Source organism: Bos taurus, chromosome 15 (genome assembly GCF_002263795.3).
Source record: "Bos taurus isolate L1 Dominette 01449 registration number 42190680 breed Hereford chromosome 15, ARS-UCD2.0, whole genome shotgun sequence".
NCBI classification, from domain to species: Eukaryota; Metazoa; Chordata; class Mammalia; order Artiodactyla; family Bovidae; genus Bos; species Bos taurus.
Window position 1 is genome coordinate 24440456 of NC_037342.1, and position 71760 is coordinate 24512215.

Below are 71760 nucleotides of genomic sequence, written 5' to 3' on the forward strand. Positions count from 1 at the left end.
CATTGTCAAATGCTGAAGATGTTCTGCATAAGTCTGATTTAGAACAGCTATTTGGATCTCAATTATTAATGAAATTAGTGTCCTGAATGTCAGCAAGAGCATTGCCTTAGGTAAAGGCTGTAAAGGAAATCATATTAGTGTGGAATTTCCCCTCCTTAGGGGCTCCTCTTAGATTACATTATTCACTTAGCTATCTCCTGTCAGGGAAATTGAAATGTTGGCCATGATCTGATCCTGGGGCAGAACCAAATGGAGAAGTTAAGGGGTATTGCAATGGCATCGGCTCCAAAACATTTGTGTGGTGTTGGTACTGCCTTTCGTCCCGTTCAGTGTTTACAAAACAGCATCGGCAAGGACAGCATAAACCGGCAAACAGAGAAGAATGGAGCAGAAAGGAGCTCTTTTAGGAAAGACTGAGTGGCACTCTATCCAGTAGGCAAGCTGTGTTTCTCATCTTCAGGACGTGCCTGGGGAATACTGGCAGGTGTGATGGCTCCTCTGTGGCCCTTCGTCCTGGCAGCTGCCTCAGGTGAGTGCGTCAGTGGTTTTACTAGGCGTCGAGTATTCACACCTAGAACCTAGAGACAAGCCTTTCTACGTTGTGCTGTGTAACTCCTCACAAGTGTTTGCTTTTATTTACCATCTGTAAAATGCCAGGCCTGTGAATCTACAAGGAGACCAACACTCTGTTGTGACTTTGCTCCTACAATTATAGGTGCGTATATCCATAGGGCCACACACAGTGGGGCTTTCCACAAAGTTAAAAGTATGCTCTGAAATGTGAACAATTGTTGGATAAATTTCTCCTTCCTTAGAAATCAAGCTCTCTTTACAACAATTGATGTTGAGGGTTTGGGGCGTTCTGTTTCAGATTTACTTTTATGTCTGAAGAGTATATTTTTATTATCCAAAATAGTCTTGGTCTTTAGAAGCCCATGGAGAGAGTCCCTTGGATCCATCATAGCTACAGGCACCTGAGTGTCATTTTGGTGTTAGGGTTTTACATCTAGTCCTACAAAGTCTGTATAGACGTGGAGTATTTCTCTAAAGATGAGCTGTAGAAACTTGCATGTTTTGAATGTACAGTTCCCCTAAAAAAATACTTAATAAACCAACACATATATGTTGTGTGTGTGTGTGTGTGTGTATATATATATATATATATATATATATATATATATTTCCCCCCCTACGTTTCTGGAATTAAACTTCCATGGTGCCAGTATTAACTCTACCCTATTGAACCATTTGAGTTAGAATACAGTTGGTTCCTAGAAAACATACACAAATCAAAAATTTATGTTCATGCTAGTGTTTCCCAACACCCCTTGTTCCTGAAGGTTCTCCTAGAGCTCATATCTGAATTTCCATGTTTTAAAATATAACTGAAAGTAGAATGAGTCAATTACAGAGATGAGGAAGGAATTTGGTGGCCAAGCAGCTGGAAATGATTTTTTTATTGGATAGAGAAGAAAAATAGCCACTTATCATTAAAGTTTAAAAATCCTGGATGTTGAACTTAAAGGATAAAAGCATCTTAATTATAAAAATGAAAACAGAGGAAATTTCATTAAATGCCAAATGGGTTTCTTAGCAGAAAATAATTGTCAACATTAAACGAAGCAAGATAAAATAGAAAAATGAAGGTTTTGAAAATAGAAGAAATTCTTCTTAATGATTTCTCTTTTTAATGTTTTGTATTACGCTTGATTTTTGTTCTAAATGTGGCAGAGAAAGTGTTTTAATAGCATCTCATAGTCAGCACTTGACCATAAATCATACTGAGAACGTTCGTTGCAGAAAAATTTACTCTTTGAAAATTTTACTGGGTTAATATCAGGTTGATTTATAAATATAAGAGCACTTAACAAACCACCAATTTAGAGCTGAACCCAGAGGCAGTGTGCTGGAATAGGATAGGAGGCCTGAATTAGAACCTCGTGGTCCTATCACACTGCTCACCAGCCATGTGACCCTGGGTGAGTCCATGTACCTCAGAGATTCTGCTTCCCTGTAAGTTAACTTTTTATTTTGCATATTCATGAAGGCCAAATAAGAAAGCGTTATGAAATCATCAGGTGCAATGCAAATTTAAGATATTGTTGACCCCAAAACACACAAACCCAGAAAATAACAATGAGCTGTTTCTTCTCCAAAACTGTACACCATGCAACTCTTCCTTTTTGTTTTAAATGTTATTTATTTATTTTATTGGAGTATAAGTGCTTTACAAGGTTGTGTTAGTTTCTGCTGTAGAACAAAGTGAATCAGCCATGTGTGTACATAAATCCCCGCCCTCTTAGTCCTCCCCCCCAGCACCATCCCACCCCTCTAGGTCATCACAGAGCGTGGAGCTGGGCTCCCCGTGCTCTACAGCAGGTTCCCACTGGCTGGCTGTTTTACACATGGTAGTGGGCGTATGCAAGTCTTCCTTTTGAAGGGCTACTCACGCTGTTCCCAGGATTCTCAGGGAGCCAGGTCGGTGTAGTATCAGAGTAAGAGCTTGGTCTTTGGATCCAGATCTGCCTCGTTTCAATTCCATCCTCTTCGCTTGCAAGCTGTGTGATCTTCAGCAGTACTAACCTCACCAAGCCTAGAGTCCCTCACCTGTGAGTCCTAACAGGGTTGTAGGGTACCTATCTCATAAAGCTCTGGTAGAAGTTAAATGAGATAATTTACATAAAGGACTCAGCCCAGTGCCTGGCACACAGCAAGTCATTTAATCAGTATTAGATATTTAATAATACCACACACCTAAACCTTGTAACCTCTCAGATATATGTATTGTTATCTATTGTTCAATAGAAATTGATCAGAGACTAGACAGGAAATTCAGGCAAGTCTTTACTGGGGCCCCTGCTGCAGCAGGGAGAAGTTACACAACAGGTTCCCTAGCTCACACTCAGAGCTGAGCTGGCTCTTTACATGGGATGAAGCTAGGGGCAGGTCTGTGATCGAGCCAGAGGCGTGGCTTAGGTGTTTTGCCCACCACTCTGGTAGTGTTGTAAGCAGGGGGCAAACACGGTACCCTGCTTTTGCTCCCCACTCTTCAGAAGTGGCATTTGGGATTTTGGTCTTTTTGTATCTTGTTCATAATTTGCCCCAACTACACATGCACATGGTTATTTTTAGTCCCTTATAGCTTCTTTGTATTCTGTTTCTCCAGGAGACGTTTGCCCAGGTACAAACACTACAGCAGAGGACCCTAGGTCCCAGGTCCCAGCCTGTTGCAGTACTAGTCTCTTATATCCTAAAGGTGGTATACTCATAAACCAGAAACAGCTCTTTTCATCAAAGTGCCCAGAACACTTTAAGATAGGTGTGTATGTAACTCATTGAAATAAGGAAAGCAAAGGAATAATTCTATTATATTCTTATCTTTTTAAAACCTCTCTTTACCTAGAAGTGCTTCACAACTCAGTTCATAACACATTCTACTTTTCAGAAATCTTACAAGTGCATTGTTTGATGCTGGTTATTAGCATTCAAGGAGGCAGTGCTAGTGTGGTGTCTTTCCTGGGTCTGTTGATAGCTTCCATCAGTGTCTGTTGAAACATCACTGAACTGTGAGTCATTTAGTGCTTGTGTGAATGTCACATTAGCTTTCAAGGGGCATAATTTACTGTTAATTAATGGTCACTTAAATCCTTAATCTCTCTCCTGTAATTGATCTTTCTCCTCAGGCAAATTTGTATTCATAGTAGAAATGTAATTTATTATTTCTTCCCATTTTAAACAAAGAACTGTTTCCCCCTGTAGTTTATTTAGCCATGCTTCCCTTTGCTTCTTTTCTCCTATCACTCCCGGTTTCTCTTTTGTTCTTGTTTCCAGCTTCCAGAACTTTCTCTTTTTACCCAACGACTTTGATTCATTTTTGAAAATATGTTTATCCATTAGGGACCTATATCCACAGGAAAGATATCAGAGGGGAATTTGAGGCCCTATGAGCAGAGGGTGTAGAGAACATTCATTTCTCAGAATTATTAACTCTGTCTCGGGTGGTTTCCTATATTGAGACACGCACATTTCCGTGTTTTCCCAGCTGGGACTTGGGAGATTCCAAGCGAGGTAAAACTGAAGTTGCCCTAAGTGAAATTCACAAGAAAAACACGATACTAATTTTTCTTTGGGGTCCAGAATTCTCTCCCATGGGGTCGGCCAGCAAGAAACAGTCCCAAGCAGAGAGATTGCAGGAGAAGGGGGCAGAAGATAAGATGGTTGGATGGCATCACCAACTCAATGGACAGGAGTTTGAGCAAACTCCAGGAGATAGTGAAGGACAGACAAGCCTGGCGTGCTGCAGTCCATGAGGTCCCAGAGAGCCAGACACAACTTAGCCAGTGAACAGCAGCAAAACAGAGATTCATACCACATCTTTGACCATCGCAGTTCACAAAAACTAAAGATGATGCGTGATGTGAGCCACCCACCTTAGTTCCTGCATGCCTAAAGAGCGGCTGCCTCTTCTGGCGTCTTGTTGGATGAATAGTTAGGGAGTTTAAAACACTCATTAGATTCCCGGCTCGGATGGTAATGAAAGTGAATATTCCACTGCCCACAATGAGTCTGGAACGTCCCCTCCAGCACCGTCGTTAGCATTTTGGTCACACTGACATTGATAAATCATAGAAATTGCTGCCTGTGGCGGCAAGTGACACGGCATCATTCATAAAGAGATGGGTATAAACAGGATTGTCGCACAGGGGGAAGGTACCTCATTTCCAGTTTCCTGCTGGAGCCTGCGTACCTTCAGCAGCTCATCAAAATAACCATCAAAACCGCTGAGAGTCGCGGTGAATTCACGCGCAGGACACCACGGATAGAGTTCGCCCGCGCTGTGGCGGGGGGTGTGCAATTTGCTTCAGTCCAATGACTGAGGGAAGCTTTGAATCCCCCAGGGGCCAACAAAGCTGGTGAACAAAATATCTTTTTGCAATTTCGAGAAAGGCCTCACAGATTTGTCACTTCCAATTGCTGGTGCTCATTTCTCTTGCTTGCTTCCCCCTGGCCTCTCCAGCCTCGACACTCATCACAGTTCCTCCACAAATCAAGATTCCTGGGTCACAGGAAATGGTTGTTCCCTGGAACCTCAGAGAATTTTCCCAAAATGAAGATCTCGTTTTCTGACAAGTGCATTTTAAGACAGACTGAGTGAGAGAACAAATATGATTTTTGAGGAGAAAAATATGAATAGGATTCTCCTTGATCCATTATTTAGAAATCCACACAGCTCTTTGGATTCAAGTGGTTTGTCCATGTTTCTGCTTAGATTTTTTATGTGATTTTTGAATTATAAATGGAAAAATCAAAAGAAAAATCCAAGGAGGAAGCTGGTTAAGTGCATCAGAAGCTTTCTCCTGTGTACCAGGAGGGGGTGATACAGGAATAAAGAAAGGATGCTGTCTTCAAGATGCAAGATAGCTGTAAAAATGGAAACGTAGAGCAAGTTTGCATCCTCAGAGATGGAGTTGATTTATTTATCTTTACAGTGAGATTTCTCCATTGGGCATTTAGGCCATCAGCTGACTTAATTGTTTTATTCTTTATTGAAGTATAGTGATTTACAGTGTTCAGGTGTGCAATAAAGTGACACATTTACACACACACACACACACACACACACACATGTATGGGCTTTCCAGGTGGCACTAGTGGTAAAGAATCCACCTGCCACTGCAGTGGACACAAGAGATTTGATCCCTGGGTTGGGAAGATGCCCTGGAGTAGGGAATAGCAACCCACTCCAGTACGCTTGCTTTGAAAATTCCGTGGACAGAGGAGCCTAGCAGGCTACAGTCCATGAAGCTGTAAAGAGTTGTACACGACTAAGCACTTTTACTTACACATATATATTCTTTTTCAGTTTCTTTTCCATTGTAAGTTATGATAAGATGTTGAATATAGTTCCCTGTGCTGTATGGTAGGTCCTTGGGCTTTTTTTTTAAACCTATTTTATATACTGTGTATCTGTTAATCCCTAATTCCCAACTTATCCCAACCCCCTCTTTCCTCAGAGAAGGTGATGGCACCCCACTCCAGTACTCTTGCCTGGAAAATCCCATGGACGGAGGAGCCCGGTGGGCTGCAGTCCATGGGGTCTCGAAGGGTCGGACACGACTGAGCGACTTCACTTTTCACTTTTCACTTTCATGCATTGGAGAAGGAAATGGCAACCCACTCCAGTGTTCTTGCCTGGAGAATCCCAGGGATGGGGGAGCCTGGTGGGCAGCCGTCTATGGGGTCGCACAGAGTCGGACATGACTGAAGCGACTTAGCAGCAGCCTCTTTCCCATTTGGTCACTGTAAATTTGTTTTCTGTATCATCAGTGTATTTTAAATGTGTCTGACAAAATGTCCATGAGTTGGTTGTGAACTTCAGCAGATTGGGGTGAGCTAAAAACTATTCTTCCAGGAGCCACCAAGCCCTGGGCAGTCTGAAGTCTCCTGAAGATGCTAAGTTCTTATTTTCACCCTCACAGTGATAGCTTTCTTTTTCAGGAATCCTGGCCATAGGTATGCCTCATTCCAGGAGTCCTGCTCTGCATCATCTCACCAAGCAGCTATTACAGACGTATCGGAAGGAAGTAAGGCCAGTTCACAACTGGACCCAGGCCACCACTGTATATTTGGATGTATCTGTTCACGCCGTGCTGGATGTGGTAAGGACCATCCCACCATCTCCTAGTCCCATGATTCTTTTGTAAAACTACCAGCTATTTATGCAAGAGAAGTTTTTTCTTGAGACTCTCATTGAGCCGATAGAGAAGTTAGTGTTAGATTCATCTTAGCAGTGAGCCTGGGGTATCTATTTATTAGGCAAATCATGCTGACTCGCCCCCAACTTACACTGTGAGGGGCAGATAGTCTAGAAATAGGAATTTCACAGAATTAAGATGCTTTCAGAATTGTGGGCATAGGTCACACACATATTTTATGAGTATTGCTGCAACCAGAAATGGTAATAGATATTATTTTCTGTGGTTCGCATTTCTTAGTGGTAACAGTAGGTTTATGAAAACAACTTCTACAACTTACTGCTTGCAATTTTAAAATGAGGAAAAAAAAATGTCTTGGTTTCCTGAGTTTTTAAGGGACTTTATACCTAAGACATTTGCTAAGGGTGGTAGAAAGATTTGTTTATTAAAGCGTGTCTTTCCTACTATGGCTTAAAAATAGGTTATTGTGGGAATTAAATGAGAAAATGCATGTAGTTACTAGAGATCTTAGTAAACCCTCGGTAGATGATAGACTGTATAATTATCTCTGCTTCTTCCTTCTCCTTTTTCTTCATTACAAAGTCTTCAATATTAATAGATTCTATATTTACTTTGATTTCTTTTAAAATCAGACTTTACTGAGCTTGTTTGTTAACATGGTTTAAAATTTTTTTCAATTTACTTTTCAAAACCTTTTTCCAGTTGAGAAGTAATATACAGATATTGAAATGCACAAATGTTAAGTGTACAGTTCAATGAGTTTTGATAATTGCATGCACCCACATAATTCATATCCCTATCCATATATCAAACGTTTCCATCACCTTACAAAGATCCCCCATTTCTTTTCCAATCACCATCCCCTCCATCCGCAGGGAAAACCACCATTCTGATATCGGTCATCATAGATTATTTTTGCCAATTCTGGAACTTCATAAGAATGAAAATTTACTGTATGTACTTTCTTGTGTCTGGATTTTTCATTCAGCATAATTTTGTTCCCTGTGTTTATTTATTTTTTAATATTTTTATTGTGGTAGAAGCCAAGTAATATAAAACATACTATTTTAATGATATTTAACTGTACAGTTCAGTAGCACTAAGGACATTCACACTATTATGCAACTTTCATCATCATCCATCTCTGAAATTTTTCACCTTCCTAAACTGGGACTCTGTCCTCATCAAACGCTAACTCCCCATATACCTTCCCCACCCCACCCCACCCCACCCCCTGGCCCCTAGCGTCTACCAGTGTACTTTTTGACTCTCTGAATTTGGCTATTCTGGGTACCTCATATAAGTGGAATCAAACAATATTTGTCTGAACCTAATGTATATTGAGATGTTTTTCGAGGTTCATTCATGTTGTACATAGTAGCTTTTCTTTTTTATTGATAGGTATTATTTGGTTATGGCTATACCGTGATTTGTTTATCCACTCTCCTGTTGATAAGCATTTCTGTTGTTTCCAGTTTTAGTATATTATGAATAAAGCTATGAATGTTTCTGTACAAGTATTTTGCTGTACATATGCAAAACCTAGACGTGGAATAAGCACCACTTCTCATAGAATAGATGTATATTTAATGAGAAACTGCCAGATTGTTTTAGAAAGTGATTGTACCTTATAACTCCCACCCGTCAGCTATGAGAGTTCTCATTTCCCCACATCTTCACCAGCATCAGGTATTATCGGTTTTGTTTAACTTTAGCCGTTATGGTAAACATGTAGGAGTATTTCACTGTGGTTGTGTTTTTTTATACATCCCATGACTAATAAATAGGGACTCTTTTCTAATGTGCTTATTGACCACGTGTGTATCTTTCCTAGTGAAGTATCTGTTTAAGTCTTTTCCTCTTTTCTATAGTGTTGGTTGTTGTTTTTTTTATTATAGATGAATAGGAATTGCTTGTGTATTCTGAATACAAGTCCTTTGTCATCTATGTATTGTGAATGTTTATTCTCACTCTGGCTTGCCTACACATTTCCCTAATGGAGCTTATGATGAACAAAATTTTAAAATTTAATGAAGTCCAATTTTACCAGTTCCTTTATTTATGGTAGTGTTTTCTGGATATTGTCTTAAGAAATCTACTCCACGTTCATCAAAACATTTCCTATATGTTCTTTCAGAAGATTTATGGTTTTTAGTTCCTTATATTTAATTCTATGATATGTTGAGAATTAATTTGTATAATGGTGTGAAGTATAGGTCAGGGTTTTCATTGTTGCTGATGTGTGTTTTGTTTTTGCATTTAGAATTTGTTCCAGCACCATTTTTAAAAAAGTTTCCCTTTTTCCATTGAATTGTTTTGGTATCTTGACTGAAAATTAAGTTAACTGAGAAGTGTCAGATTATTTGTTATCTTGAAATCAGATAGTATGTGTCCTTGAACTTTATTCTTCATTTTTAAGATAGTTTGACTTCTTAGGACCTTTGTACTTCCAAATAAATTTTATATTCAACTTATCACATTTTACTTAAAAAAACCTGCTGGGAGTTTATTTGGAATGCTGTGAAATCCACAGAGAAATTTAAGGAGAGAATTGATATTTTAACAATATTGAGTTTTCCAATTGTTGAATATGGTATTTCTCTCCATTTATTTGGGTCTTCAGCAGTGTATTATTTTTAATGTAGAAGTTTCGTACATGTTTCTATTAAACTTTTTCCATAGTATTTTTGATGCTGTTATAAATATTACTTAAAATTTTAAATGTTCTATTTATTTGTTGCTATTATAAAGAAACTGGATTAATTTTGTATGTTGACTTTGTATCCTGGGACTTTGCAAAATTCACTTACTAATCCAGTAGTTCTTTTAAAATTAATATTTTCTATATATGCAATCATTTCATTTGCTAATAGTTTTACTACTTCCTTTTTTAATCTGTGTGCCCTTTATTCTTCTTATCTTGTCTTACTGCATTGTCCAAGACCTCTACCAGTGTTAATGGGAGGGACAAGAGCAGATATCTGTAATCTGTTCCATCCTCAGGGAAAAATCTTTCACCGTTAAATATGGTGTTAGTTATAGATTTTTCATAAATGATCTTTATCAAGTTGAAGAAGTCCCCTCCTATTTTTGTACACTGAGAGATATTTTTAAAATCATGAATGTTATGAATTACACCAATATTTTTCTCAATCAATTTGAATGGTCATATGATTTTTATTTTATGCAGTTAATATGGTAAATTATTTTTGATTGATTTTCAAATGGTAAACCACTCCTGCATTCCTAGAATAAACTTTACTTGATACTGATATGTTAACCTTTTTATATATTTCTGAATTTGAATTCCTACTTATGATAGGTTGCATCTATGTTAATGAGGAGTATTGGGCTATGGTTTTATTTCTTGTAATGTAGTTGTCTGTTTTTGGTGTTGGTTTTATAAAACCAGATGAAAAGTGTTCCCTCCTCAGTTTCCTGAAGGAATTGTGTTAATACGGATAATTTTTTCCCCTAATGTTTGATAGAATTCACCAGTAAAACCATCTAGGGCTGGAGTTTTCTTTGTGGGAAGGTTTTTAAATATAAATTCAATTTCACTAACAATATACAATTTTTCAAATTTTCTATTCTTGTGTCACTTTTGGAATTTATATTTTTCAAGGAATTTGTCTGTTTTATCAGAGTTGTAAACTTATTTTCTCATAATATTCCCTTTTAATTCTTTTAATGTCCAAAGGATCATCAGTGATGTTACCTCTTTCATTCCTCATATTAGCAATTTGTGTTTTCTCTTATTTCCCTTGACCAATATTGTCAAATTGTTTATCAATTTCTTTCTTTAAAGAACCAAATGTTGCTTTTGAATTTTCGTTTCAGTTTCTATTTCACTTCTATCTACTCATGTTTATTTCCTTTATTCTGCTTGCTGGGCACTTAATTTGTCCTTCTTTGTCTACTTTCTTAAAATGGAAAGTTGTATTATTGAGTTTAAACCTATTTTCATTCCTACTTTTAGCATTTAAAGTTATAAGTTTTCCTCCAAACACGAATTTAACTGCATCTTATGAAATTTTGATGCATTTCAAAATTTGAGGTATAAATTATACAGACTGAAACTCATCTTTTTAAAGCCAATCCCTTCCCCCGCTGACCCCAGTCTCTGGCAACCACAGATTTTATTTTTCTCCCTATGTTTTTGCCTTTCTCATATACATGGAATCATACTGTGTTTTCCTCTTTGTCCTTTGGCTTCTGTCACTTAGAATAACGCCTTTGAGATCCATCCACGCTGTGTTGTATGTGTGTGTGATCCATGTATCAGTAGTAGTATTCCATTGTGCAAATGGACTGCAATTTGTTTATGTGTTTACCAGTTGTTTGACATGTGAGTTGTTTCTGAGCTCGAGCAATTTTGAATAAAATCACTATAAACATTTGCATATGTTTTTACTTCTGTTGGATAAATACTTGCGAGTGGGATTGTTGAGTTGTATAAGGCAATTTTAACTTTACAAATGAAACTGTCAAACTGCTTTCCACAGTGGCTGGACATTGTACATTCCACCTGCAAATTATGAGCATTTCAGTTCCTCCACATGATTACCACACTTGATATTGTCAATCTCTTTAAACGGTAACCATTCTGTTAGCTTTGTGGTGGTATCTCAATGTGGTTTTAAACTCATTTCACTAAAGACTAATGATGTTGAACATCTCTCTGTGTGCTTATTTGTCAACTATCTATCTTTTAAAATGAAGTATTCACTCAAACCTTTTACCTTTTTTTCAAATCTTTTACTTTTTAAAAAAAAAAGTTGTTTGCTTTCTTATTATTGAGTTGCAAGAGTTCTTTGTAGAGTGTTAGTCTATTTCTGGATTCTATTCTGTCCAGCTAGTCAATATATTTCTCCTTACTTACATCAATATATTGTGTCAATTATTGCACATTACAGAAGTCTTGAAATCAGGTGGTGTGAGTCTTCCAAACGTAATTTTCTGTTTTAAAATTGTTTTGACTCTTCAAGGTACTTCGCATTTCCATACACACTTAAGAATGTATGTTCATTCATTTACTTAGTTCACTCATTCACTTAGTTCACTCATTTCTGTTTTTATGACTGACATATTTTTTATTGAGGTTACATGAAATCTATAGATCAACTAAAGGAGAGTCAGAATCTTAACTTCTAATCCATGACAACACTGTATCTCTCCACTTGTTTAGTTCTTTAATTCTTTGTGTAATGTTTAGCATTTTTCAGTTTTGTACTGTTGCTGCTGCTGCTAAGTCACTTCAGTCATGTTCAACTCTTTGCGACTCCATAGCCGGCAGCCCACAAGGCTCCCCCATCCCTGGGATTCTCCAGGCAAAAACACTGGAGTGGGTTGCCATTTCCTTCTCCAATGCATGAAAGTGAAAAGTGAAAGTGAAGTCACTGAGTCTTGTCCGACTCTTAGCGACCCCATGGACTGCGGCCCACCAGGCTCCTCCGTCCATGAGATTTTCCAGGCAAGAGTGCTGGAGTGGGGTGCCATTGCCTTCTCCATCAGTTTTGTACATATCTGGTTAAATTTAATCTCTAAGTAATGCACATTTTTGATGCTATCATAAATGATATTTTAATTGTAGGTTTCTGTTTCTTGCTAGTATACAAAATATAAATGATCTCTATATATTGGCCTTAACCCTGCCATTACATTAAATTTTGAGCCTTTTTGTAGATTTTTTTTCAGATTTCCTATGTAGAAGATCATGTTGCCTGTAGATAATGAAAGTTGTACTTCTTTCTTTCCAATCTTTATACCTTTTCTTTTATTGCTTATTGCACTGGCTCAAACCTCTAGTACAATGTTGAATAGAAGGGGTACACTGTTCTATAAATATAAATTCAATAAACATGTTTACAGTATTGCTAAGGGTTCTTAAAACTTCAGTGTTTTTTGTTGTTGTTCTATTAATTCATGGAGAGGTGTGTAAAAATCCCCAACTATAATTGTGGTTTGTCCCTTTCTGTCATGTTATTAGATGCATATACATTTAAGATTATGTCTTCTTGACAAATAGAACCTTTTACCATTATGAAATGCCCTTCTTTACCTCTGGTAATACTTTTTTTCTTGAAGCTTTTTTTTTATGCTTACTTTTTGCATGGTATATATTTTGCCTTCCTTTTATTTTCAGTATCTGTGGCATTGTATTTAAAGTCATTTCTTAGAGCAAGTAGTTTGGTCTTGCTTTTTCCCAACTTTTTATTTTTAAGTAATTATAAATTTATTGGAAGTTGCAAGTAAATTTATAGAGAGGTTCTGTCCACCCTTCACCCAATGCCCCCTGTATTTATCTTACATAAATTTGGTATAGCAGCAATACTAGAAAATTGACATTGGTGCTTATTCTGATTTCTCTAGTCTTACATATACTTCTTTGTGTGTATGTGTATTTGTGTGTGTGTTTCTCTGTAATTTATTATACATGTAGCTTTGTGTAACCTCCACTACCACCACATCCATCTACACGATCTTCACCACAGGGTTCCCTGATGCTGCTCACTTACAGACACAATCCTTTCTTCTGACAACTCCTGGCAACCAATGGGTCTCTCCTCCATCTTTATAATTGTGTTATTTGAAGACTACTATATAAGTGGAACCACATAGTATGTTCCCTTTGAGGTTGCCTTCTTTCATTCAGTAGAATTCCCTTCAGGTTCACCCAGGTCTCTGTGTGTATATCAATTGTTCACTCCTTTTTGTTGCTGAGTTCCAGGGTACTGCTGTTTTAACCTGTCAACCTGTGCATTTTAATTGGAGTGTTTTATCCATTTATGAATACCATCTTGCTATTTGTTTTCTAGCTGTCTCATCTGTTTTCTGCTCCTCTTATCCTGCCTTATTTGGGATAAACTAAATATTTTTTAATATTTGATTTTAGTTCCTGTAAAATCAAATTGACTTTTTTGCAGTCCCTCTGTGTATTATTTTTAGATGTTATTTTAGGGGTTTCCATACCGATCATTAACTTAATATAATGTACTTAGAATTAATGTTATTATAGTTCATAAAATACACAAAACTTACAACAGTAAAATTCCACATACCTGTTCCCTTTACATTTGCATACATAATGTATCCTACAATATAATGTTATTATTTTAATGTAGTTTGTTAAAATAATTCAATAATTTCTCTTTAATTTATTTTAATGGAGGTGGTTTTCTACGTTAATATTTGAGTGCTATGCTATGAATTACAGACTCTGATTTTTTGACTGAGATTCAGGTATTGAAATAGATGGAAAATAGTTTAAAGTAAAAGTATAAATTATCTGTTATAACAGGGTTCAAATTATTTTTTATCTGATGTAAGTTATTTTAGCATAATTTTTCTCTAGCTTAGATAAACCCCTACTCATTAGTTCCTCATAAGCACGTGCATTTAAATGGAGCACACACAAAAAATCCCCCATTTAGCAAATAGTTTCACTTTATCCAGCTTTACTTTCCCATTCGCACTAGTAAAAGCACTATATCCAGGATCCTAGAAAGTACTTTTTAATCAAATGGCAGAAAATGCCCACTCTTACTCTCCACAATGTAGTCTTACACAATGCTCCAATAGAAAACTCCTTTAAATCTCTTTTCTATTTTGATGTTGATCTAGAATTTTAGAGACAATTTTATGGGGCTGCATCTTCACTTACTTAAGAGATATTCAGTTCAGTTCAGTCGCTCAGTCACATCTGACTCTTTTCGACTCCATGAATTGCAGCACGCCAGGCCTCCTTGTCCATCACCAATTCCTGGAGTTCACTCAAACTCATGTCCATCGAGTCAGTGATGCCATCCAGCCATCTCATCCTCTGTCATCCCCTTCTCCTCCTGCCCCCAATCCCTCCCAGCATCAGGGTCTTTTCCAACAAGTCAACTGTTTGCATGAGGTGGCCAAAGTATTGGAGTTTCAGCTTCAGCATCATTCCTTCCAATGAGCACCCAGGACTGATCTCCTTTAGGATGGACTGGTTGAATCTCCTTGCAGTCCAAGGGACTCTCAAGAGTCTTCTCCAACACTACAGTTCAAAAGCATCAATTCTTCATTGCTCAGCTTTCTTCACAGTCCAACTCTCACATTCATACATGACCACTGGAAAAACCATAGCCTTGACTAGATGGACCTTTGCTAGCAAGGTAACATCTCTGCTTTTGAATATGCTATCTAGGTTGGTCAATAACTTTCTTTCCAAGGAGTAAGCATCTTTTAACTTCATGGCTGCAATCACCATCTGCAGTGATTTTGGAGCCCCCCAAAATAAAGTCAGCCACTGTTTCCACTGTTTCCCCATCTATTTCCCATGAAGTGATGGGACCAGATGCCATGAGCTTCGTTTTCTGAATGTTGAGCTTTAAGCCAACTTTTTCACTTTCCTCTTTCACTTTCCTCAAGAGGCTTTTGAGTTCCTCTTCACTTTCTGCCATAAGGGTGGTGTCATCTGCATATCTGAGGTTATTGATATTTCTCCCAGCAATCTTGATTCCAGCTTGTGCTTCTTCCAGCCCAGCGTTTCTCATGATATACTCTGCATAGAAGTTAAATAAGCAGGGTGACAATATATAGCCTTGATGTACTCCTTTTCCTATTTGGAACCAGTCTGTTGTTCCATGTCCAGTTCTAACTGTTGCTTCCTGACCTGTATATAGGTTTCTCAAGAGACATGTCAGGTGGTCTGGTATTCCCATCTCTTTCAGAATTTTCCACAGTTTATTATGATCCACACAGTCAAAGACTTTGGCGTATTTCATTAGTCCTCGCTATTTAGTTGTCAGTAGGTTATTATGTCTGTATTGTTTATTGGACATTGTCCAATGGGAGAAGCATGATTTGAAAAAGACATGATATGAACCATGTTACATGAAACTCCAACACAGGGATAACATCAGCTTTGAGTAAGAGACAAAGACAGGTTTCTAGGTCTTTCCTCATCCTTCTACTTTCTGACTTCATATTGATGAAGGTAAAGTAGAATTGCTCAGACTTGGCTTTACAGGCTTATTTTGAGATAAGGGAAAGGAGTAAAGTCGTTATATTAATATTTTCCCTTGGAACAACCATATCAAATTGAGTTTTGTTTTGTTTTTTTTTTAGAAGTTTAGTGTTTATTAAAAAAAAAAAACAATAATCACCAAAAGAATTACTGAAAACCAGGGCAAATTAGTTAACATTCACCAAATAATTTGACACCCTTAAAGCCTGGGATTATCATTGCTGTAAACTATAAAAACACTAGGCCTCTGCAAGAACTTAATGCATCACTCCATCAATGACAGTGAACTTGGAGCTTCTGGTCTGGCAATGCTTAGCTGCCCACATGACATCTGGAATCCAAATCTGTCCACATAAGTGCAAAGAAATGCCCTGTAGGCCAAAGCTTCGAGAACAGTACAATTCATGCCACTCCACTCCTTGTTGCCTACCCAGTACCTCAGGGCAACTGACAGTTTTAGATCGCTTACATGACAATCACATCAAGAGATGAGAATTATTAATATCTTTTGAAATAGTGGTTTTTTAAAAAATGTTTCACTTGTCTGAACTAGTTGAAGGTATTGAATTTGAATTTTTGGTCTAACTCTTCCTACCCTGATAAGAGAAAACAAATCATATCCATTATGATAGGTAAGGAGAACACTGTTATTTTTTCAAAGATAATGCTTTACTCCACTGTTGTGAAATATACTGTTTTTTACAAGAATATGTTAGACATATCCTTTTACTGGATATGGAAAACTTGTCTTCTGAAATATGGAAAAATCTTACATTCCACCCCTCTAGTTTCTTCCCTATCTCCTGTCTTGACTTTATCTTCTACGTGTACTCAATGTTACAATGAACCTGAACTTCTTGGATCCTGTCTGTATGCTGTTCATTCTGCTGTTTCCTCAACTGAATGTGTCTTCTTTATCATTCTCCATCTACAAAAGATTAGAACCGTCAAATCTCAGCTCCTAAAAGAGATTTTACTCAGTTCTCCAATCTGGCAGCAATGTCTCCTTCCTTTGAATACAGTGAAGTATGTGTATTTCTCTATGCACATGGTTGACAGTTAAAATGACACATACTATGCTGCTGCTGTTTCATCACTAAGTTGTGTCCAGCTCTTTGCGACACCATGAACTGAAGCCCACCAGCCTCCTCTGTCCTTGGAATTTTCCAGGCAACAACACTAGAGTGGGTTGCCATTTCCTTCTCCAGGGGATCTTATCAACCCAGGGATTGAACCACCATCTCCTGCATGGCAGGCGGATTCTTTACCACTGAGCCATCTGGCAAGCCCAAAATGTCTCACACCCTAATGTATTAATAGCTACTTGAGGGACTTCCCTGGTGACGCAGTGGTTCAGACTTCACCTTCCAATGCAGGGGGTGCCAGTTCAATACCTGGGGGAGCTAAGATCCACGTGCCTCGTGGCCAAAAAAAAGACGTAAAACAGAAGCAATATTGTAGCAAATTCAATAAAGATTTAAACATAACCTATATCAACAGTAATAATAATAATAATAATAACACTATTTAAAACTAGCTACTGGAGGGAAGGGTTTTCAAACTCATGATCCTATTTACCACAATATCCAGGACAATATATCTTACTTCGGGCTTCCCAGGTGGCTCAGTGGTAAAGAGCCTGCCTGCCAAGGCAGGAGACATAAGAGATGCCAGTTCAATCCCTGGGTCAGGAAGATCCCCTGGAGAAGGGCATGGCAACCCACTCTAGTATTCTTGCCTGGAGAATCCCATGGACAGAGGAGCCTGGTGGGCTACAGTCCATAGGGTCACAAAGAGTTGGAAATGACTGAAGTGACTTCACTCACACACACACACACACACACACACATCTTCCTTCAAAGCTAGCTGTGTAGATATTTGCTTAATCAGTTAATTAGGATATGTGAATTCAATTCTAGAATCATCTTTATGAATGACTTAGTCTAATATGCTTTGCAAATGTCTATATTACATTCAGGTGGGCTGATCCTAAGGTTCATTCCAGAGGCATGACTGGTTTGAAGAACTTGATGAAAATTGCTCACAGATTCTGCTCAGGCAAGGACATTCCCAATGTGAATAGATAACTTGCTGGATGCATCTGCCAGCAGCTGAACTGCTGGCAACTTTTGTTTAGAGTGAAGAGCTTTCAGCCCAGCTTTCATCACTGCACCTCACTTCCATTATAATGTTTTGCCTCCTGTTTTATTTACATGAAAGACTACAGTCTCGTCTTAGAATTTCTGGGTATTATGAGTACCTTAGGGAAATCTGATTATAGAGATAATCTACTCAACAGTGAAGAGTTTCCATTTGTTTCTATTGAGTTTTGTCAATTCCGAATCACAGATACCTTTGTATTCCAGTCCATTGACTAGAGCCTCCCAGCCAGACGTTGAGGCATCTGTTTCTATAGTCTTCAGAACTGGGAAAGATAAATAAGAATGTGCGGGAATTATCTGTATATTTGCTAACCACCAATTTAGATCTAAATAGACTCCCTCTGTTAGGAAGACTAATGAATTCCAATTCTCTGAAATATCCTTTGCTTTTAACAAGCAGGATGGAAGGTATCTAAAGAAAAAAAAAAGAGAGAGATACACAGAGGGAAAAGCTGTGAATAATGCCACCAGAGAACCAATTATGTTCACCAGCTGGCATTGAGAAACTTGTTTCTCTTGACAAAAAAAAAAAAAAAAGACTTCAGTTTTAGCCTCAAACTTCTTTTTGACATTGTGTTCTTTAGGGCTGAATAACCAATCCTCCCAGATACCCCCTCTAAGATGTTAGGAAAAAAAATCCTTAACACTATTATTATGTGTAACATGACAAAGGGCTGGACAGGAAGAGAAAAACAAGCAAAGGCATCAACATGGCAGTTAACAGAACCAAACTGGGTACAATGACGGTGGAAAGGAAACATTAGGATATGGAGACCTTCCTCTCCAGCCCTGTGACTGAGTCAACAAGACTCACAGTGGGGAAGAAACTGGTCCCGACACTTCCTAGATGTAAAAGTGTATTTGTTAGGAGAGAGTAGTGAAAAGCTGTATTACTTGGTAATGGAAACTACATTTCGGACTTTTTCTCCCTATGATGATTTCTCCCTGGTTGATTGGAACTAAGCCTATATACGCTCAGACGCTCAGTAGTGTCCAACTCTTTCAGACTCCCTCCGCAAGAATACTGCAGTGGGTTGCCATTTTTCTCCTCCAGGGCATCTTCCCGACCCAGGGATCAAACCCGTGTCTCCTGGATTGGCAAGAGGATTCTTTACCACTGAGCCACCTAGGAAGCAACTAAGCCTAGAACGAAGTCTTTTCATGCTTTCGTGGGTGAGACATGATCCATTTCAGGCTGTCTCAGCCAGTGGAACTTGGAAGAAAGAGGTGTGCCCAACCCGGAGCTCTCACTAGAGGTCTTATTTTTTTAAGTCTTTATTGAATTTGTTTCAATGTTGCTCCTATTTTATGTTTTGATTCTTTGGCCACAGGTAAGCTCTCCACCCTGAGCCTCACAGAGCTGATATTGTCTGGGAGTCCCCTCTGTCCCTCTTCCAAGCTGTTTCTTGGGGAAATGCTGTGAATTCAGTGCTTTCACTTTGTACAATCAGTCCTCCATATCTTTGGAGATTGCAGATATTTGTGGATTGAACCAACTCTGCATCAAAAATATTTTTATTTATTTATTTAGCCATGCCCAGCAGCTTGTGGGATCTTAGTTCCCTGACAGGGATTGAATGTGGGCCCTCCAAAGTGAAAGCATGGAGTCCTAACCGTTAGACCAAAAATATACATATTTTTTAAATTCCAGAAAGTTCCAGCAAATAAAACTTGAATTTGCCTGCTGTGCACTGACAACTATTTACATGGCATTTATATTGTATTGGGTAATTATGGGTATTCTAGAGACGATTTGGGCTTCCCAGGCGGTGCTAGTGGTAAAGAACCCATCTGCCAGTGCAAGAGACACAAGAGACGTGGGTTCAATCCCTGGGTCAGAAAGATCCCCTGGAGGAGGGCATGGCAACCCATGCCAGTATTCTTGCCTGGAGAGTCTCATGGACAGAGGAGCCTGGTGAGCTACAGCCCATGGGGTCGCAAAGAGTCGGACACAACCAAAGCAAATAAGCAATTACAGCACAGAGATGATTTAAAGTATACAGGAGAATGTGTGGAGGTTATATGCAAATACTTCTCCATTTTACACATAAGGAACTTGAGTATCTGTAGATTGTGATAACCAAGAAGGTTTTGGAGCCACTGGAGCCAATCCCCCATGGATACTGAGGGATAACTGTATACCATTTTAAAACCTGCCTTTCCCAAGTATCTGTTTGAAGTTCATAAAAATCTGTAGAGTAAGTTCACTCAGGCTAGCCTTTGTTGAACAACTATAACAGGGTTACTGTATCTTTGAACCATCCTTTTTTTCTAAAGGTACCTAGAAATATTTATGCAATAACAACTTGCTTTCTTGATTGTAGAAAGGGGGAACTTTAAAAGTTTATTGTTTCTCTTTCAAACTATGCCACCCCCTGTGCACACCTATATAGTATTGAGTATTGCACAATTCCAGGTGCACCCCCTCCAAAGAGAGGAGAAGGTGATGGCACCCCACTCCAGTACTCTTGCCTGGAAAATCCCATGGATGGAGGAGCCTGGTAGGCTGCAGTCCATGGGGTCGCGAAAAGTCGGACATGACTGAGCAACTTCCCTTTCATTTTTCACTTTCATGCATTGGAGAAGGAAATGGCAACCCACTCCAGTGTTCTTGCCTGGAGAATCCCAGGGACAGGGAGGCCTGGTGGGCTGCCATCTATGGGATCGCACAGAGTCAGACATGATTGAAGCGACTTAGCAGCAGCAGCAGCAGCCCCACCCAGCCTGGATTGAGGACAGTGGTAGTCTTGGCCCCATGCACAAACATCATCTATCTTTGATGTGGTTGGATAATTCACTGGATAATTAATTTAATGTATCTTGTTCTAGGGAAGAAAATGGACCTGTTATTTGCTTTCATGCCATAACTCCCCAGCTCCATTGTTTTACTGAAATTGATATTATACTTAATATTACAGAAGTACAAATGTTAGTTAAATGACTCTATACCTTTGAACCAAAATCAGCAGAAGCGTTTCACATTTTATTTTACATATTTTCATCTTGGATTTTCTATATCTCTATTCTCTTTGAATGATGCAACTTTTAATGATGGATTGTGAAAGTGAAAAAGTTGCTCATTCGTGTCCAACTCTTTGGGACCCCGTGGACTATACAGTTCATGAATTCTCCAGGCCAGAATACTGGAGTGGGTAGCCTTTCCCTTCTCCAGGGGATCTTCCCCATCCAGGGATCAAACCCAGGTCTCCTGCATTGCAGGTGACTTCTTTACCAGCACAAAGGAAGCCCAAGAATACTGGAGTGTGTACCGTGTCCCGTCTCCAGGGAATCTACCTGACCCAGGAATCGACCTGGGGTCTCCTGCATTGCAGGCAGATTCTTTACCAACTGAGCTATCAGGGAAGCCCATGGGAAGAAATGGATTTATCTGCAGTCTATATCAGCCTCCTTACTTATACATTCCCTGGAAATGTTTTCAAAGATGGTTTCCTTTTTCTCTATTCATACATTTTTTAAATGGCAGCTCTATTGATGTACAACCCAACTACGAAATTCATGTATTTAAAGTATACAATTCAGTGGTTTTAGTATATTCACAGAGCTGTGCAACCATCACCACTATCTAACTTCAGAGCATTTCATCACTTCAAAAAGAGCCTTCATACCGTTAGCAGTCACATCCTGCATCCCATCCCCACCAGCCCTAGGCAAACACTAATCTAATTTTTACCTCTATAGATCTGCCCATTCTAGACATTTCATATAAATGGTATCTTACAATAAATGGCCTCTTGTGACCGAATTCTTTCATTTAGCATAATGTCTTCAAGGTTCATCTATATCGTAGCATATATCATATTTCATTACTTTTTAGTGCTGGAAAATATTCTATTGAATGGATATATACTAATTTTGTTTATCCATTCATCAGTTGATGGGCATTGGCTTATTTTCACTTTTTAACTGCTGTGAACATTCCTGTACAGGTTTGCTTTTTTTTTTTCTGTACAGGTATTTTTGAGTGTGTGGACTTGCTTTCAAGTCTCTTGATTATTCACTTAGGAGTGGAATTGCTAGGTCATATGGTAACTCTATATTTAACATTTTAAGGAACTACCATATTATTTTGCAAAGTGGCTGCACAACTTTAAAATCCCACTAACAATGTATGAGGGCTCCAATTTTCAACATTCTTCCTAACACTTGTTATTTTAATTTTATTCCTCCTAATGGGGTAGAGTGGTATCTCATTGTGGTTTTGAATTGCATTTCCCTAATAACTAATGATGTTGAGCATCTTTTCAAGTGCTAATTGGCCACATTTGTATATCTCTTTTGGAGAAATATCTATTCAAGTCCTTTGCTCATTTTTTTTTTCAAATTTGTATTGGAGTATACTTGATTTACAATATTATATTCGTTTCAGGTATACAGCAAAATGGTTCAGCTATACATATACATACCTATTCTTTTTCAGATGCTTTTCCCATTTAGGTCATTACAGAACATTGGGTAGTCATTTGAAAATTTTTTTTGGCCGCACAGCATGTGGGATCTTCGTTCCCTGTTCATTCAAACCCATACCTCCTGCTTTGGAAGTTCAGAGTCTTAATCACTAGACTGCTAGAGAAGTCCCTAAATAATTATTTTTGTTGTGGTAAAATACACATAATATAAAATTTACCATCTTAATCATTTTTTAAGTGTACAGTTCAATGGCACTAAGTACATGCTCATTGTTGTGCAATCATCACCACCGTCCATCTCCAGAACTCTTCATCTTCTGAAACTGAAACTTTATACCCATTAAACACTAACTCCCCGTTTCCCAGCCCCTGGGAAACACTCCATCATTCTACTTTCTGTCTCTCTGAATTTGACTGGTTTAAGTACCTAGTGTATAGTGGAATCACCTTGTCCTTCTGTGACTGGCTTACTTTGTGACTCAGCATAAAGTCTTCAAGTTTCATCCATATTGTAGCATGTGTCAGAATTTCCTTTCTTTTAAAGACTGAGTAAATATTACATTGTATGTATGCACTACTTTTTGTTCATTTATTCCTCCATTGATGGACACTTGTGTTGCTTCCACCCCTTGGCAACTGTGAATAATGCTGCCGTGAACACGGATGTGCAAATATCTGACCTAGTTCTTGTTTTCAGTTCTTTTGGGTAAACGCCAAGGAGTGGAATTGCTGGACCACGTAGTAGTCCTATTTTTAAGTTTTTACGAACAGCACACTGTTGTCCACAGCAGCTGCACCATTTTACATTCCCAACAACAGTGCACAAGAATTCCAATTATCCTCACCAACACTTATTTTCTGCTTAAAAAACAAAGTAGCCATCCTAATGAGAGTGAAATGGTATTTCATTGTGGGTTTCAATTTGTATTTCCCTAGTGATTAGAGATTATATAAGCCAGCTCTGACTCTGACTGCCTTAACAAATATCATAGACATGGTGACTGAGACAACAGAAATTTATTTCTCACAGTTTGGGAATCTGGGAAGTTCAAGATCAAAGTTCTGGCCAGTTTGGTTCCTAGTAAAAGTTGTCTTTCCAGCTTGCAGATGGCTGCCTTCTCACTGTGTCTTCATATGGAGGAAAAAGAGATCATTCTCTCTTCCTCTTTCTCTAAGGCCACCAAGCCTCTTGCATGAGGGCCCACCCTTGTGACCTCATTTTACCTTAGTTATCTCCTGAGAGTCCTGTCTCCAAATACAGCCACATATGAATTTTGGAAGAACACAGTTTGGTCCATAGCCGTGATGCTGAGCATATTTTCCTGTGTTTATTGGCATTTGAATATCTACTTTGGACAAATCGTCTGTTCAAGTCTTTTGTCCATTCTTAAATAAGGATTTTGGTTTTGAGTTGTAGAAGTTCTTTAATATTTGGGATAATAACCCTTTATCAGCTATATGATTCACAAATATTTTCTCACATTCCATGAGTTTCCTTCTCACTATATTATGTTCTTTGATGCTTGTTTTAAATTTTGGTTACTTATCTTTATTGTTGAGTTGTAAGAGTTCTTTATATATTCTAGATACAAACCTCTTACTAGCTGTGTGATTTGCAAGTATTTTCTCCCACACTGTGGGTTGTCATCGACTTCCTGTCATTTGACTTTAAAGCACAAAAGTTCTAAATTTTGATGAAGTCCCATTTACTTCTTCTTCTGTTGCTTGTGCTTATGGTGTCTTATCTAAGAAATTATTGCCTAATTCAAAGTCATGAATATTTACTCCTATGTTTTGTTCTAAGAGTTTTGTAGTTTTAGCTCTTACATTTAGGTTTATGATCCATTTTGAGTTAATGTTTGAATGTGGTATGAAATATTCCTTTTAATCCCTAAGAACATAGTAACTATAGCATGTTTTTGTTTTTTTACTAGATTCAATAGGAAAAAAATTTAATGAAGAGGATTTTTTTTTTTGTTTGGGGGGGTGGTCTTTGCTTTTTTAATCACTGATTCATTGCAGAATGGGGAATCACATCTATTTATATCATCAAAAATATACCTCACTTGGATTAAGCTCATTCAATCTGTTATATAAGCAGAGAAATCCAAACATAAGGTAACAACAGGAAAGGCTGCCAATGGCAATTGAAATATTAATAATACTCATTCGAAGATTAGGAATAACATCTTAATTACAGATAAGAGCTTGGTCTCATCTTTTTAGTCCAGAATTGGCTATGACTATATATCATGTTTTAGTCTGATTAATGGCAGAGTAACTATTAAAGTAGGAAAGAGATTAGCAAATCATTTAACATGTCAAGTGTGGTTAAAGCATCATTTTGTCATAGATAATACAGTAAAGCTTATAGCAACAGGTGTATGTAATAAATAACTGGGAATACTCAGATCTTAAAGAGTCAAGGTGATGTTTTTAAAATCAGCATTATTTACCTGGATGCAATTTTCTTCCTCTGAATTGTCATACTGTTGAATTGGGCTTTGATTTACTGACTCTCTAAGATTTGCTGTGTATTTAATTTTTGCTTTGCAGGATACACAGAATCAAAAATTAAAGACAAGCATATGGTATCGTGAGGTAAATGATTATTTTTTTTCCTTCTATGCATGCTGGACTCCTGAAATTGATCTGCTGAAAAATGTAATTATTTGAAAGAATAGATATTATCCTTTTTTTCCTTTTTTTGGCTGCATCATGTGGCATGTGGGGTCTTATTTCCCTGACCAGGGATCAAACTCATGCCCCCTGCAGTGAAAGCTCTAAGTCTTAACCACTGGATTGCCAGCGAAGTCCCAGGAATAAATATTATCTTTCCTTTTAAATTTCCTTACATCTGCAGCAGACCTGATTTATTAGAATCCAAGTAAGATATATGGCTGTTGTTTCTGATTAGGGCAAACATCTTTAGGAGTTGGATGAGAAGTCCTCTCCCCTAACAGATAGTAGCAACAGGCTGATCAATTGAGTTACTCATCTAAATTCCTCTTCAGTTCTTTGATGGAGCTGACATTACCTCTTTGTGACATTTTCTTTTTGGCTACAGGTTTGGGATGATGAGTTTTTATCCTGGAACTCCAGCATGTTTGATGAGATTAGAGAGATCTCTCTACCTCTAAGTGCCATCTGGGCCCCTGATATCATCATAAATGAGTAGTAAGTGTGTTCGGGTGTGTTTCTGTGGGGTGTAGACTGCTTAGAATACTCAAACCAGTTGCTGCTTCCTTTCAGACATTGTTATTATTTTTTGTCTCTCAACTTGAAGAGGAGCTGTATTGTTGGGAGCATTCAGGTTAGCAGTATCAAAACCGTGAGTTGACATCATTTAAAATACAGTGTGTACATGCATGCTAAGTCCCTTCAGTCGTGTCCAACTCTTTGCAATCCCATGGACTGTAGCCCACCAGGCTCCTCTGTCCATGGAATTCTCCATGCAAGAGTACTGGAGTGGGTTGCCATGCCCTCCTCCAGGGGATCTTCCCAACCCGGAGATTGAACCTGAATCTCTTCCATTTCCTGCATTGGCAAGCAGGTTCTTTACCAATAGCGCCACCTGGGAAGCCCTTTAAGATAAAGATTTGATTGCTAATGCTTGATGTTACCCATGGATTATGTCTATGTTTTAACAGTAGCAAGTGAGTTGACCCATGAGGCTGTCATCGCTGAACCCACATTTGCCAGGTGACTGTCTCATGGACAATGTGATTCAGTCTTTGCACTTCTGGGCTAGTCTGGGATGATATATGGTCACTACCGGAAACCAGATGATATATGGTCCATACTGGAGAAATGGTATGGACCTAACAGAAGCAGATGATATTAAAAAGAGGTGGCAAGAATACACAGAAGAACTGTACAAAAAACATCTCGACAACCAAGATAATCACGATGGTATGATCACTCACCTAGAGCCAGACATCCTGAAATGTGAAGTCAAGTGGGCCTTAGAAAGCATCACTACGAACAAAGCTAGTGGAGGTGATGAAATTCCAGTTGAGCTATTTCAAATCCTGAAAGATGATGCTGTGAAAGTGCTGCACTCAATATGCCAGCAAATTTGGAAAACTCAGCAGTGGACACAGAACTGGAAAAGGTCAATTTTCATTCCAATCCCAAAGAAAGGCAATGCCAAAGAATGCTCAAACTACTGCACAATTGCACTCATCTCACACACTAGTAAAGCAATGCTCAAAATTCTCTAAGCCAGGCTTCAGCAATATGTGAACCATGAACTTCCAGATGTTCAAGCTGGTTTTAGAAAACGCAGAGGAACCAGAGATCAAATTGGCAACATCTGCTGGATCATGGAAAAGCAAGAGAGTTCCAGAAAAACATCTATTTCTGCTTTATTGACTATGCCAAAGCCTTTGACTGTGTGGATCACAATAAACTGTGGGAAATTCTGAAAGAGATGGGAATACCAGACCACCTGATCTGCCTCTTGAGAAACCTATATGCAGATCAGGAAACAACAGTTAGAACTGGACATGGAACAACAGACTGGTTCCAAATAGGAAAAGGAGTACGTCAAGGCTGTATACTGTCACCCTGCTTATTTTACTTATATGCAGAGTACATCATGAGAAAGGCTGGGCTGGAAGAAGCATAAGCTGGAATCAAGATTGCCGGGAGAAATATCAATAACCTCAGATATGCAGATGACACCACCCTTGTGGCAGAAAGTGAAGAGGAACTCAAAAGCCTCTTGATGAAAGTGAAAGAGGAGAGTGAAAAGGTTGGCTTAAAGCTCAACATTCAGAAAACGAAGCTCATGGCATCTGGTCCCATCACTTCATGGGAAATAGATGGGGAAACAGTGGAAACAGTGGCTGACTTTATTTTGGGGGGCTCCAAAATCACTGCAGAAGGTGATTGTAGCCATGAAATTAAAAGACGCTTACTCCTTGGAAGGAAAGTTATGACCAACCTAGATAGCATATTGAAAAGCAGAGACATTACTTTGCCAACAAAGGTCCATCTAGTCAAGGCTATGGTTTATCCAATGGTCATGTACGGATGTGAGAGTTGGACTGTGAAGAAAGCTGAGCGCCGAAGAATTGATGCTTTTGAACTGTGGTGTTGGAGAAGACTCTTGAGAGTCCCTTGGACTGCAAGGAGATCCAGCCAGTCCATCCTAAAGGAGATCAGTCCTGGGTGTTCTTTGGAAGGAATGATGATAAGCTGAAACTCTAGTACTTTGGCCACCTCATGTGAAGAGTTGACTCATTGGAAAAGACTCTGATGCTGGGAAGGATTGGGGGCAGGAGGAGAAGGGGACGACAGAGGATGAGATGGCTGGATGTCATCACTCAATGGGCGTGAGTTTGAGTGATCTCCGGGAGTTGGTGATGGACAGGGAGGCCTGGCATGCTGCGATTCACTGGGTCGCAAAGAGTCGGACACGATTGAGCGACTGCACTGAACTGAACCATCTCATGATCAGTTCTGTTTATGTATTAGAATGATGAAAGCTCACTCTGTAACCACAAGATCTCTTGTGTTTCTCACAGTGTGGACATTGAAAGATCACCTGACCTTCCCTATGTCTATGTGAACTCATCTGGGACCATTAAACACTCCAAGCCCATCCAGGTGGTCTCTGCATGCAATTTGGAGACATATGCTTTTCCATTTGATGTCCAGAATTGCAGCCTAACCTTCAGTAGCATTCTGCACACAGGTAAGTCATGAGAGGTGTAGTCTGCTAGTGGGCAAATACACTTGTGCTGGGTGGGCACGCAAAGGTGAAATTATGTTATGTGGTCCCTCAATTGATTTTATTTTTGCACATAACTGATTTTTTATAAATCTAAAATCTTCTTGCAGTTATTTGGCTCCTGGTGCAATTCAGACTAACCACAATATTGTGCCCAGAGATAGGGCCCTTTGCTGCTGTTGATTTGAAAACACAATATTAGGCCTCCATTGCCATTGAGAACATTATAGAATTCTCGTTCTATAGAATGGAGTGCAAACCCTAAGTTCATAGCTGCTTTTTTTTTTCACGACCAGAAAGTTTTTGTTCCTCATCATTACCCCTAATTCAAAATGGTATATTGAACCCCATCTCAGTAAGACTGTCCATATGGGAGCAAGAATTAAAAGGAAGGGTTTTAATTGGGAATTAGAAAAGTGGGCTGTCTTTGGTGCCTGTTTCTATGGGAAATCAACTGTTTCTGTTATTTTCAGTGGAAGATGTAGACCTGGCCTTCCTGAGAAGCACAGAAGACATTACACATGACCAAAAGGCATTTTTGAATGACAGTGAGTGGGAACTTCTTTCTGTGTCCTCAACCTACAGCATCCTGCAGAACAGCGCTGGAGATTTTGCACAGATTCAGTTCAATGTAGGTTCCACCCCTCTTCCTGTCCCCATTGCCTGCTTCTCTGCAGTCTTTCACCTTCCCTATCAGGCTGAGCAATCTCTGCTCTCCTGCATCTTCTCATTCGTATCCCCTAAGCACAGCTGATTCAGATGGCTCCAGACATCCGTTTGCATCTGAGACCAGAGGTTCAGCCGTAGATCCTGGACTCCTGCTGGAGTGGTTCCATACATGAACATAAAGAGGATGGTTTTCAGACACAGAGCCCTGAACCAGCCACTGCAGCAGGAGTCCTCACACCTTTCAGCACATATAACATTCTCACTTCTAATTGCTACTGAGAAGGAAAAAGAAAGAAGAAACCCACACACAGCAACCAAAATTAGGAGAAAAACGTCTCTTCAATATGAATGTCCTGTGTGACATTAAGTAAATTATTAATTATTCCAGATGCAAATGCATAAAATTACCATATTATTAACTTAAGTATCTTGAGGGATTAGCTAACCTGTCATCAGGAGGATCCTCAGAGACCACTGGTGGTTTCCAGATCTGAGAAGTACAACTGCTCAGCAAGGACCTGATAAAAACCCAGACTTCTCAGATACGCCACCAGGAGTGCTTTTGGGTGTATTGTTCCTGGGGAAGTGCGTCCACTGGGTGCCTGGAGCGGGCAGTGGGGAGCAGGACAGTGAAGCCTGCTGCTTTGCAGTCCAGAGGCACCGTTCCTCCTTCCCGCCTGACAAACCATCCTGACATGTGGTCTGCAGCAAGTTTCTGCAGCCAGTAGACTTGTCATTTGCATTCAAGCCCTGCTTTTCTGCACAAAGTCAGCTAGTGATGGTGGTAGCTGGGGGTGGGAGGGTCCTTCAGACCAGGTAATCTGCCTGAGAGCTAGAGACTACAGACAGGTCAGGATTAAGCACAGCTGAATTCTCCTAGAAACAAACCTTTTGGACAAGAAGGGAAAATTTAGACTACACCAAGGTGCTATGGTTACAATGGATAATTACCTGCTAAGGAGGATGGTGGTGGTGAAATAAGTGATTATTGAGGGCACAGAAACCCTCCATTGGTTAAAAGGTGTGGTATGCAGTTTTCTAGTAAAGCACTTGTTAAAACAAGGCCTCTTAAATACAGCTGTGATTTGAACCTGACTGATGTATAATGCTGGGTACCAGCTAATCCCAATTCATGCCTTCCTTGCGGTAGGGCTTGAGTCCTTGCCTCTTCTACTTGTTTTTTTAGCAAAGCTTACACTGTGGCTTGTTTGTCCACTTTTTTACCGAGGGAAAGGGAGGGGGGTGCGGAAAAGAAAGCTTTTTTAATTTCAATGAGTTTCTTGGCTCAGAGTAAACACCTCATTAATTTTAAAGATATCAGCCTGCAAACATTATTAATGCAGCCCGAATAATGGAGAGCATTAAAGGGAAATGTGAGGGAGTAGCACGTGCAAGGTGGAACACAGTCACCTACCAAGCACTCCGGAGAAGGCTGCACACACCATTACCTACACTGCACGGAGGAGAAAAACAAAGACGGGAGAAGGGGCAGGTAAGCCAGAGTGTGGGAGGGCGCGCACACACACTGGCTCCCCCTCTCTGCACAGCGCAGCCGCTGTTTGTAGCTACACGCCACCCTCTAACCTAAATATTGTCTTCTCAACGCTGGTCAAGTTTTTCTGTGTCCTAGCTCCATTTTAAATATGATGAGCACAGGCATAAAATATTGTTAAAGGGAGGAGAGGCTTCCCTGAATCACAGGGAACAGATCCGCGTTTCTTTGCTGTCTTCCGTGCCATGCTTCTTCTCCATTCAGGGTTTACGCTGAGGGCAGCCGGAGAGGGCAGTGAACCGATTTCTTGCTCTGGGAGCTTTTCCCAGGGTTCTGTTGCCGTGGGGGCTACGGTGGGTTGTTTGCTGGGGTAGGGGGAGCGGGGTTGCCTTCCACCCTGGCCCTCGGGAGCAGAATCTTGAGAAGAGTCACAGATCGTGCTTGGTGAGGCAGGGAGCTGAACTCAGGAACATTTCTGCAACTCTGGAAGACAAAGTAGACTGAGTGACTCTCCAGGTCAGTTCTCGGCCCCCTTGACCTCTCTCAGCCTTCACGACTCCCCCGTTCCCACTACGAGCACAATGATGGCTCATGTTCTCTTACTCCGCGCCAGATATCCAACTCCGAATTGAGCAGTCAAGTCACCTTGGTGTCCTTCAACAACCTTCAGGCAATGATGTAAAATTCAGAGCCCAGTTTCCTGCCCACGTTGGACTCTCCAGGGTCCTGACAGCAAAAGGCCAGCTTCCTCTTAATCTAATCACCTGCTGTGTCCCCATCCTGGCTGCCCAGCACGGGGTTGGGGACAGATACGGCAGAAGGAGGAACAAAGATCTAAATACACGTTCCACCTGGGCCTGATGTACACGCTGCTGCTGACACTGAATCAAATGCTTCGGGTGCCCGTTGGTTCCTGCTAACGTGCAGTCTGTCTGTGGCTCCAGGACATGTATTGTTGATCAGAGAGCACCGCTGACACCTTGGAGTCAGGCTGCATTCCACAGGGAGCCCAGAGCAGAGGCACGTCTGTGAGCAGCCTGGTGCCCAAGCCAGTGGCCACGGGAGGGGAGGCTTCCTTCAATACACTGTTGGAGGCGCTGGTTCCCAGAAACAGGATGAGCATTCAATTTCTGTACGGCAGTGCTTTTTTTAAAAGTAATTTTATCTATTTATTTATGGCTGTGCTGGGTCTTCATTGCTGCGTGGCTGCTACTCTCTGGCTGGTGTGCGCTCGGGCTTCTCATTGCTGTGGCTTCTCTTGTGGAGCATGGGTTCTAGAGCGCTCGGGCTTCCGAAGTTGCAGCTCACCGGCTCTAGAGCACAGTTTCAATAGTTGTGGTGAATGGGCTTCATTACTCTGTGGCACGTGGGGTCTTCCCAGACTAGGGATCAAACCTGTGTCTCCTGCATTGGCAGGCGGATTCTTTACCACTGAGCCACCAGGGAAGCCCATGTGTGGCAGTGTTTTGTTTCCTTTTTGTTTTCTAAAGAATGACGGTAGAAGTGTGAGGAGGTAGAAATGATACTTTAGAACTCTTATTGGGTGCAAGGGCTTCCCAGGTGGTGCTAGTGGTAAAGAAGCCGTCTGCCAATGCAGGAGACATAAGAGAGGCCAGTTTGGTCCCTGAGTCAGGAAGATCCCCTCGGGGAGGGCATGGCAACCCACTCCAGTATTCTTGGACATAGGACTCTGCAAGCTGCAGTTCATGGGGTTGCAAAGAGTTGGACATGACTGAAGTGACTTAGTACACACGCATTGGATGCAAACTGGCAGACAGTTGTGGGAGCTGTAGTGAGGCCTGACCCCAGATGTCCTCTCTCGGAGTAAATGCTCATGCAAGCAGGAACTGGGAGACCTACAGGGGCCTCCTAGAAAAATGAAGAGGGGCATTTGTGAAAGGAATATGCCTCATGTATCCTATTTTTCAGATGTAATTTTCCTTTCTATATTAGAGTAGATTCATTTTGTTGATATATCGATTGAATCCAGCTCATAAACTTGACAGAAGATCCTTCCAAGCTCTACAGGTCACTCCAGAGAGGAGAGAGAAAGAGAGAATTTGGACCCCTAGAAACCCTCCAGGGTGAATCATGGACTTTCTGCTAAAGCAACTCGACCCATGGTCTAGATCCAAGAAGCTCTCACTCTTGCACAAGGATCTTACTTAAATGGCAGCAACTTTCCCGTTCTTTCTGAATTGGGAATGCTGGGAGGGGCTTGGGAGAGGAGGCGAATGGGCTTCTGTATGAAGTGTGAGTCTGGCAGTCAAAATTCCAAGTATGTCATAAAGACGGTCATGCAAAATTGAGTACTGGTGGGGTCTATCATCAAGGAGGCAGTTAGAGGCTAACCTTGGGGCCTATTCCATCTCCAAGGAGCTCTCCACACACACATTCTGAATTAGATTGATCTCTTTCATTAACATCAATAGGCTCCAAATACCTTTGTGTACTTATTATTACCTGGCTTTAATGGATAATGAAATTGTGGCATAATATTGCTAACACCTGAAGGGTGTCTAATGGAGAACACGGACTGAAACTAAAGTGCTTTTTCTTCCCTTTCTGTGGAATTTAAAGGCACCAGCTCCTTTAGTCCATTAGAAATGATGGGCTCTAGGTAGGGGCAGTTCTGCAGAGAGCAGTGTCTTGCCGAGCTGGTGATGTACCATCCCCCTGGCATACGGGGGCCACTGCCTCTGACATGAGCTGCAGAGAAGTGGCCCCCAGAAGACTGACTTCAAGAGGGGAGCCCCACTTTGGGCTCACTCCACTCTCTCACCCATTGGAACTAAAAGAACCATTATTAGCAGACTCTAATACAACTTGATGCACCTCTTTTGAGTTCTTATCCTGTGCCAAGCTCATTGCTAAGCACCGAGGACAGCAGCATGGATAAAACAAGACTCTAGGTTCCTCTCACGGGCCCCAAAATCTGTCCAAGGAGGCACGATAACAGTGACCACGAAACCAAGCACTGAGTCTATATTAGGCAGCATTTTAAAGGTTTCTGTATTTAATCCTTACATCTCTACGAGATGAGGACTCCACATACCCGCATTTTTACAGGTGGTCGAATTGGGGTGCAGAGACGTTAAGCAACTTAACCAAGGTTAACAGGTGACCGGTGGAACCAGGACTTGACTGACACACAGCTAAAGAGAAGCAGTATGTTCCAGTCCATTTTGTGGCATTTTCCCACTGCGTGTTACTGGCCAGGTCGCCTGTATCAGTTTTTTTTTTTTTAATTATTTATTTTATTTATTTGGCTGTACCGGGTCTTAGTTGCAGCAGGCAGGATCCTTTAGTTATTGCATGCCAGATCTAGTTTCCTGACCAGGGATCAAACCTGGGCCCCCTGCATTGGGAGCCTGGCCTCTTAACCCCTGGACCACCAGGGAAGTCCCCACCTGATTAGTTTCTTTGGGTTGCCATAACAAAGTACCACTTTAAGACAATAGAACTGTCTTCTCTCATAGTTCTGGAGGTCAGAAGCCTGTAATCGAAGTGTACGCAGGGTTGGTTCCTTCTGGGCACTCTGAGGGACAGTCTGCTTCTTGCTTCTCTCTTAACTTTTGGTGGTTTCTAGCAACCTTGTCTTCCCTGGGCTTGTAGGATGTATCACTCCAATGCCTGCCTCCATCTTCACATGCCTACAAAGGTATTATCCTTTGTATGTCTCGTCTCTTCTTTTTACAGGGACACCTCATTTGCAATGATCTCATTTCCAAATAAGGTTGTATTCTGAGCTTCTGGAAGGACATGAATTTTGGGGAGCATTATTCAACCCAGTGGAGCTTCCGAGGAGGCTCAGTGGTAAAGAATCCACCTGCCAATGCAGGAGACACAGGTTCCATCCCTGGGTTGGGAAGATACCCTTGAGAAGGAAATGGCAACCCGTTCCAATATTCTTGCCTGGAAAATCCCATGGACAGAGGAGCCTGGTGGGCTACAGTCCACGGGGGTCACAAAAGAGCTGGACAGAACTGGTGATAAACAGCAACATTCAACCCAGTAGAGTCTGCCACCTTCTGACTCCCCCCAATTCATGTCTGTCCCACATGCAGAATATAGTCACCCTATCCCAACATCCCCAAACATCTTAACCCATTTCAGTACTGATTCTAAGACCAAAAAGTAGTGAAAGTGTTAGTCACTCAGTTATGCCTGACTCTTGGTGACCCCATGGAGTGCAGCCCGCTAGGCTCCTCTGTTTATGGGGTTTTCCAGGCACGAATACTGGAGTGGATAGCCATTCCCTCCTACTGGGGATCTTCCTGATCCAAGGATCAAGCCTGGGTCTCCTGCATTGCAGGCAGATTCTTTACAGTCTGAGCCACCAGAGAAGCCCTCTAAGATGAAAATATCGTCCAAATATAAACTCAGAAAGTCCCAAATGTTATCATCAAATCAAGCATAGACTCTGGGTATGGTCCATTCTGGAGCAAACTTCTGTCTGCAGACCTGTGAAACATCTAACTGTCAGAATCTGGTTCCTGATCCCATAAGACGTGGGGTCAGGAGTCAGGGGCAAGAGCAGGGACCTGTCCTGTCAGCAGTTCTAACTCTAGGATTTAGGATTTAGGATTGTGCCTGACCTCTGTTCATGCTCAATTCATGTTTCTTGAACATGAGCATAAAGGGCTTTGAGGCTCAAATGAGATCATGGGAATAAGACATTTCCCAAAACTGCAGGATAAAATTAGAGTTTCTTTAGGCCGCACTGGGCTTGTAGAGAAAAGTAGACTAGTCCATGGGTAGTATTGCCCCCAAATCATCCTAAAGAAAAAGGTGGGTCCTTTGTTCTTAAGAAAAGCAAAACTACAGGTACTGTTGGACCGAACTTAAGAACTGGCCCATCCTCGCTAAAAGGCAGAAGAATGGATGAAGTGGTTTTGGAAGGCCTAAGTTTATGATTTTATGTCAGCTTGTAACTTATACAATTTTTTGAGTTGGAGAACTTTCTGCTTTATGTCACAGCCCAAGCTAATTGTCTACCCCTGTTTCCTCTCTACTTTCAACTACTCTCGAAATCCAGTGAGGAATATCCTCACAACAAGACTGGCTACATAAATTTGTGGGGCCTCATGCAAAGTGGAAATGCAGGGTCCCTTGTTTAAAAATTATTGAGAACATCAAAATGACACCAAGCCAAGCATGGGGCCCTTCTAAGTGCAGGACTCCCTATGACTGCATGAAGCCAGCCTGCCTCCCAGCCTCTCAGTTCTTGCCATGCCTCTGCCCTGACACCTTGTGGAACCTGAGGTTCGGTGAAATTGCACTTTCTTGGGAACCAGGGACCCTAAGGAGCCACACTGCTTCTCTTTGGTTCTGACCCAGATTTCTATTCAGCATCAGCATCTGGGTGGAGAGGAATCGTCTCAGCATGTGCTATTTACATGGGAACTTTATTTAAAGAGTACAGCAGCTGATCTCAATTGTACCCAAGATGCTTGGCGAGGCAAAAGTAAACTGTTCTTTAAAAACGGGGGGAAAATCAAGGCTTGGAAGAGGTTTGATACCATCCAGAGTCCCTGAAACCAGCACATGGAATGGAGGGGCTCAGGGCATCTGCTGTTCCTTTGACTCTAAGTCTGGGCTGTCTCTGCTTAACCAACATGCCTGCTTGTGCTTTTCTTTGGGGTAGCATTCTTATTCTCTTCATCTCCTTTATGTAACGTCCACCATGAAGTCTCAGGGGATCTTCTTGCTCCTACCCTCCAGAGACAGCAGACTTGGTTGCCCCTCCATCCCCACAGCCCAGGTGGGGCCCACAACACAAGACTTTGTGTGGACTCTGGCCCTGAACTCCCTTCTCCCCAACCCACCTACCGCGGCCACACCTGTCACAGCACAACAAAGCAAGGAGAGAGATGCAGGGTTTTGACAGTTCATGGTTTTTCTTGTTGACTGCACTTTGGTAAAAATGTATTTTAACCAAATGATGGCAAAACAGTGAGTGTCACTCTGGTTTAGATGTTTGCAGGCAATTAAGTTTAATGTGGAAGACCACAGTCAGACTACAATTGGCCAAATGGCCTTGGTCTACTGAGCTCCACTGAGTCAGGATATGCTTCCAGACCCAAAGGCTGAGGAGCCCTGACTCCCACCAGCAAGGTGACATCTCATCTCATCCAGTCAGGCTCCTCCCCTACCACCTTCTGCTCCGTCTTCCGTCTATGCAATTTTTTCCAAACAGGGAGGCCAAGGTGAGAGAGAAGACCCTGAACTCAGCTCAGAGGTCTGATCAAACTGAGAGGAGGCTGTCTGGGAAACAGTGGAGCTTGGAACCAGAAGGTGCATGGGCACATCCCACTTACTCAGCTTACTTACGGGGCTGAACTTTATTCTCAAAAATCTACAGAGTGGGATGCCATACTACCTGCCAACAAACTCACACTGAGTATTAAATAAATCACATCCCATGTGAAAAAGGGTCTAGCACACTTTCTGACATGCAGAAATCATTCAGTTGTTTGGTGAACCAGAGTAGTGGGAGGTTTCAGACATTGGTTTGTTTTTTTTGTTTGTTTTCCTTCAAATCTAGCAGCACCAGGCCCAGAACATTCATTTGTTTAGTGAACATTTACTGAATGTGTGTGTGTGTGTGTGTGTTTTCAGTTCTGGAGTCATGTCCAGCTCTTTGTGACCCCATGGACTATAGCCTGCCAGGCTCCTCTGTCCATTGGGTTCTCCAGCCAAGAATACTGGACTGGGTTGCCATTTCCTTTAGGGGATCTTCCCAAATCCAGGATCAAACCCATGTTTCCTGCATTGGCAGGTGATTCTTTACCGCTGAGCTACTCATCAGTTCAGTACAGTCGCTCAGTCGTGTCTGACTCTTTTGCGACCCCATGGGCTGCAGCACGCCAGTCTTCCCTGTCCATCACCAACTCCCAGGGCTTGCTCAAACTCATGTCCATAGAGTTGATGAAGCCATCCAACCATCCCATCCTCTGTCATAAAATAGGCATTATTTTTGACCCCATGAGGGATTAAAAATTACTATTCCCACCCTCAAAGGGTCCATAGTCTGATGGGGGAAGCAGCCCTGTCATATCCTGTTTCTCTCCAGGAAGGATGAGAATAGATTTTGTGTTCATTAAAGGCACGTCCTATGACCATCCTGGAGAAGGAAATGGCAACCCACTCCAGTATCCTTGTTTGGAAAATCTCATGGACAGTGGAGCCTGGTGGGCTGCAGTCCATGGGGTCGCAAAGAGTCGGCCACGACTGAGTGACGAACACTAACACTATGACCATCTCAGAGAAGCTGGGTATAACAAAATGGCAGCAGCTCTCACTGTAATTTTATGAGACTTAAATTCCCAGCTATAAGACTTCTCTCACGGCCCAGTGGTGAAGAATCCACCTGCCAATGCAGGGGACGCAGCTTTGTTTTCTTGCCTAGGAAGATCCACATGCCACAGGGCAGCTGAGCCCCTGCACCACAACCACTGAGCCTGTGCTCTAGAGCCCGCACGCTGCAACTAACGGAGCTCACGCACCCTAGAACCTGTGCTCTGCAACGAGAAGCCACCGCAGTGAGAAGCCCGCACACCGCGACTGGAGAGGAGCCCACACTCACCGCAACTACAGAAAGCCTGTGGGCAGCAGCAAAAACCCAGCACAGCCAAAAAATAAATTAATTAATTAAAAAAAAAAAAAAAACAATTCCCGGCTACCAGACCAGCTGTCTGCCCAGCCATGCTGTGGGCCCTGGTGGATCTCTGCAGTTGCCCCACTTCACAGCTACTTTTGCTCTTGGAGGCTGGACTGTGGCCTGCAGAGATGGGAGCCCTGGTCCAGTTTGGGAGTAGGGGGCAGGGGGAGCAGTGGCCGGAGGTTGGAGGGAGGAAGAGACCGAGTGAGGTGTTTATCTTTCCATTTCTTCCCCACTCCAAGGAGCCTCCACCCGCGGTCCGGGCTCCTAAGAGGACGCCACACGTCCCCCAGCCTTCTGTCCCCTCAGATTCAACCACATTGCCGGCCCTGGGCCCCTTCAGGCCTACAGATAGGAACAGCTCAGCCAGTGCCCCAGTCCCTGGGGGATTGCTCACCTCCTGAGATCGCCTTACGTCCCGCCCACCTCTTGTCAAGCCCGCCTCGGCTTTCCTAGTTTCATTGTGCTATTTGCTCCTAGCCAGTCTCTGACACACACACACAGGTACTAAAGTGTGTGCATTCCAAGAAAGAAGAGACTAAACCAAAACCAGTGTAATATTTTGCAAACTAAGTGGTTTAAGAAGAAAGATTTTGAGTGTGAGACCTGATTTTAAAACAGTTTCTCACTCTCCAGCTATGTGAATTTGGACAAGCCATTTAGTCTCTAGGATCCTCTGTCTCCTGGTTAAAATGGAGGTTATAATACTCAGCCCCCAGCGTTGCTGTGAGGACTGCTGCTGCTGCTGCTGCTAAGTCGATTCAGTCGTGTCCGACTCTGTGCGACCCCATAGGCGGCAGCCCACCAGGCTCCCCGTCCCTGGGATTCTCCAGGCAAGAACACTGGAGTGGGTTGCCATTTCCTTCTCCAATGCATGAAAGGGAAAAGTGAAAGTGAAGTCGCTCAGTCGTGTCTGACTCCCAGCGACCCCATGGACTGCAGCTTACCAGGCTCCTCCATCCATGGGATTTGCCAGGCAAGAGTACTGGAGTGGGGTGCCATTGCCTTCTCCAACTGTGAGGACTAAAGAAGACAAATCATATGAAATGCTTAGTCCAATGCCTGGCACACAGCAGGTGCTAAATAAATGGTGGCTTCTTCTTCTTATAATTATGAATAATATTATTAATATTTTTATACAGAAAAGCTTAAAGGATTCCCCTCCTATTTTCTAAACCACAAAATAACCTCCTATTTCTAAACGACATGAGGGACTTCCCTGATGGGCCAGTAGTCAAGAATCTGCCTTGTAATGCAGGGGACACAGGTTCAGTCCCTGGCGGAGGAACTAAGATCCCACATGCCTTGGAGCAACTAAGCCCATGAACCTCAACTACTGAACCCGTGCTCTCTGGAACCAGTGGGCTGCAAATACTGACCTGCACACCACAACTAGAGACTTCGTGTGCTACAGTGAAAGATCATGCATGATGTAACGAAGATCACATGTGCTGCAGCTAAGACCTGACATGGCTAAATAAATACATTTTTAAAAAATAAAAATAAATTATGTAGACTTTTCATATTATGTAAAAATGCTGGGACGGCAGTGTTGTTGGCTAGTCCATTGGCTTGGACCCTCTTGTCAACAGACTGTGTGTCCCTGCCCAGGTCGTGATTCGCAGGCACCCTCTGGTCTACGTGGTGAGCCTGCTGATCCCCAGCATCTTCCTGATGCTCGTGGACCTGGGCAGCTTCTACCTCCCGCCCACCTGCCAAGCCAGGATTCTGTTCAAGACCAGCGTGCTGGTGGGCTACACCGTCTTCAGAGTCAACATGTCTGATGAGGTGCCAAGGAGTGCAGGGAGCACCCCTCTGATTGGTGAGCAGCCCCGGGGTCACCAGGCCTTTTAAAAAATTATTCATTTATTTTTCACTGTGCTGGACGTTCATTGCTGTGCATGGGCTTTCCTTAGTTGAGGGGAGCAGGGGCTACTCTCTAGCTGCAGAGCACAGGCTCTAGGCTGGTGGGTTCAGTAGCTGCAGCGCTGGGCTTAATTGCCCCAGGGCATGTAGGATCATCCCAGACCAAGGATGGAACCCATGTCACCTGCGTTGGCAGGTGGATTCTTAACAACTGGACCATCAGGGAAGTCCAGGTGCCCATCTGGCATTACTTCTGTCCAAGATCTGATGTTGCCTTTCAGACAGGGAAGCAAGGGGCCCAGAGACTCCTGCTAACCCCACCTCCTCCGTCTCCTTCCCTCAGGGGTCTTCTTCACGGTCTGCATGGCCTTCTTGGTTCTTAGCTTATCCAAGTCCATCCTGCTGGTCAAATTCCTCTATGATGAGCGGTGCAGCCAGCAGGAGCAGACCCTCCTGTGTCTTCGAGGGGACATGGATACCAACCAGCGTCAAATGGATCCCGGGGCCCAGCTTGCTGGGGTAACAGGTTTGTGAGAAGCCTTGAGGTCCCTGTTTGTCTCACTTGATCACTCAGCCCCAGTGCCCACAGGTGGAGCCGAGGCCACGCATCACTGTGTGAAAAAATGGAAACATCTGCTTCTTAGCCTCTGCCCTGCATTTTACATCAACTCTCTGGAGACAAGACAGTCTTCTGCTGGCTCTTTGGAAAGCCTAGAGATCAGCCCCTCATCCCCTTAGCTAGTTTTACTTACCAGTTTGGAGCCACCGACCTCAGAGTAGCAAAATGCCTGCACACGCACGCACACACATGCACAAATAGTTTGCATACATTTGGGTTCTAGTTGCCAAATTTGCAGAAATATACAGGTCATCCCAGTGCCCCCTTGCTCAGCACTTACACTAAAATTGGAGTGATACAAAGGTGAGTATGGGCCCTGGGCAAGGATGACATGCAACGTCATGAAGTGGTACATATTTTTACTGTGTTTTTTTTAATTATTTATTTTTAAGGAGAATAATTGCTTTACAATGTTGTGTTGGTTTCTGCCGTACAACAATGTGAATCAGCCATAAGTATACTTATGTCCCCTCCCTCTTGAACCTCCCTTCCACCTCCCACCCCATCCCACCCCTCTAGGTTGTCACAGAGCACCAGGTTGAGCTCCCTGTTATACAGCAACTTCCCATTAACTTTACTGTATTCTTGAAAGTCAACAAGACACTATATTCCAGAAGTTCTCATCACAAGAACAAAAATCTGTAACTGTGTGAGGTGATGGGTGTTACCTGCTGCTGCTAAGTTGCTTCAGTCATGTCCGACTCTGTGCGACCCCATAGACAGAAGCCCACCAGGCTCCCCCATCCCTGGGATTCTCCAGGCAAGAACACTGGACTGGGTTGCCATTTCCTTCTCCAATGCATGAAAGGGAAAAGTGAAAGTGAAGTCGCTCAGTCGTGTCCAACTCTTAGCGACCCCATGGACTTCAGCCCACCAGGCTCCTCCATCCATGGGATTTTCCAGGCAAGAGCGCTGGAGTGGGGTGCCATTGCCTTCTCCGGGTGTTACCTAGGCTTATGATTATCATCTCACAGTATATACAAATATTGAATCATTATGTTGTATGCTTGAAACTAATGATACATATCAATTATACCTCAATTTAAAGAATCATCCCTGCCCTAAAGCTTTAAGTCAATGAGGGCTGTGCTACCTCAGAAAAATCTCCCAGAAGGATGTAACCTGGACTCATCACCCTGCTTGCTGTGTTCTCTGGGGTTCCTTCAGCACAGCCTTGCCTCCCCTCAGTTGATAGGGAGAGAATCCCCTATCTTCCAGCCCATTGGCCACTTTTGCCCACAACCTTCCTTGAAGTATAAAGCCATTGGCTTCAATGGGTAGGCAGGGGGAGCCATGATGTCCCCTGGCTCACCTACAGTGTCTTCCTCTTGTGCAGAGTCCCCCGTCTGTCAAGAGGACCAGGCCCCATCAGGGACCCTGAAGGAAGTCTGGTCCCAGCTTCGATCCATCAGCAGCTACTTCCAAACCCAGGACCAGGTGGACCGACAGGAGCTTGGGTGGCTGGCCCTCCTGGAACGCTTTGACCGCCTGCTCTTCCAAAGCTACCTCATTGTGCTGGGGCTCTATGCCGTCACCCTGTGCTCCCTCTGGGTGTCGTGGAGTGGCTAGGAAGACCCAGGGTTGCTAGTGTCCATCCATGGGCTCTCCTGGCACTTGGGGAAGGCTGAACATTTTTTAAGGAGATATTGGAAGGAGAGGAATGGTGAGTTAAAAAGCTCTCCAGCCCGTTTCTTCTTTTCACTTACCCCAGAACACACATCATCTAATGTGCTATTGAATGACCCAGGAGTAATACGCTCATGATGAAAATGCATAAACAGTGTGAGGTATCCGGGGAAAAGTAAGCCTGCCTTCTTTCCCAGTTCACTCCCCAGAAGGGACCACCATTAGCAGCCTCTTTCAGAACGTTTCTAAGCACATACAAACATATGTGTATGTTTAAACTGGTTTTTAAAAGGTGTTAAGAATGCACTCCTTCTCCCAGCCCTGTCGTGGTTACTTATTCAGTTAGTCATTCAGCGAAACTTGTATTGAGTGGCCGTGAAGCCCCAGGCATTATGTTAGGCATACCAGAGAATACAGAATAAGTCAATCTCAGGTTATTCTTCACTTGACTTGCTTCCTGAAGAACCTTGTTCCAACCAGAACACAAAGTTCTGTATCCCGGAGCCATGTCTGTCTCCTGGAGCTCTGGTTCCCACCAGCCCAGGTGAGTCCATCTCCCCTGTGCGTTCCTATTGGAAGGGATCCAGACCTAGCACATCTCATAAACACACACCACTCGTGAGGCGCTGAGCTGGGGGGCAAGCTTAATGCATGGCCCTTGGGAGTTTTCAGGAGTTTATAATCCACTGTCCGTGCATTAGTCTGCTCTAACTGTCATAGCAAAATACCACAGACCCGTGGGGGCTTAAACATCTGGATTTTCTCACACTTCAGGAGGCTAGAAGTCTAAGGTTGAGGTGTTGACAGGGTTAGTGTCTTCTGAGACCTCTTCCTGGGCTTGCAGATGGCTGCCTTCTCCCTGGGTTCTCATATGGTCTTTCTTCTGTGTGTGCACATATGTGTTCAACCTTCCTCTTCTTCTAAGGACACTAGTCATATTGGAGTGGCCCACCCTAATGAACTCATTTAATCCTAACTACTTCTTTAAAAGCCCCTTTTTTTCTATATGCATTCCCATTTGTGAGGTGCTGGGAATTAGGACTTCAACACAAGGATCTGAGTGAGACACAGTTCAGCCCATAACCCTCACTTGACTGTGGAGACTTGCCAGGTCCATAATCCAGAGGGTATTCTGGCAGGCTAGAGACCCAAGCAAGAATTGCAGTTGGAGTCCCAGGCTGGTCTTCTAGCAGGATTCTCTCTGCTTCTGGGGAGGTTGCTCTTTCTCTATAAGGTTTTCAAGTGACTGGATGAAGCCCACCCACATTCAGAAGGTTAATCTGTTTTACTCCAAGTCTACTGGTTTAAGACTTTAAACATCTAAGAAACACCTTCAAAGAAACATCAAGAATAATCTTTGAACAAATATCTGTGGCCCAGCTAAGATGACACTTGAAATTAGCCATCAGAGTCTCGATGGCCCCTTAGCTTCCCATCTGTGCCCACAGCCACTTGTCTAGATAGAAGAGCCCTGATCACCTTGCATTGGGTAAGTAACCAACTTCTGGTTCAGTCTCCTCAGTAGTCAGTTCCGGATTGGTGAACCGATCTTATGCCCTTTCCTATGACCTCATAACCTGAAGACTAAGATTAGAACTGAAGCCTTCCACAGTGTTTGACTTTCTTCATTTCTCATTGCTTTCTTTTTTTTTTTTTTAATAATTTTTATTATTTTTTGGCCACATCACATGGCATGTGGGGTCTTTGTTCCCGAGCTAGGGATCAAACACAGACCCACTGCAGTGGATGCATGGAGTCTTAATCACTGGACAGCCAGTCCGTCTTGTTGTTTTCTATTAGAGTCTTCAATCTAGCCAAGCCAGCCTGCCTGTCAGCCTCCTCAGGAGAGGCTTTGCTGCCACCTAAGCCTGTACTTCTAGTCTTCTGTTTCATCCATCTGTATGTCCCTGTGTGAAGACGCTGCTCAAACTCCAGCCTCCTTCTCCCACCCTTCCCACCTGATTGCCCTATGACTGTGTCCGCTCTTCTCTAACTTTGTTGTTGCTAAGTCACTTCAGTCGTGTCCGACTCTGTGCGACCCCAGAGACAGCAGCCCACCAGGTTTCCCCGTCCCTGGGATCCTCCAGGCAAGAACACTGGAGTGGGTTGCCATTTCCTTCTCCAATGCATGAAAGTGAAAAGTGAAAGTGAAGTCGCTCAGTTGTGTCCGACTTTCGAGACCCCATGGACTGCAGCCCACCAGGCTCCTGGGATTTTCCAGGCAAGAGTACTGGAGTGGGGGTGCCATTGCCTTCTCCGTCTCTAACTTTAGACGTACCTAATCTCATTCTCCTCTCCTTAGATATTTCATGGCCTTGTGTGTGTGTGTGTGCGCAGATGCATCACTTGTCAGATCAATCACACACTCCTAGAACAGAAATCTTGTTTTCTAACTCATTCCCATCTTGGCCCAGGTCCATACAGAATTTTTTTTTTCACGGTAATTCTGCTGTAACTATTGCAGAGATATGCATTCTAGCTCACCGCTGATGGTGGACAGATTTCTAGTGTGTTTCCGCAAGTCTGAAGGACTGAGTCTGCCAAGGGTCAGACACCCAGGCCCTCAGCATCCCCCACTCAGAACAGCCACTAGGAGCTGGTGGGTAGAACACAGAGGACTGAGAGACAGGCGTCACTCCCAACACTGCTTACAGAGGACTGCTGTTTGCTTGGAACTTTTTCCAGCACTGAAATTGCCTTTAAAAAAAAATCTGCCCCCCCATCCCCCCGAAGAAAGAGAATTTAAATTCAAACAGCCTTTACCTGCCTCCTCCCTCTCTCATTACCTCCCAGTTAGTGCTCAACGCCAATTGTCCATGAAATTCCACTGCTGCTGTTAATGAAATGAGGAGCAGAAGAAGTTTGTGAACAGGAAGTGTCCATGCAAACCTCCACCTGTTTCTCTCCTTGCTTCCTACCTCCTGTTCTGGCCTCCTCTGCCTTTACCTGCTCTGTTAGCCTCTAAATTGATCCTTAAATCTCTCTTCACTTCCTCGGTTATTAGAGGAGGCAAAGGCTTGCAGTAAGTCCCCACCACAGGGTTTCCATCCTTTCCATCTGTCTTGGAGAAAGCACCTGACTTTGCTCCTGGCTCCATCACTACCTAGCCAGGGGGACTTGAGACTGATCTCTCAGAGCTTCACCCTACCCTGTTTGACATCAGGACTGTGTATATTTATTCTGCCCATATCACAGAATTTTGAGGATGAGAATGAAGCAATGTACTCAAGCACACTTTGAAAGATAAGTCATATATTATGAAATAAAAAGCCTGCCTGCTATCAGCAGATGGATTCCAATCTTGAATCTTTGGCGTGAGGTTCTCTTCTAACTGTCTCTATCAGAATACAGTTATAGACTGGATTCCACAGAAGTGTCCTTGTTCCAGAATCCAAAGGCCAAGGGCTGAAGCCACTATATGCCTCCTTGTTGGCAATTCGGGTTGGTGGGGGGGCGCTGCCCAAGGGACTTCCCATTTCATTTCCCATGCAGTTCGCCTTGGCTTCCCCTGCCCAGGGAATAGCTCCCAGGTTCTCAAGGTCAGCCTCTAGGAAGCAGCCCTTCGGGAGTGAAGCCTGGATGCTAAGCGTGGCCCCAGTGTGTGGATCTCCTCTGTCCAGTTGCCAAGTGGCCCTGATCGCAACATGGCAGCCGGGGACGCATTCTAAGCCCTCAGTCAGGTCAGCATCCTGAAGCAAAGCCATCATTAGCAAATGGCACTAGAGCCCCCCTCCCGGAAGAGGGCCCCTCTGCAGTGGGAGGAAGACAGGGCACCAGCAGCCCTTACTTACAAAGCATTGTTAGCTCAGCCTCTCCAAGTGTTTATCAATTTCATGATTCCTGTTTCACAGAGGAAGGAAACTGAGGAACAGAGCAAAAATGGGATTTTCCCAGCTGTGATTGCTCCTACCATCTGCTGTTTCCCAGAATCTCAAGTCTTTTCAGCACTCACCAAGAAATCACAGCTCCAGCTCTTGGAGATGTCACTGATATCTAGAATAAAGAGTTGGTGGAGCACAGCCCCTGGCTAGGCAGGCAGCCCTCCATTTGTCATTCTGTCTCAGGAGAACTTCCAAGGGCTTCTGCTAGGATCTCCCATAGCTTCCACAGGGGTCTCACTTTCCCCCCAGGACATCCCCACCTCTCCCCCAAGTTGTCCTACAGGAGAGGATCCCTGTAATTAAGGATGCTGAGCCCTTGGCCTCTTATATCTCCATGACTCAGCCAGTCTCCCAGGGGCCATCTTGAAGCTGGATAGTTTAGGTCCTCAAGTGAACCACAGAGCAGCCCTGTAAGCCACCAGCACAAAGCTGCCCCCGAAGGCATCAGCCCTCCCCTGGGTACAGCCTTAAGGGCTCCCAGGCCCTCTCACTTCTCAGGGATCTAATTATACATCTAAAGGCAAGGTTAGTAGAAAGGGGCAGGGTTTAAAATTTTACCCTAGTCTGTGGTTCTGAGGTTCCAGAAAACTTCAGGTCTTTGGGTTTAAGGTAAAGAGCTTCTCTGCCAACTCCCAGGTGGTAAGTGGTCACCTCAGGGCAGAGACTGAACCTACTGTGTCCCCTCCAAGAAGGCAATGCCTCTCTCCCTGCCACAGGGCCCATCCCAGGCTTCTCCCTGTCCCGTTTCCCGGCTCACACGCCATCTCAGCAGCTGGAAGCTCTCAGTCCTGAGTTATTCACCTGCAAGACAGTAAGCGCTTCACAATTAGCTGAGCACCAGCATGGAGGCTTTTATGAGCTGCCACGCCCCCAGCGCACTCCGGTGTGCGGAATTGAAATGACCCACACCGGTGATTAGATTAGGGGCTGAAGCAGCCCAGCATGCCACTCCAGCCCCTCCCCATCCTATCAGGGTTGGAGAGGGGTGATGTAGTTAAGTTCGTGCTTCATTTAGCAGAGACTGTAAAGTGGGGATTGCAGCGCTGCTTTCTGCTGGCTGGGAAGCAACTGCTGGGCAGTGGGCGGGCTGGGTGGCAGGCAACAGAATCCAGAGCCAGGGTGGGGGAGCCCCTTATTCACCCTTACCCTGCCTTCTACTTCTCCCCAAGCCTAGCACCAGGCTCCCAAGACCTGGGGCCCACTTGAGCCTTGTTGGATTTTCAGTCCTAATTGGTGCCACGAGGGACAGACCTCAGGTAGATGACCAGCCCGTGATCAGAGTCCACTCTCGTCACCCTGCTCATCCTCTTTGGAGAGCTCCAGGCCAAGAACCAGGGATTGAGGGCTGTGGACCGTTCTTTTTACCCCCCACCCTGGTCAATCTTGGCTTCCCTGCTCTTCCCCGTATGCGCATCCCTGTCTCTCTGTCCTAACTGCCTCCTCCTGGTGCTGACACCACGGGCTTTGGGGCAGAAACGCTCATTTGTCCCACTCTAGACAGTGACTCAGAACTGACATAGCTTTGGTCTCAGTGCAAACCTGAGGCTTAGGCAGAGGCTGCCTGGAGGGCTGTCTTGAGACCGATTTTTGGGCCACAGGCCAGCTCTGCGGGAAAGAATCACAGCTGTACTGTGATCATTAGTGATGTCTGCCACAGGCAAGAAAAGAGGCAGAGAACAAGCAGAGCTGATTCTGCCATGTGCCAGTCACTATGGTGAGTGCTCAGTGGGTATTATTCTAGGACCCCTAGCACGTCAGTCCTGGGAGAGCAGGGGGGTTATTGTGTTCACTGCTGTATTTTCAGTGCCTGATACATTGGAAACACTCAATCACTGTCAAGATGTGTTGTGTGAACCCCAATGGGTTCAAATTCCAGCTCCATCACTTATTAGCTGTGTGATTTTGGGCAAGTTGTGAAAGCTCTGAGCCTCAGTTTTCTCTTCTATACAGTGTGATGAATATTACACCTAGATTATAGAGTTATTATGAGAATTAAATTAGTTACTACATTAAGATGCTTAGAAAAATGTCTGACACAAGCTAAGGCCATGATTAAATGATGGTTTTTATCCTTAGTATCCATATCACTGTTTTACAAGTAATTAATATCACTGATTTCGGTGCCAGACACTTCTCTAAGTGCTCTCTCTCTGTAATCTCTTTAGATAGATAATATAAACATTAATAAACAGGAACCTCAATTAAAATAGGGAAGTCAGAAGAGGGAGTTCTCACACCCAAGATGACAGCAGTGTCCAACAGGAAGAAGAAAAAACATTCTCTTCTGGCCTGGCAAGAGCTCAACCAATGAAAAGCCACTCCGCTTAGACTTCTCAATTCCCGAAGTGGACGCTTAGTTTACTATAGCCCCTGCAGCTTCCTTTCCTCTCTATAAAAGAGTTCTTTTCTCCTTGCTGCACGAGATTTGCACTCGCCATGGTTGCAGACCCCAGATTGCAATTCTTTGCTGACCTGAATAAACCCATCACTGCTGAAGAAGTAACTATCTATTTAAGGTCAACAATAGGTAGATAATACTGTGCTTATTACAAAGATTACACATATATATGAGATATCATGGTATATACAGTTGTCCCATGGTATCTGAAGAGGATTGGCTTCAGGACCCCTCCCTCAGGGATACCAAAATCTGTAAATACTCAAGATTCTTATAGTTAGCCCTCCATATCTGCAGGTTCCACACCCACAGAGACAGAAAGCTGACTGCATAATCCTCATAAGAACTCTAGGATTATCATCCCCATTTCAGTGAAAGAAACAGGCACAGAGGGGTTAAGTAGGTTGCCTAAAATCACCAAGCTAGCAAGTGAAAGAAAAAAGTGAAAAGTGAAAGTGTTAGTCACTCAGCCATGTCCAACTCTTTGTTACTCCATGGATTATGGTCCACCAGGCTCCTCTATCCATGGAATTCTCTAGGTGAGAATACTGGCGTGCGTAGCCTTTCCCTTCTCCAGGGAATCGTCCCAACCCAGGGATAGAACCCAGCTCTCCTGCACTGCAGGCTGATTCTCTACTGTCTGAACCACCAGGGCAGCAAGTAACAAAGCTAGCGTTCAAATCTAAGTTGGGTTCAGACTCTTGGGATCTTTGCTAAAAACAGGCACACTGGCTCCAGAGCTTACATCCTTGACCATTAGTTTTTAAAAGAAGCTTAAACTTGCCAACATTTATATATAATTAGAGGAGAGACCCGGCATTAGAAGATAGGAATTTGAATTCTAATTCTACCCCTCATGGGGTTTATGACTCTGGGTAAGTTACTGAATTATCTCAAAACATCAGTTTCTTTTCCTCATCTGCAAATTCTGAGAAAGAACTCTTTTGCTGAGGTGCTGTAAGGACTGAGATAGGGTTTGTGAAGTGCTGAGTTCAGTGCTGTGCATTAGAGGCATTGAGAATGATAGCAATTAATAAATATTATCACCATCTTTCTACAGGGTTGTTAGGTGAGCCCAGAGATCATATACATAAAAAAGCTGTGTAAACTCTAAAGACTTCTACTCAAAACGTGGTACCTGGATCAGCAGCAGCAGGGGCCTGGGGAAACTAGCTAGAAATACAAAATCTTTGGCTCTAAACTGGAATCTGAATTCTAACCAGATCCCAGACCATTCACTCGCACTTGACAGTTGGAGAAGCCTGGGCCTAAAGAACGATGAAGGCAAAGCGGGCCAGTCTGCGTTTTGTGAAGGAGACGCACAGGAGTCCTGGGAGCTGGGGCTTCTCGGGCTGTACAGTGTCACGTGCAGCCCGTTTTTGCTACCAGGACAGCTGGGCCCCGGGCACCTGCCAATCATTGCGCTCCACTCGGTAATCTGCCCTCCCCACAATCAGAGCAGTGCAGCTGGGTGGCTGAATTATAGGCTGTGGGCAGATGGCGGAGATGGCTCTGTGTGTGCCGTCCAAAGAGAGAGGGGAGTGAAGCCCCTGCCACTGTCCTCCTTCCCCTGACAGCAGACATCCTCGTTTTTGGAGAACCAGTCTGCCAGCACCAGCCATCGGGCGCCCCGCTTTTCCTCCAGAGCACACTTGTGCTGGAGCAAACTCAGTGCAGCAAACTCCTGAGCCCTCCCGCTAGCCAGGTCATGGTCATGTGTCTCCATGCACCTCCATCATGTGAATCCCTTCCCTCATGGGCGGGGCTTCCTCTAAAAGACTGGCCTTCTGACGAAGGTAGCAAAGTTGTTCACCCACATCCTCGCCACTCCCCAGAATCTGGTGCATTAGAACATCCAGTGCCGGCACACCTGAGACGCTAGCTTGGGTGCTGGCTTGTAGAGCAAGCCTGCACCGAGCATGCGCACTGGAAGTTCGGGATGAGAGTGCTAATCTGCGCTCCAGTTTCCCCGGAAGGCCGCCCGCCAAGCTGCAGTGGGACAAGCGCTTTGCTGCCACCCCTGATCAAAGCTCTGGGTATTGGGGTTGGGGAGTGGAAGAACCCCAGGTGAGAGGGTACGCCGTGCCACCATCGCACCCTCACTGCCTGCCTTCCAGAGGTGCCAGTGCTGGGAGGAGGCACTTAAGTGGAGGCGACGCTCTGTCTCCCCACCCGTGTCTGCGCCACCATGTCTCCGGCCCAGTCCCAGGAGAGATGAGAGCTCTCTTGCCTCCCAGACTTTCTCTGGTTTCAAACATCCATTCGGTTTTATGGGGTACTGCTTCTGGGGCTGCAGGAGATGTCTCTGGGACTTCGATCCAGGCCTTCAGGGCGCCCAACAGCCTGCTGATCCTTTTGATCATTTGGCCTGTCTCCCCTACCCGCTCTGCCCTGTTGTCTATCAGCTGCCTCTCCCTGCTCTCTGAACTTGGAGAACTGAAGGTCACTGAGCAGAGCTCGGGCTTTTAGCTCTGTAGGTCTGGGGTCACCTGTGCCACTTCTTTTGAACAGTAGAGGGTATGTGTGTGTGTGTGTGTGTGTTTGAGGGGGAGGTCACTCAAATTGTGGATGGTGACTGCAGCCATGAAATTAAAAGACGCTCCTTGGAAGAAAAGCTGTGACAAACCTAAACAGTGTATTAAAAAGCAGAGACATTACTTTGCCTATAAAAGTCTGTATAGTCAAAGCTATAGTTTTTCTAGTAGTCATGTATGGATGTGAGAGTTGGGCCATAAAAAAGGCTGAGTGCCAAAGAATTGATGTTTTCAAACTGTGGTGTTGGAGAAGACTCTTGAGAGTCCCTTAGACTGCAAGGAAATCCAACCAGTCCATCCTAAAGGAAATCAGTCCCGAACATTCAAAGGAAGGACTGATGCTGAAGCTCCAATACTTTGGCCACCTGATGTGAAGAACTGACTCATTGGTTCTTCCAAGTGCCCAGAAAAGGAGACAGTTGGAATATTTGGATCATAGTATGAATGGTCACCATATCTGATTTCTAATCACATTCCACAGTATCCTGAACCTGTTTCCTCATTTGTAAGGAAGGAATAATAATTCTACCTTTCAGGACTGTTGTGCTGACTACTGTATAAAAAGCCCTATCCTGGGAACCCTGTATCATGGGGGAATCTGTGTCCATGTGATCTGTGTCCATGGGGGAATCAATACTCAGGGGATGGTCAGCTCAACCTTGGTTTGGTGAAATGACAAGTGGAGCGTTAGAATTTGGAAGGTTCCCAGGAAATAAGGGGACATGCTATGGAAAGTGCTGCTGCTCTCAGTGTGCCTGAAATAACCTATGGGGACCCAGAGGGGAGGAAATTTTCCAGGCTGACGATCACCAGCAACAGCAAGCATATAAATGTGATTATATCAGCAAATATGCAAAGCACTGTACATTTTTGGAAGACTCTTCATTTAGAACTAATTAGACTACTCTTGCCTGGAAAATCCCATGGACGGAGGAGCCTGGTAGGCTGTAGTCCATGGAGTTGCTAAGAGTCGGACATGACTGAGAGACTTCACTTTCACTTTTCACTTTCATGCATTAGAGAGGGAAATGGCAACCCACTCCAGTGTTCTTGCTTGGAGAATCCCAGGGATGGCGGAGCCTGGTGGGCTGCCCTCTATGGGGTCGCACAGAGTCGGACACGACTAAAGCGACTTAGCAGCAGCAGCAGCAACAGATACTTGAAGCAGGAAGATGGAGAGGGTCTTCCCAGGGAAGCTTCTCCAGAGCAGCGAAACCTTTGGAAAGCATTTGTAAAGCTCCAGAGGAGGAGAGATAAGGAAGGGATGCGATGGATCAACTGTGAGCAACACGAGGCTATCAGGGCTGCCATCACCCAGGACATTGCAGCATCCTCCCACCCAAACATGAGTCTGTGAGAGTCTGAGGTTCTATTTGTCGTGAGAAAACATACCTGTGCTGGTGGCTGTGAAGGGAAACTGCCTGTGGACTGATCTGCAGTAGATTCCTATGGCTGTTGTAACAAGTTACCAAAAATTTAGTGGTTTAAGACCATGCAGGTATGTGCTCTTACAGCTCTGGAGGTCAGAAATCCAAAATCAGTTTCACAGGGTTAAAGTCAAGGTGTCTGGGCAGGACTGGCCCCTCTAGAGGCTCTGAGGGAAGAATCTGTTTCCTTGCCTTTTTCAACTTCTCATGGCTGCCTGCATTCCTCAGCTTGCATCCCTTTCCTCCTCCTTCAAGGCTCACCACTCTGGTTTCTGCCTCTGACATCACACGGCCTTCTCCTTTTCTGTCATCACATCTCCTTCTGCCTCCCTCTTACAAGGACACTTGTAATTACATTTAAGGCAGACTGGGATGATCTAGGAGAATCTCACCCTCTCAAGATCTTTAATCATACCTGCAACCTTCCTTTGCCATATAAAGTAACATTCAAAAGATTCAGGGATTAATCCCTGAGTATCTTTGGGGCCATTATTCAGTTTGCCATGTGGAGCATGTGAGATGGGTTGGAAAGCAAAGGGGGCAACCATGAACCCAGTTGTACTGCACAGATCTGCTTGGGATTGGCACAAGGGGCACCCATGGCCATGGAGGCAACCTCTGTGGTGACTGCAGGAGAGCCTGTGTACACATGTCTTGCTTCAGCTGCCTACCCAGTACACGTGCTATAGAACAGCAAAGCTATGTCATGTAATCAATCAATCCAACTATTAAGAAATATGTACTCAGCCCCTATTGTGCCGTATGGTAGACAATTCAGACCTGGGGCCTTGCTGGGTTCTCTGAGTAGGAGATTCATCCAACAAATATTTATTGAGCCCCTATTAGGTGTCAGGCACTGTTCTAGGTATCTTGAACATATCAGCTGACAAAGCCCCCGAAGTTCCCTCCCTTCAAGGAGGTAACAGTCTATCAGTGGAAACAGAACATAAAGAATCAACATGAGTCAATCCTGTAGAATATTAGGAGGTGAAGGGGCTATGGGAAAAAGAGAAAGAAAAAGCACAGCAGGGTAAGAGGGATCAGGTGTGCCAGGGCAGGATGGGAGCAGGTGAAGGTACTAAATGAAGTAGTCATGATTGGTCTCACCAAGCAGGTAAAATAAAGCCAAAAGCTTGAAGGAAGGAAGGAGGGATTAGCCAAGCGGGCATGTCGGGGGAGAGAGCCCTGGGCAGAGAGAACTAGAGTAAAGGGTCTAAGGCAGGGTGGACAGGGTGATGGGGGAGGCGGTCATAAGAAGAGGGACAGAGAAGTAAGGACAGAGGGAACATGGGCCGGATGGGCTTGAGGCCAAACCCAGAAAGAAGAGAGAAGACAAACTGAAGCAAGTTCTCTAAACCTTCTGGTAAGGGACTCGGGAGAAAATCCCCTGAACTGGCACTAGTTCTGGTGTGAACGATTGTTGGCCTTGCTGACGTCACATTCTCTCTGAGATGCATTTCCTTGCTCTTACATTTAGACACTTGCACCAATTCTTTGCTTCATCCACTTACTCAAGGGACACTGTCCATTACCCATGGGGCCCCAGGCACACGGCATGGCACAGCACTGCAGACTCTAAGCTGGGTCACGCACGGCCTCAGCCCTCCCTGTGCAGTGTCCCTCCTGCTCTACACTCTGCTGAAAGAAGTGAGGGGAGGGGCCTAGAGACGGCGTGATGATGGGACGACTCTGACCTTGAAATGGAGTTCGGCTTCCTCTGAGCAGTCCCAAAGGAAGGCACTGGATGGGTGGAAGGTTTTGCTAAACAGATCTGGGAGACAAGAGAAGGAAGGCTTCTGCAAAAATCCGATGGGCTCTGCTCATTGGACGTCTTCAAGCAAAGGCTGGAAGACCATTTGCTGGAGATGTCATAGAGATTTGGGTGTTGGATGGAGGCTGGATTAGATGGTTTTTAAGGCCTGAGGGAATTTTCTCAGGTATCTGCCACTCTGGAGGACATTGGTACAAAGGCAGGTTGTGGCTGTTGGGTTGTGTTGAGAGTCTTGCTTTGATCTGAGGGTCAGACTGCTCTCCCATGAGCACCGAGGTGAATCAGACGGTGGCCTCTGAAGCAGGGGGGCATGCAGGCTTCTCGGTGGGCCTTTCTTCTCCACCGGGTTCTGTGGGCAGAATGTTCCTTAACTGAGTTTGCTTCAAGGCCTCACTGCCTCCCCTTGTCGGGCGTGAGGCTGGGGTTGCTCTGGGCCTGGCCTCGCCCTACTGTCCACCTGTCTGTGTTCTCACACAGGACTCCAGGCTCTGGGACCCAGAGTGTTTCCTTCTTCCAGGTAATGGCAGCTCAGGGGGCCCAAATCATTCTCCATTCCAAGAAATGCATTATTGTGTCAATACAAGCTGCTCAGTAGCCAGTTGAATCCCATATGTCCAAGGGAGGAGCAGACCAGAGTCGTGGCAACAGTTAGACCATGACAGTCTGTGCAGAACATCCCCAGAACCAGAGAAGGCTGCCAAGACCCCAGCTCCAGGGCTGGTGACACACTCCTACCTCAGCTGGCAGGCCCCCCACCCTCCCATCCAAGAAGGCCAGGAGGGCTAACGAGCACTGGAGGAGTTTCCTAGATAGTCCCACTTTTCTTCCCTTCTGCTAAGCCATTAACTCATTCACCCAACAAATATTTATTGAGCATCTACTATGTCACAGGCAGCCTTCCAGGTTCTGGGAATTCAACAACCAACAGAACAGATGGGAAAAATAATCTCTGCCTGTAAATGATTGTTATGTAGTCACTCAGTCATGTCCAACTTTTTGTGACCCCATAGACTGTAGCCCACCAGGCTCCTCTGTCCGTGGGATTTCCTAGGCAAGAATACTGGAGTGGGTTGCCATTTCCTCCTCCAGGGGATCCTCCTGACCCAGGGGTCGAACCCGGGTCTCCTGCATTGCAGGTGTGTTCTTTACTGCTGGGCCACCTGGGAAGTCAGTCACCTGGGAAGCGCCTATAAAAGACAGTATCTTCAATAAATGGTGTTGGGAAAACTGGATATTTACATGCAAAAGGATGAAATTGGACACCTATCTCATACCACTCACAAAAATTAACCTAAAATTAAAGACTTAAATATAAGGCTTGAAACCATAAAACTCCCAGGGCAAAAGCTCCTTGACGTTGGACTTGGTGATGATTTTTTTTTTTGATATGACACCAAAAGCATAATTAACAAAAGCAAAAATGAACAAGTGGGACTACAAAGTAAAAATATTCTGCACAGCAAAGGAAACAACAAAATGAAAAGGCAGCCTATGAAATGGGAGAGAATATTTGCAAGCCACATATCTGATACGGGATTCACATCTAAAACATGAGAAACAGAACTTGGTAAAACAACAAACAGTCTGCTGAAAAATGGGAAAAGGTCTTGAGTGGACATTTTTCTAAAGAAGATATACAAATGGCCAACAGGTCCATGAAAAGGTGCTCAACCTGACCAACCATCAAGGAAATGCCAATCAAACCACAATGAGACATCACTTCACAACATACCTGTTAAGATGGCTACTATCAAAAATAAGAATGAAGTGTTGGTGAGGATGTAGAGAGAAGGGAACCCTTGTACACTGTTACAGTCACTATAGAAAACATTATGGAGGTTCTTTTAAAAATTAGAACAGCTTGCTCAAACTCATGTCCATGGCATCACTGACTCAATGAACATGAGATTGAGCAGCTCTGGGAGATGGTGAAGGATAGGGAAGCCTGGCATCCTACAGTCCATGGTGGGGGTGGGAATTAAAACAACTACGGTAAACCTTGGACAGCAAGGAGATCCAACCAGTCCATCCTAAAGGAGATCAGTCCTGATTATTCATTGGAGGGACTGATGCTGAAGCTGAAACTCCAATACTTTGGCCTCCTGATGCAAAGAACTGACTCACTTGGAAAAGACCCTGATGCTGGGAAAGATTGAAGGCAGGAGGAGAGGGGGACAATAGAGGATGAGATGGTTGGATGGCATCACTGACTTAATGGACATGAGTTTGAGTAAACTCCGGGAGTTGGTGATGGACAGGGAAGCCTGGTGTGCTGCAGTCCATGGGATCACAAAGAGTTGGACATGACTGAGCAACTGAACTGAACTGAACTGAATGGTAAGATCTGGGGCTTCACAGGTGGCAGTAGTGGTAAAGAACCTCCCAGCCAATGCAGGAGAACTAAGAGATGCAGCTTTGATCCCTGGGTCGGGAAGATCCCTTGGAGGAGGGCGTGGCAACCCACTCCAGTATTCTTGCCTGGAGAGTCCCATGGACAAAGGGGCCTGGTGGGCTACGGTCCATAGGGTCGCAAAGAGCTAGACACGACTGAAATGACTTAGCAAGCACACACACGTGGTAAGATCTAGCGATCCTACTTCTGAGTTATGTATCCAAAGAAAATGAAATCAGACTCTCAGAAAGATATCTGCACTCACGTCTAATAACCAAGATATGGAAACAGCCAAGATGTAAATAATATGTGGCATATAGACACATGGAATATTTATTGTTCACCCATAAATGAGGAAATCCTGCCATTTGTGACAACATGGATGAACTTGAAACCATCATACTTAGTGAAATAAGCCATAAGAGAAAGATAAATACTGTATGGTATCACCTATAGGTAGAATCGTCTTTTTTAAAAAGTTGAACTCAAATAAACAGAGAGTAGAATGGATGGTGGCTATTAATTCTATTGATCCCTTTTATTTGTAATGAGAAGGAAACTATACAGCTTTTGAGTACATACGAGGTCCTGGGCACTGTGCTACATGCGTTACATCCACCATCTCGTTTAATGCTCACGACAGCCTATGAGGACCAGTATGGTTGTGCCTAAGTTAGATATGAGAAAAATGAGGGTTAGGTATCTTGGCCAGGATCATACAACTACTCAGCTGAGCAACTGACATCTGAGCTCAAGATTAGCCTGCCTTCAGCATCCGTGATTTTTCTAACTCAGACTGGTTATAAATTATGGTTTTCCTGATTGTGTAATGGGGAAGTGGGGAGTAGGCATCAGAATATCTGGGAGAGGAGGCAGGCACAGTTTCAGCCAGGTGATGCTGATACTGCCTTTCCCATTCCAGATTAATAGTTACCGAACTCCGTTATTCTCCAAAAAAGTCCTGTGGTGACATGGGAGCAACTAAATGTCCATCAAGAGAGGAATGGATAAAGAAGATGTGGCACATATATACAGTGAAATATTGCTCAGCCATAAGAAGGAACAAAATTGTGTCATTTACAGAGAGGTGGATGGATCTAGAGACTTTCACATAGAGTAAAGTAAATCAAAAAGAGAAAAATATTATTAATTAATGCATATATGTGGAATCTAGAAAAACTGTACAGATGAACTTATTTGCAAAGCAGAAATAGAGTCACATTCATACAGAACCAAGGCTGGGGAAGGGGGAGTGGGATGGATTGGAGGTTGGGAATGACATGCATACACTACTGGGTATAAAATAGATAGCTGATGAGGACCTTCTCTATGACCCAGGGAACTCTGCTCAGTGCTCAGTGGTGATCTAAATGGGGAGGAAATCCAAGGAAGAGGGGATATATGTACGCGTGTGGCTGATTCCCTTTGCTGTACAGCCGAAACTAATGCAGCATTGTAAAGCAACTATACTCCAATAAAAAAAGCCTGTGAACTCGATAGACTGGTGAATGTAGTAGTCAGGACAATTATTCCTTATCCTCATTGATAGGTGCTGAAACTGAAGTATAGACAGTTTAGCTGGCTTACCCAAGGTCACACAGTCATGATGGAGCCATGACTACCCAGCTTATATTCCATTCTTCCCATAGCTTCTTTTTAAAACCACATTTTTAAAATAGGTAATATATTTACATAGTACAAAATTTAACAGCATAACAGGTAGATACAGAAAAATCTACCTCCCCACCCAGCCTATCCTATTTCTAGATCCACATTCCACTTGCCCTAGAGGCGACAAGCATTACAGTGGGTTGGGGTTCTTTCTTTGCTTCTTACTTCAGTAGAAAAGGTGCAAGACAGCACCCATTTTTCATGAGTGTCACCCTAGCTTGGCTTAGGTTCCCAAGCAGAACTGGCTGCCTATTAGCTGAGTGATCTTGGACAAATTACTAAATATCTTGGTATGGTAGTTCTTCATTTATTAAATGGGGATAATGTCACCTATTTCAAAGAGATCGAGTGCATTTCAAAGGGAACGAGACTGCATCAAAGTGCATTGTAATCCATGCAGTGTGGTACAATGGTTGGTATTCTCTGCCTCTGCTTTCTTTTCTCTGGAAGAGTCTGGAAATGACCACTGTGTTCTCACCACCTCTCAGAGACAATGGAGAAGATGGATAGAGATGCAACTCATTTCTACAGGATGGAAGGAAATGATATAAACTGTACGAAGTGCAATTAAAGTAAGATATTGGAAGAAACTAAGTTTCAGAATCCCAAAGGGGTTTGTGAGATTTCTTTGAAAATTTCTCAGAAAATGCTAATAACAACATATTAAGACTCTAATTTTCCAAAAACAAAGGCATGGATAAGAAGGCCACTCCTGGCCACTCTTATCAAATTCCTTCCTGGATAGGAATTCAAGTAAGGGAGAAATTTAAGCCAAATCATCTTTTGTCCCCATGTCCAGCTCTGGGGTGGCCAGATGGATGAATGGCCATTCACTAAGAATAAGATGTGCTCTCTGGTTCCTTCCTCCCTGGAATTATTCCTTCTTTTGAGTGAGAGAGAAATTGAAGCCAAACTTAAGCCTCTGTCCCAGGTCTGGTTCTGGGGTGGCCAGGTAGACTAATGACCCATCACCATCGCCATTAAGGCTTGCCTTTGCTATCAGCTTGCTAATTCTAGATGCCCTTTTCAGGATGACCTTCTACCCTGGAGACCACCCTAGAAATGACTTTATTTGCAGGGGCGGGGGGAGCGGGTACAGAAGATGAGCTTTGAGCTCAAGGAAGTAAAAAGGCTGGAATTTGATGGAGGTTTGGGGAGAGAAGTGGGAAAGTTTCATCTTTAGGTAGGAGACATATTCAAGAGGCTGGGCCATCCTCTTCTTGGATCCTCGCAAGGACTTGAGTGAGACCTCCATCCTTCTGTGCCAGACGATGCTGCCTGCTCTGCTGTTTCTCACACCCACGACCCACTCCCCCACCAAGGCTTGTGGGAAGGGTTACCAGCTCCCTTGTGAAAACGAGTCACTGATCTCCGAAGATGAGAAGCAGAAAGATCTCCAGGCAGGGGACTCTAGCAGTCCATCGTGGTCCCTTGGGCTTCACTGAACTCAGGGCTTCCTTCTCAGGCCATTGCTGCTGCCACCACGCACACGGAGCGACGTCCCTTCCTTCTCCTCTTAGCGTGGAGGAGTCCCACATGAGTGCGTATTAAGGGAAGGGATGAGGGAGGCGAGCAAAAGGGTAGGTGAAGCCTGAGACACTGTGCTGGGGGCACAGGGTGCTCAGTCCTCCCAGACCTAGTGCCCCGCAGTAGCTTCACAGGGTCCCAGAGAAACACTAAACTTCACAGGCCTCTTGCCTGGTTTCTTCATTCCTATTTCTTGCCTGTCTGCATGTGGAAGGTGGCAAATACGAGCAGCCACCTCCTAGGAACAAATCCTTGTTCATCTTGACCTTCGGGGATCAAGACAGAAAAAATCCCCCGTGTGCATTTACTTCAATATCTCCATCCTGTCTGATTGGAGGGCTAGAAAAAGCCTCTTCCCCAGGTGGCAGGACCCAAGTAATAACCGCATCCTTCTAATGAAGCCTCACTCCCATTTGCCCATACTCTACAGAATAATATTAGACTCTAAGAATTCTAGAGACTTCCCTGGAGGTCCAGTGGTTATGAATCTGTGCTTCTACTGAAGAGGGCACAGGTTTGACCCCTGGTCAGGGAACTAAACTCCCCCATGCCATATGGCTTGACCAAATAAATAAGTAAAAATAAATTTAAAAACTCTAGCATTGGGCTTCCTGGGAGGCTCAGTGGTAAAAAATCCGCCTGCCAGTGCAGGAGACATGGGTTCAATCCCTGATCCGGGAAGATCCCCCATGCTGTAGAGCAACTAAGCCCATGCACCACAACTGTTGAGCCTGTGCTCTAGAACTAGGGAGCTGCAGGTACTGAGACCAGGCGCCCCAGCCACTGAACCCCACAAGCCCCAGAGCCCATGCTCCACAACAAGAGAAGCCACCACAATGAGAAACCCACACACCGCAACTAGAGAGTAGCCCCATGGACGGGGGAGCCTGGTGGGCTGCTGTCTGTGGGGTCACACAGAGTCGGACACGACTGAGCGACTTCACTTTCACTTCTCACTTTCATGCATTGGAGAAGGAAATGGCAACCCACTCCAGTGTTCTTGCCTGGAGAATCCCAGGGACGGGGGAGCCTGGTGGGCTGCCGTCTATGGGGTCGCACAGAGTCGGACACGACTGAAGCGACTTAGCAGCAGCAGCCACGACTGGAGAAAAGCCCGAGCAGCAAGGAAGACCCAGCACAGCCAAAATAACTAAAATTATCTATATGTAAAATTCTCTAGCATCACATTCATACCATGAGGAGGAACTGCAGAAGTCACTAGTCCCACATTCACTGTGCAGCCCACACCTGACATTTGCAGAAATGGGCTTTGCTGGGACCTGAATGGTAGTGTGTGGTATTTTTGAATCCATTTTGTAGTGGTGAAAATGGTACACTTCACAGTCCATTAAGTCATTATATATTCTTACTTATGATACTCCTCAATAAAAATATCTTTAATTAGTAGACTCTGGAGCTTAGCTTTTCAACAAAACTCATCAAGGTAAGAATGAGGATCCCCATCCATTCCAGGGATTGGAGCCAGAGTCCCATCAGCCTGGATCTCAAAGAGATGCTCTGGGACCCTGTGCAAGCAGGTGGTTAAATGCTCAGGCTTTTGAGTCTATAAGACTTAATACCACACTCTCCATTTAATTGCTATGTAAGGTTGCTTAACTTCTCTGTGCCTCAGTTTCCTCACCTGCAGTATGGGAGTAATATTTTCTTCACAGGAAGTAAGGATTAAATACGATAAAGAGCTTAGCACAGTGCCTAGCACATAGAATGCTTGATAAATAGCAGGTATTGTTGCTGGCGGCCAGGCCCAGGCCATTCCAAGGATCAGATCGGGTCCTTATTAGGGAACAGGTCATGGCGGGATGGGATGGGACATCGAGGAAAGAAAGACCAAGACAGAAGAGACCCTCCAGTGTCTGAGAATGCGATTCCTCTACTCTCCTCCCTATAAAGGCCACTGCTGCCTCTTTGGGCAGGGGGACTAGGGAAACTGAGGCAGGCATCTTCCCATCCTCCTGGCTTCCACCCTTCCCATGAGCAGACAACCCCTAAGTGGCCCAGCCTCCATGCCAAAGTATGTCAGGTCACCAGAACTGGGTAGTAGAAAGGCTGCCCCCATGCTATAACCAAAAGTGGGATCCAGCTGTTCACCGCTCGAAAGCCAATAAAGAGGCAAGACTGGTGGAGAGGAAAGTTTGCTTTATTTTGGATGTGGCACCTGGGGAGAAGGGCAGACTTCTGTTCAAAGGCTGAGCACCCCCACCCCAGCCATCACAACCAATGGGCAAGAGTTTTTATAGGCTGGGGTGGGGGCTACATGTACAAACCGCACAGCCAGCTCTGACAGTCATCTTGAAATTGGTCATCGGTAGTCTGACCAGCATCAATCATCTTGATTGTTTTAAGTACAATTAATCTTCAGTTCTAAGGTCCGTTTGTTCCCATTTCCTTGAGGCCAGTTCTCAGAGTTGTGGCAGTACAGCTAGCAGTCTGGTCATCGTGTAGTTAACTTCTTCCACCTGGTGGGGGTTTCAGTAGCTATAAGCCAGCTCATGGATATGGCTCAGAACATTATCCATAGCTCTTGGTATCGTTGTTGTTCTGTTGCTATAGCCCTTGAGGAGGAACGAAAGGTCATTGACTATGCTTAACGACTAAGGTATGACTACTTAGTCTTGGACTATTTTCCCTTGTTTCTGCATTTTCTCGCTTTTTTGATTAAATTTATTCTCTGGCTGAAGCTTTTTCACAGTCAAAACGCAGGCTGAGGACATGGTGGGCAAGGCCCATAGGGTTCTGCTCGTTTCAATGCTCCCCCAGAGGAGAGAGGGGTGGGTCTAGCAGGGACTCAGTAAAGTGCCAAGCCTGAGTGTCCAACCAACCGTGGGGCTTCCTGAATCTCTCTCCTCATGGCTATGGGGAGTATTAAGCTGTATCTCCCACTTAGGACGATGGTGAGAAGCCACACGATTGCCCCGGCCCTTCTCTAGCAGGTGGGCCCCTAATGGGGCCAGATGTTACAGTTTGTTGCAGAATTTTTATAGGTTTATAGGTGTTAAAAGATCAGGCTCTTTGGTGATAAAAGTTTTACAGACCAGTAAAAAATCTACTGGGGAAGATGGGAAACACGCAGCTGTAATGGGAAAAGCTGAATCTCAGCTCCATCCGTAACTAGCTTTAGGAGCTGAGGCAAGTCCTGGAGGCGCTCTGGACTCTGGAGTGTTTGAACCTGGAAACTGAGAGCAAGAAAAGCAATCAGGGGTAAGTCATGAGACAGTACAACAAAGGGTGGAAAGCTCCAGACACATGTGTGCAAACAGTCCTCCTTCCCATGGTGCATGGAGCAGCCGGACTCAAAGGAAGCCCGGGGCTTTGGGCCCTGCAGCCTCCGAGCTTTTCATGACCCACGCTGGCCAGCTGCCATCTGCGTGTCTGCCTCCGCTCCCTGGGAGGAGCCTGGCCGTCTACTGGCAGAGCTCAGGAATCGAATTAGCCAGGCCTCTGTTTATCCCTCATCGCCACTGGCCAAGGAGAGTTCATCAAGGCCTCGCACTAATTCTTATCTTGTTTAAAAGGGGCAAAAGTGAGTCCACGGTTTCATCGGAGGCAATTTACACCCCGCCACTGGCCACGGCTCCAACTCCCTTTGTCTGGCGCGCCATCAAATCCATTAATAGGAAATTTCTTCAGGGGAAACCTGATTGCTGCTCCATCAGAGAGAGACGCATGGGCAATACATCTCCATCGGAGGCTGTGGCCTGCCCAGCTCGCTCTAATCCTGTTACCTAAGAAGCTAATTTTCAAATGCACACACTGTGCCCATGACACGCTCTCCCCTGCTCCCAACACAATAGGGCAGTCTCGGAGGGTCCCAGGAGCTCACTGCAGCAATGTGGGCTCGTGGGACGGGGTCTCCAGGCTTCTTCACTGTCCCGAGGTGATCCACACCCAACCCCCAAGAGCCAGGGTCCCATTCCGGAAGGAACAGCTACACTCAGGCCCCCCTGGGCTCAGGGCTCAGCATCTTCCTGCTGCGTCTGATTCCTCCTCCTCCTCCTCCTTTTTTTCTTTTCCCCTTTTTGTCCCCCTCCTTCTTGCCTTTTAATTCTATTTTCCTCTTCCTTCTGTTTCCTACAAATTTCCCCATCTTTTCCTTTTCTCCTTCCTTTTCCCGCTTCTTCTCCAGGTCTTTTCTACAGTTTTACCTTCTGCTTCTTTTCATCTTCCTCTTGCCGTATTTTCCCTCCAGCTTTGGTACTACCCCTTGTAGAACAAGTTTAGTGTTTGAAGCTCCTACCTTCCCGGCTCTGTCTCCGGGGGCAGGCGGCGGGGGTGCCTGACTCGGTGGAAGGCACGGGCCCCCAGGACATACAGGCCAGGACTTGGAGCAAGAAACAGGGGAGTGGGGGTGCCTCACCGATTCATACAGGGAGCCCCAAGGACACAGAATGGGACATTTAGGGACAATGGTTAGGTGTGTCTGGGGAGCAGTTAAATGTATATTTGGTCTTTACTGATGATGCGCAGTCACCTGTTTAGCTGGGGACACGGTGTCACCTGTGGAGGAAGAGCATGGTCCTCCTGCTTCTCCTACCTCACCCCATTCTGCCCCAGTTCAATGCTGCTGCTGCTAAGTCGCTTCAGTCGTGTCCGACTCTGTGCAACCCTATGGACTATAGCCCACCAGGCTTCTCTGTCCATGGGATTTCCCAGGCAAGAACCCTGGAGTGGGTTGCCATGCCCTCCTGCAGGGGATCTTCCTGACTCAGGGATTGAACCCGGGTCTCCTGCATCGTAGGTGGATTCTTTACAGCTGAGCCACCAGAAAAGCCCTGGCTCAATGCTAGCGAGGGGCATAAGCGAAGGCAGCAGCCCAGAGCGGCTCCCAACAGACAGGCTGCCCCCTTGCTCCAGGGGCTCCTGCAGCCCTCTGTCCCCAAGTTACTCCTTGGGGAACTTGGCCAGGCCACCTGGCTGAACGGGAGGACTAAGCTCCATTGGCCCCGTGACATCAGCCTGGCGGGCTTCCTCCCCTGCCCTCCCCGCCCTGAAACCTGATCCAGCGGAAGGATTGATTGCAGGAAAACTTGGCGGCTTCCCAGCCCTGGTGGCCAGAGGCAGCGTAAGGCTGCAGCCTCAGGAGGTGTGGGAGGCTGGCTGATATGAGGCTGGTGGAGCGCAGCGGGCAGGCTGGTCCTCCGCAGCGCTCACCCTGAAGGCGGCTCTGAGAGAAGCGACTATGCTGCCCTGGCTGCCACGGGCGCTGCTCGGCTTGCTTCTGCCCACGCTGCTGGCACCATGGGGAGAGGGTAAGGAGACGGTGGGACAGCACGCAGCACCTGGCAGGCAGAGGACAGAGGTGGGGCAGGGGATGCTTAGCGCCTCCAAAATTTGAAGGAAGGAGGGTTTTGGAGTGGGTGAGGCAACAGGAAAGTCAGGGACCTTACCGCATGTGGGCAAGAGGGAATTTCCACGCCCTGGGGATACAGCTAGAAAGTTGGGCATCTCGAGCAAAGGGTGAGAGCAGAGCTTGCAGAGTGGGGCGTGGCACAGCCTGCTGTGTGGGAAATGCTTAGCGGGCTCCTCTCCTCTTTGCTCGGGCCCCCAGACTCATCGAAGGACAGCTGTAAGGGAAGTTGGAGCTGTCTTGATCCCCTCTCTCTTGTTATAAACGGGAATGCTGCAGTCCAGGGTGGGTAGATTTTACCCAGGGTCACACAGCTCCGCAGCAGTAGAGACCAGGACAGATGTCATCTTCCCTGACTTCACTGCTTTCATTGCACAAGCTCTTTGGGCCTTTGTCTTCTAGAAAAGTTCCTTCCAGGGCTCAGCTCAGATAGCACCAAACTTCTCTCTGCATTCCTTCACCCATCCTTTCCCGCCTCCTGGGGATATGAGGAGTTTTAGCCACAAAAGAATCTATTTCCTTTGTTGCAGACAATAGTCATCCCCCACTTCCACCCTTCGTGGGAAGGTTTTCTCTCCAGCCAGAGCTCTTTGAAGCCAGGGCGGGCACAGTTTAGGATGTGCTTAAATGGACAGTTCTGAAGGGCTTAGGGGCACGATGGTTTTCCTCGTGTCGTTGCGGGTAGCTCAGTGGGACGAGCAGGCCCGGGCTGTGAGTGACGACTGTGGTCTGGGGCTTGTCTGGTTGAGGGGAGCTCTGTCCCTCCCAGCACTGGTCCTTGGCCCTGAGGTCTGCGGCGCCCAGTCTGGTCAGAATCCCAGACGATAAGACCTGGGCTGTTGCTGGTGCAGTGAAGATACGCAGGGACCTGGGTCTGAATCCCAGCTCCCTTGCCTGCAGGACACAGTACTTGCCTGTCTGAGCCTTGGGCATCTTCATCAGTAACGTGGGCTCTGGTAGCAGCCGGCCCAGGGGGCTGATACTGAGATGAACGATGTGCTCATTGGTATTATTCCCAAAGGGGACGCTCAGTAAACATCCTCTCATCTTCCCCTCTCTCTCTGCTGTTGTTTTTCTGAAAGTTTACTGGGGAGCGGGGGTGGGGTGGGCAGGAAAGGGAACCTGCAGGACCAATTTGCTGTAGGCATTGCACGCAGGGTAGATGAGGTGGGAGAAGAAGCAGGCTTGTCTAGGGAAAGCCTGGCCTGCCGGGCTCTGGGCTGTGAAAGGCCCCGCCCCCCGCCGCCCCCAGCAGCGCCCTGTGTACTCCAGAATGCCCCCTAACCCCGTCTTTCCCCTTTGTGTTTCTGGCATCTTTCAGGAAATGCTCTTACTGTTTCCCAGAGAGACAGCTGAGGCGCTCCTGTGAAATCCCCGCAGAGCGGGGCGAGGGCCTAGGTGTGGGGTTTCACGATTTTATCCTTGCAGGCCTCTGGATCTGGGAGCAGCTTGGTTTCTACTGGCTTCCTCCACACCCCACCCCAGCCCTCTTCCCAACCCCATCAAACCAGCCCAGAAAGCTAGACTAAGAAGGGGGCCCAGCAAGGACTCCTCGGGAGTTCGCGTGAGCGTGCAGACGGGCTCTCCCTGGGGTGGGCTTTGCAGGTCGGAGAGGGAATGTCTGCGTTCGCTGGGTGCCCACCCTTCTCTCCTCGTCAGCTGAGGGCTGGGGTCCTGGGGACCGTGAGCTGTGCAGACACTGAGCTCTGACCTCTGCTGAGGCTGACACCCTGCAGACCGCTGGGCTTAGAATCTGTGCACTTGGGGCCACACTCTCTAGGATCTCCTGCCAGGGCCAGCTTCCCTGGGCTCCCAGAGCCCCTCGTCCAGGCCCCAGAGGCCCACCTCCTCTGGGCGGGCAGCAACTCTCAACCCTTCTCATCCTTGGCCAACTCGAGACCTCACCTGCCTTGTGCCACCTGCTCTCACAGCCCAGCTTCCTTTCTCATATTAACGGGGGCTGGGGCTACCCCTTGTGAATACCTTTAGGTTTTGGCAGGAACCTCTGTAGGCAAAAAAACGCTCCGGAGATGGGAATTTCAGTCTGTGGGGGTATCTGGGAGTTCTGGGAGGTGGGATTAAGTGGGGATACATTTACTAGCTTCGAAACCAGGGCCAGAGATCTGGGGCAGACTCAGGCTGCGCTGTCTGTCCTTCCCAGCCAAGCACAGGGGGGACCCCCAGCCCCCCAACGCCTCCAGGCCGGCTCTGCTGCGGCTGTCAGATCACCTGCTGGCCAACTACAAGAAGGGCGTGCGGCCCGTGCGGGACTGGAGGACACCGACCACTGTGTCCATCGACGTCATTGTCTACGCCATCCTCAGCGTGGTGAGCGCCCGGCCCCACTGCCCTGCTCCAGGGTGGACCTTCTGAGTGGGAGACCATGTGAGACGCAGTCTATGGTGGGCTTTTGGTTGCCCATAGCCCCTGAGCCCTGATACCACAGCTCAGGATGCTCCCCAAACTGAAAACTGGGGTCACCTGCACAGCTGCCTCTCCCACACCCTCCGGCCCACGGGTTGTGCGTACGTGTGGTTCTTCACACATCACATTTCCCTAGGTGAGCTGGGTGAGGGTGCAGACCATCCTATTCACCTCTACACCCTCACTGTCTTACACACGTCTCTGGTACATGGCAGGTGTTACTAAATCGTGGTTGAAGAATTAATCATAAATAAAGCAGTTAATCAATTGCTGAAGTAGGGTGGGATACACTGCCCAGCAGAGGGGGTTGGATGCTGGGCTGAGATAAAGAAGAAGGCAACTTCAGAGATGCAGGTGCTGCCCTGGGGTAGGGTGGGCAGAACTGACTTCTCTGGCCATCTCTACTAGAGTCAGCTGGCTGTTTCCAAAAGGGAGATTGGGAATTGGATGGAAGGGAGGGAGAGTGATGAATTCTTCATTTTATGTGGGTCTGTACCTTTTGACTTCATGCTAAGGTAGGAAATAGGTGTAGATACATACGTACAGATATAATTGTACAGACATACATATATATGATGTTGTTATGTTGTTGTTTAGTTGCTAAGTTGTGTCCGACTCTGCAACCCCACGGACTGCAGCACACCAGGCTTCCGGAGTTTGCTCAAACTCATGTCCATTGAGTCGGTGATGCCATCCAACCATCTCACCTTCTGTTATCCCCTTCTCCTGCCCTCAGTCTTTCCCAGCATCAGGGTATTTTCCAGAGTCAGCTATTTGCATCAGGCGGCTAAAGTATCGGAGTTTCAGCTTCAGCATCAGTCCTTCCAGTGAATATTTAGAGTTGATATCCTTTAAGATTGACTTCTTTGATCTCCTTGCAGTCCAAGGGAGTCTCAGAAGTCTTCTCCAGCATCACAATTCAAAAGCATCGATTCCTTGGCACTCAGCCTTCTTCACGGTCATTATATATGTCTTCTATTATTATCTTTTATTATGTTATTATATTATATATGTTTATGTGAAATATACACAACTGAATAGAAGATAATAGAAGACATATATGTGTGAACACACACACACATATGTTAAAAAAGAAATCCTTGAACTTCTTCCTAGGTGTGTCCTAGTAAAAGGCCGATTTTTTCCTGGCTGGCCCCTTTCCCCACCCCATTTCCTCATTCTCAAGGGAGCAGGCTCACAGAGCAGCAGCTCCTGTTGGGGTTGGTGTGTGCAAGGCGGGCTCCCAGCCCACAGGGCCGCCTTTGCCGAGCTCCCGTTCCTTCCACAGGATGAGAAGAATCAGGTCCTGACCACCTACATCTGGTATCGGCAGGTGAGCAAACCAGCCCTTCCCCCATCCCCATTTCCTGGGACTGGGGTGTGGGCAACCCTTGCTGAGGGCGCACCTCTGTCTCAGAGGAGCTGGGAATCTAAGAGGCCTTGGGCAAGGGAAGGAGGGGAAGAAAGGGGAGAGGAGGGGAGGGGAGAGGCATGCTCATGAGATCTGGGGTCTCCTGGATCTGGGCCCCTCTAACCTCAGGACTGCAAAAGGGAGGCGGCTTAAAGATCAGCGGAGGAGAAATCCCCCAACCTCCCCGGTTTCCAAGGTTTTTCACAGCCTCTCCAGCAAGCGCTTGTCCCGCTTCTCCTGATCAAACACCTCGGTGACTGGCAGCTCGGAAGGCAGCCACTTTGCTTTCAAACAGCTCTGATTGCTAGAAAGTTCTTCCCTCTATGAAAGCCAAATTGGATGACAACCAAATAGGGTGATTGAAACAGGATGATCCCATCACTTAATCTTCCTATCCCCAGCCATTTCCCCACTCCTCCAGCTTCTGATGGGCACCGCTCAGGCAGGGTGCAAGGAGGACTCAGAGGCAAAGGAGCCACACGGTGGCATTTACATTTTAGACCAGTCGTTCTGGCAAGAGAGTGGGGGAGGCATTGATCAAGATTTAGCTATAGCCATACCTTACCCTGTGAGGTGCATACCATTATCCCTGTCTATGTATGTGTACATCAAGACCCAAGAAGGGATTTGTCTAAGAGAAAATGACAACCCACTCCAGTATTCTTGCCTGGAAAACCCCATGGACAGAGGAGTCTGGTGGGCTACAGACCATAGGGTTGCAAGGAGTCAGACATGACTGAAGTGACTTAGCACACATACCTCAGTTGATGGCTAGGTGGTTTATAATATTAGAAATGACTGGATACCTTCCCCAGGGAGAGGCTACATCTGCCTGTGTTGTATATATTCGCATGTAGGGATGTGTGAGTGCAGAGGGGAAGGGATTCTTGGGTACCACTGAGTAACCTGGGTGCCACTGACACCCAGATTCTCCCAAGAAGATGCCCCCCTTGTTGCTTGGGCTCTGAGCGGTGAAGTTGGCCTGAGTTGCGGACCGCCCTGCCCATGACGGACTGGGTCACCCGTGATCATTCCTGCTTCTCTCCTAGTACTGGACAGATGAGTTTCTCCAGTGGGACCCTGAGGACTTTGACAACATCACCAAATTGTCCATCCCCACAGACAGCATCTGGGTCCCAGACATCCTTATCAATGAGTTGTGAGTACTGTCATCAGACGCGTGGCAGCCAGGGGCGGCGGGGGCGGGGGGGGGGGCGGTGCTGGGGACGGCAGGGGGTCAGGAGACAAGATCACTGCTGTTGTATTTGAGATGCTCCACCAGACCTGCAGAAATGGAGGTAAAGTTGCATTGGGCCCTCGTTCCCCTTTATCTTTTTCTCCCTTTTCTTTTAAAAACTCCCCTTTTTCTATGTCTGATGCTGAAACTTTGCTCTTCTCCTTGACCCAAGGATCCCTTTCCAGGGAGAAAGGAGGCCAGTGAATGAATCCACATTGTCATAATAGTCTAGTGGGGAACAGTGTTTTTAAAGGGGACAGGAATATTTCTGAAAGGAATAAAGTGCCAGCGATGGTTGGCAGAGGAGACTTGGGGCCAGGAGACACTCAAACTTTCAAGCCACACATGTGCCTGAGTGGGCACAGATTGCACCCTGGGATGAAGTAGGTCCCACCAGCCTTTATTCCCAGCAGCCAACATTCCTTCTCCCCATCCCTCAGGCTCCACTGCCTGGGCTTCTGAATCCAAGGTCTGGGAAGATGGCTGGGGAGACAGATGGAAGGAGAAGGTGGTGGGGGCCAGCTGTCCTCCACCCAGTACCCACTGCATTGCCCATGTCCAGGGGGTTCTGCTCACAATTCAGGGAGGCAGCTGACTGAGAGCCTCACTCCCTGCAGAGCTGAGTCTGGAGGGACTGGGGATCTCTAGTTTCAGGCTGGATCTCCATTTTCAACACTGAAGTAGCCTTGGCCTTGACTTCTTGTCTCTCAGCCTGATGCCACAGAAGGCCACAGGCTCAGGACCCCAGGCTTAGCTCCAGGGCTCCCTTGGGGGAGCTCGGCCTGGGGTCTGCCCAAAGAGAGTGGGATGAGCTCATACAGGACTTTGTTACTTGCCCTAATTCTTCTCAATGATTTTTCCAGTTCTGTTCCCACCCCCACCCCTGGAAATGATTGTTTTAATTTCAAGGATTCCTAGGGATGGAACCCAAGGGTCTGCTCTCCCACCAAGCCTGCCTGTTGCCACCAGGCGGTCGATCCTGGGAACTGAGCTCTGCCCATCCCGGGTGGGCGGCATGTGGGGGACAGCTGGGTGTTCTTCTTATGGCCTGGGGCTTTGGGGTCCATGGACTCCTGGCTTGCATTTTGTGGCTAGGTTGCCAGGGGAATAAAGGAGAAATGCTCTTTAACTGCTTGAAAAGTGGCCTTGGCGATGGCAGGTAAGGAAGCCTAAGATAAGAAGCTTAGACACGCCGAGGCCAGACAAAACTGCCAGGTTGTCCTGTTGTCTGGACCCTCTCTGCATCTCTTCCCCTGCCGAGCTGCTCAGAGACCTTCTGACATCCAGGGCTTGGCCTGCTTCTTGAGCCCCAAACCCACCCCTCTTCCCTGGCCAGTGTGGACGTGGGGAAGTCTCCAAACATCCCGTATGTCTATGTCCGGCATCACGGCGAGGTCCAGAACTACAAGCCCCTCCAGGTGATGACCGCCTGTACCCTGGACATCTACAACTTCCCCTTCGACATACAGAACTGCTCGCTGACCTTCACCAGCTGGCTGCACACCAGTGAGTCCAGGGGCTTTGGGAGGCGGGAGAACAGGTAGGGGCCCAGGGATGCCTGCATGAGGAGCACCCCTGGGGATGTAGTCTCCCTTTTCCAATTCGCTCACCTCTTATTTGTTCACGTTGCTCAGCCTCTGTTTCCCCATCCTCTAAATGGCACTGACCGTGTAACCCTCGTCGCCTCCCTCAGCTGTCCTAAGGATGGAATGAGATGGTGTAAACTGAGGGCAAGATGCTTGGT

At 45.2% G+C, this 71760-nt stretch overlaps 2 protein-coding genes and 1 non-coding gene across 3 annotated transcripts in view; all 3 read left to right on the forward strand.

The window, feature by feature from the left end:
- The first annotated feature begins 6501 nt into the window (after positions 1–6501).
- Positions 6502–42297, forward strand: HTR3B (5-hydroxytryptamine receptor 3B). The gene is made up of 8 exons (XM_010812414.3): positions 6502–6659; positions 24863–24907; positions 25374–25483; positions 27838–28007; positions 28517–28674; positions 39479–39689; positions 40077–40259; positions 41689–42297. Exons 1-8 carry the CDS (start codon positions 6516–6518, stop codon positions 41919–41921), a joined length of 1254 nt encoding a protein of 417 aa, XP_010810716.3. The 5' UTR covers positions 6502–6515; the 3' UTR covers positions 41922–42297.
- LOC112441707 (U6 spliceosomal RNA) lies at positions 40610–40713 on the forward strand. The gene has a single exon (XR_003029568.1). It is a non-coding gene; the product is annotated as a U6 spliceosomal RNA (small nuclear RNA).
- Positions 42298–64776: 22479 nt separating the features above from the next.
- The window catches only part of HTR3A (5-hydroxytryptamine receptor 3A), a 12828-nt gene continuing 5844 nt past the window's right edge, over positions 64777–71760 (forward strand). Inside the window, exons 1-5 of the mRNA NM_001193169.2 lie at positions 64777–64846; positions 67106–67272; positions 68657–68701; positions 69829–69938; positions 71353–71522. Of these exons, the coding sequence (NP_001180098.1) occupies positions 64777–64846; positions 67106–67272; positions 68657–68701; positions 69829–69938; positions 71353–71522 (562 nt within the window). The remainder of the gene's footprint in view (positions 64847–67105; positions 67273–68656; positions 68702–69828; positions 69939–71352; positions 71523–71760) is intronic.

Excerpts from the sequence above, each read along its gene's own strand:
- HTR3B (XM_010812414.3), top strand. The coding sequence starts at position 6,516 with ATGCCTCATTCCAGGAGTCCTGCTCTGCATCATCTCACCAAGCAGCTA. Across the intron at positions 28,008-28,516 it reads CAGTAGCATTCTGCACACAG|TGGAAGATGTAGACCTGGCC; the intron begins GTAAGTCATGAG and ends TGTTATTTTCAG. Across the intron at positions 39,690-40,076 it reads AGGGAGCACCCCTCTGATTG|GGGTCTTCTTCACGGTCTGC; the intron begins GTGAGCAGCCCC and ends TCCTTCCCTCAG.